Consider the following 72,089-nt stretch of genomic DNA (forward strand, 5'->3'; position numbering starts at 1 on the left):
ATCAACTGAAATTAGGGATTTTGCTATTTCAATTGCATGTGCCTCTGTAGAATCTAAACTATTGATCACTTTCACAATTTGAACATAATATGTCGCACAATAGAAGACAGCGTCCAGCCAACTACCCAATCTTGTTATTATGGGGTTTGGTGCAAGGGGAGCCCCGGGAGCGATTTCCTTGAATTTTTGTATTCGGGAAGGTGTTTTCAGAAAAATTTTCTTAACATTACCTATAAAGCTATCGACGTCACTATAGAAGAATGAATTACTTCCGCCACCCTATGGAGTCCATGTGCTAATCAAGCTAGGTGAACCAACTTAGGTTACATTATTTTTGTGTCCTTGGCCGCCTTTATCATAAGGGCGCAGCATCTGAGCTTAAAGAATTACATTATTATACCTGATACCATTAGGCCACAAAATATCCATGGCATTAGAAAATACAGTTGCCATTGTTGTGTGGTTCACCTTTTCTATCGTCTCACACGTTAGTAAATATTTCTTTCCCGTAGGCCACTACTATGAGTAGTTCATCGGATAGTCGTATTCCCACATAATAACTTCGCATTTGCTTTTACTAGTAGTAGCATACGCCACCCTGTTTGCGAAGCGGAACGTGATGTTCCTACAACATAGCCTACTGTATAATTCTTTATCCACTGTCTGTACCTAGGGAACACGTGCCGAGACATTCTGCCCTCTGCATCAGTAACATGAAGCCACGGAACCTGGTCACTCTGATCCGCCCTCTGGTAATGATATAGTTGGGGATTTAGGTCTTGCCAAGCAACACGCTGAACTATTAGGTTCTAGATTATAAAAATGGGACTTATTAGCAAAAGATATCAAGATGTCCGTGTTCAGAAAACGAAACAATAAATTGACTAGTTATTTTGTAATGGAAAATACTGTTTGTGCCTGCAAAAATGTGAACGGGCTTATGGGTGAATTAGATATTGAATATAATCCAGAAGAATGGAGACTGTTCATCGATTCATCAAAACTAAGCTTAAAAGCAGTGTCATTGCACAATGGCAATACAGAACCTTCCATCAGTGGCTCATTCAGTCACTATGAAAGAAACTTATGAAAACATGCCACTAATATTGAATGCAGTAAATTGTAATGAACATCGCTGGGCAATTTGTGGGGATTTGAAAGTAATAGCTTTTTTGCTTGGATTACAAGGAGGGTTTACTAGGTTATGTTGTTTTTTTATGTTTGTGGGACAGTCGAGCAACAGCACAACATTATGTGGTGAAGAACTGGCCTATCAGACAAGGTTATATTCCTGGTGAGCATAATATTAAATATCCTCCGCTAATGCAACGTGAAAAAGTGCTCCACTGCATATAAAACTAGAGCCAATGAAAAATTTTTTGAAAGCTCTAGATAAGAGTGGAGAAGCCTTTCAGTGCTAAAGACTCTGTTCCCTAAAATCAGTGATGCTAAATTAAAAGAAGGCATATTTGTCGATCCATAAATTAGAAAACTTTTGAAGGACAGCATTTTTGAGAAAAGACTTAAACCCAAGGAATTACCAGCATGGAAATATTTTGCATCAAGGGTTTTTAGAGAATCATAAGGCAGAAAATTATCGCCAATTAATAGAGACGTTTCTAAGAAACTAAAAAAAATGGCCTGCAGTATGTTACTGAAGATCCACTTCTTACATTCACATTTGAACTTCTTTCCTGAAAACTTGGGGGACTGTAAGTGATGAGCACGGAGAGCGATTTCACCAAGACATTGCTACAATGGAGCAACGGTATCAAGAAAGATGGGATCCAGCGATGATGGGCAATTATTGCTAGTTTTTGAAAAGAGAAGATTCCAGTTCTCATAAGAGAAAAAATTAAGGTAGTTTTTTTTATCTTTTTTTTATTTTATTGCATGAAGAGTGGCTTTTATAAGTCGTAATAGCTGTTCCGTTATTACTGTATCAGTTTTATCATATCTAAGCTGCCCTTGGAAATTTTCACACAAGAAATGAGAACAAAATAATTTTTAATAGGTCAAAAATCCTGATTTTTCAGTGTATCAAGTATCTATAACACAAAAACGTGACGTGTTACGAACCTTTCGCTATCATTTTCGTGTTCAGCGCATGCGAATTAGTTAAGATCAGCCTATTTTATCAATGTTATGGAAAAAAAGTTCAAATTTGTTGAGTAGTGTAATTGGTAGATACAATGCGCGTACTGAATACTTACAAAACATAATAAATCAAACTTACATAGTTTAGTTTATTTACTTACACTATTGATCATATACATGCAGTAGAATTTATCAGTACATAAGAGAAGTGCTAGTAATAATCACTAAAATACCAAAAAATAATTAATAGAAACAATACAATGAAACCTGCTAGAGCAGAGGAAAACAACGTACAAGTTTCCCCCTTACTAAAATTTTCTTCTGCAAGTGAGCATGGAACAGGAAACAGTAATTTTACTTGCATTCCAGGGCGAACGTGACAACATTTATTTGTGCAATGTCTGCTAGCATAACTGTGTTGGAAGACAACAAACTAATTCTCTCTTCGTATTGCTTAGATCCATTGTTTTAGGATTTCAGGACAAGAATGCAAAATTAATATATATATATATATATATATATATATATCAAGATTCTAGCCTAGGCTTACAGTATCACTTCGTTTTACCTTCGGTTTTCTCGTAACAAAAGCAGAATAAACTTAGGCCTAACTATGGAAATGGATACCACTTCTCATTCTTTGGTCTTCTGAACAGCCAAATGTCACACAACGTCTCTCAATTTTGTTTGTCTTTATTGCGCTTATAGAACATGAACTTATAATAATTTTATTTATTTTATTTATTTATTTATTTATTTATTGTGCTGTACAACAGCCAGTGGCCAATTACAGTTCAGCACAAATTTAACAAAAAACATAAAACAAAAATAATTATTACACATAAATATAATTACAATTAATTACAATAATGACGATGAATGGATAACTAAGAATACTATGAGACAATGTTAATTGAGTATAATGCCTAAAATAATACATAAATTATAAATCGTTGCCAAGAGCAAACAAAGTCTATACATTGAAGGGATCGAATTCGCAGCCATGCATGTTGGCATTTTTAATGCATCTGGAGACTGGTGAAAGAAATTTCGAATTTCTAATATAGAAAAGTTTGTGGGCTCTCATATCTTTTGTTGGAATACGTAAGGTAATATTGTTTAAGAAAGAGTCACAGGATATATCACCTTTGAGGACTTTACAAAAGAACAGATAATCTAGCTCATGGCGTCTAGCATATAGATTTTGACAATTAAAATATTCACATTTTCTCTCATAACTATACCCGGAATTAATGGGCAGAAATCTGAATGAACATAAGGATATAAATTTTCTTTGTATATTTTCTAATTTAGCCGAGTCCGTAGTTGTAATCGAGTTCCAAACTACAGATGCATATTCGAGTTTCGATCGCACCAATGTATAGTATAGCATTAAAAGAGAATCGGGCGTGGAAAAAGAATAAGTTATTGACCGTATTATTCCTAGCATTCTGATTGCGTGATTGTAAATGTAATCAACGTGACTATGAAAATACAATTTACTGTCAAAGAATATTCCCAAATCTTTTACGCAATCCGTTCTGTTAATTAGTACATTATTTAGATAATAATTAAATTTCAGTGAAGAAGCTTTTCTAGAAAAGGTTATTACATTAGTTTTGGATACGTTAATTGTCATACCATTGTCTTCCAACCATTTAGCGACTGAATTAATGTCACATTGAAGTGATTGACAGTCAGTACTACTTTTGATTGTACGAAAAATTTTAAATCGTCTGCAAATAATAAACAGTCAGAACTTATTCTTTTGCATATATCATCTATGAATATAATAAATAGGAGAGGTCCTAAAGTAGATCCCTGCGGGACTCCGCAATTTATATTATAAGAATAAGAGTGTATATTAAACAGTCTTACACATGAAACTCTATTACTTAAATAATTTTCGAACCACTTTACGTAGCTTACAGAAAGGCCAATATTTCCTAACTTATGAAGAAGGATATAGTGCGGAACTACATCAAAAGCTTTGCTGAAATCAAAATATATTGAATCAGTTTGTCCCTGCGTTTCAATTATTGGTACAATTTGATTTAAATATGTGACCAGGTTAGTGACAGTGGATTTAGTTTTAGTAAATCCATGTTGTGAAGAATTGAGCTTGTTTTTCACATAAAACGATATATGTCTGTGAATAATAGTTTCAAAAATTTTTGAAAAGTTATTTAGGATCGAGATAGGTCTGTAGTTTCTGACATAATTTCTTTTTCCGTTTTTAAATATAGGAATAATTGCAGCTTGTTTCCATAGTGAGGGAAATTCACCATTTTTCAAACTAATATTAAATATGTGGTCTAAAAGAGGAATAAATATATTAGAGCATCCTTTAATTATAAAATTTGGAATACCGTCAGTGCCAGTTGTTTTTGTAGGTTTAAGTTTTTTAATTGCTTTACGAACGTCATCATGTGTTACTTTAGGTATAGGTAATGAGTCTGTTATATTCGTAATAATGTTTTCATATGTATGGCTGTGTTTAGTCTGAACAGATTTGAAGTGATCAGCAAAAGCATTGACAATGTCTAACTGATCTGTGATGTGTTTATCGTTAAGAATTAATTCAGAGGGATAATTATCAGTCTTCTGAAATGATTCAACATATTTCCAAAACTTTTTTCGTTCCGTTTTAAGATTTTCATTAATATTTTGAAGCCATGATAATTTATCCGATTTAATTTTAGATTTCACAAGTTTTCTATAGTAGGAAAATGTTTGATAATAAAATTCAGTTTTGAATTTTTTATATTTTTTATGTGCATGGTCTTTCTTTCTAATAAGTTTACGTAAGGTGTTAGAAAACCATTGTGGATAACTAGACCTTTTGACTCGAGTGACAGGAACTGCCTGGGATATGACACTATTAACTACTGAACTTAGTGAGCTAGCTGCATCGTTAACATCGACAGCTTGGTAAACACAGGACCAATCGTAATTATATAGACTCCAATATAAATTCAAGTAATCACCTTGAGAATAATTTGGGAAAGAATTTTGTTGATTCTGGGGAGAAAAATTTAGTGTGACTTCAAGAGTTATTGTTAAGGGAGGATGATAGTCATCCTGCAAGACTAGCGAGTGAGTGGCCAGATTGACCTCAGTCTCGGTTAAATTTGTAAATATAAGATCAAGTAAGTTTTTGTTATTAACTGTTGAATTTACTTGTTTCAATCCAAGAAAGCAAGAAGATGAAAATAACTGTTGAGCCTCAATTTTGGAGTAGTAATGGATGTTATTAGCACAACAACCAGATAACCAATTCATACCAGGAGTATTAAAATCGCCGAGAAAAACTACTCTATTATTGTGTGTATCGAGATGATTTTCAAGAAAATTTAGATAAGATTTTAGAAACTTTGGATCAGTGTCAGGTGGAAAGTAATGATTACCAATTAACAAATTGAATCCGTCTTCCATAGGAATCTGAACCCATACACACTCGCTAATGAATTCTAAGTCATGTCTCCGGTATACTACAGGTATTTGATTGTTGACAGCTATTAAGCTATAATAATAATAATAATAATAATAATAATAATAATAATAATAATAATAATAATAATAATAATAATAAAAATAATAATAATAATAATGATAATAATAATGATGATGATGATGGTTTATTTTAACTGGCAGAGTTAATAGATGACTATTGATCAGATTTTTTTTGTATTCGACAGGTATTGGAGAAAAAATGGGAGTACAAGGATACAGTACATCAGTTATTCATAGATTTCAAAAAGGCATATGACTCGGTTAAGAGAGAAGTTCTATATAATATTCTTACTGAATTTGGTATTGCCAAGGATATAGTTCGATTAAATAACGCAATTTAACGTTAACACAACCTGTAGGTCTAGGCTATCTTTGACTTCCTTAGGTAGGGATCTTGGTCAGGTGGTTACACTCTTATTGTAGAACTGCATCGTTGTGATCTGCAGGAGTATTACATCCATCTTAGAGACTACTATAACACTGCTGCAAGCACACGTTCCCTTCCCTACTGATGTGGAGCTGCGCTTGAGCGTGGTTTCGATCCCCGCTTCGGCTGATCAACTGGCTTTGTTTTCTCAAGTTTTCCCAAACTGTAAGCAGAATGTCAGATAATCACATGGCGAATCTTCGACCTCATACTCTTCAAAAAACATCTCATTATGACTAATCCCATCGACGTTAAATAAGCTTGTAGCTAATACAACGTCGTTAAATAACCGGCTGCAAACGTCTTATATCAGCCAGGGAATATAATAAGTTACGTTACAAATACATTTCCTTAGACACGAATCCTCTTGCTCCAAGCCAAATATGATGTAATTTTCTCATTCTTTCAGGAGCGAGAATTTAAAGTTTTAACGACTGTATAAAATCATAGTATCGTGTTTCACACCAATTGGTTAGAGAGAAAATCATAGAAATAAAATATGCAAGTCATATTTTGCCACAATAAAGATAACATTAGGATGCAAAACATACAGCAAAATCTTTTTCATTTTTTTTTGCCCAAAATTGATCCATCATATTTGCTTGGAATCACAAAATTTCTGTACGGCCTATATGTAGAGGCATTTCGTCTTCATTTGTCAAGGAATTTTCTATAGCATTCGACACTAAAGATTTTATTGATGCAAAATTGTGAAACAAAATAGTCTAATTTTTAGTAGGAAGACAGTTCGGAATGTGAAGAATTCGTATAGGACGTCAGTTGACTTGAAAACACTAGAAAGTAGGTAAAATGTAGAAATAATTGATCGGTACATATAACCTAAAACTGATTATTTAATACGTGCAATGAAGAGGAAGAACATTTAAAAATAAACGTGAAACGCACATTATATTTCACTTAGTATAAGCAAGGCATACAGAAGGTATAAACTAACCCAACCTAACCTACACAACGCATACGAAAAGCCTAAAGTAAGCTAATGTAAGCTAACCTGTCACAGATTCCTGCACCGGAGAACCTAGAAATATTCAAGATGGAAGTTTCAGTGTTGCATGCAATAGAAAAGCCTTTTTCGTGGTCACAGTGACATGTTTGCTAGCTTTGTCTAAATTGTGGCCATGAATTATTACGCAAAACGCACTAGCTGTAGTCCCGCGCCGTGGCGTCCCGCCTAGGACCCGCGTTACGGAATGCGCGCTGGTTCGAGTCCTCATGGGGGAAGAAATTTTCTCATGAAATTTCGGCCAGTGTATGGGACCGGTGCCCACCCAGCATCGTGATGCACTTGGGGAGCTACGATAGGTAGCGAAATCCGGTTGCGAATACCTGCTATAACGGCTGGGGGGATCATCGTGCTAACCACACGATACCTCCATTCTGTTTGGATGATCGTCCACCTCTGCTTCGACATGTGGGCGTGAGGCCAGCAGCCGGCTGGTCGGTCTAGGCCCTTCACGGGCTGTAGCGCCACGGATTATTTTAACGCACTAGCTGTGGAAAGACAGCCCAGAATGAGAGAATATTTTTATTACCGCGTAACAATCTCCCTGCTGGTCTGTTCTTCATTTAATTATAAGGAAGGACATAATTTGGTCGGAAAGGTGGACACACGTCCCACAGTGCCTTTCACAGTTTGTTGGAATGATCACGTGACATTTTCCGTGTGCCGCGTTGGTGATTACACGTAGGCCTACGTATTGAACTTCCATGTTATTATTATTGGATGAATTATCTTTTGTGATAATTAAATTACCGAGTCTTTCCATGTGTTTGCATTATTTCATTTTTATGTTTTCAGTAATAATATAATAAATAATATAAAAATAAAAATTAACAAGAATAAATGATAATTTTAAAGATATGATTGAAACACCTTGCATATACGAATCTGTAAGAGCTTAGGTTTGGTTAGTTTAGGTTAATGTTATGCCGTGCACATATGATCAATTGCAACTCAAAAAAAAAAAAAAAAACACACAAATTCACAATAATTTTCACTTCCTAAATCACCGGAAGTACTTCAACCCTAGTTTCACCAATCATAACTTTCCATTATATCTTTAAAATTACCGATTAAAATTTTAACCAACTTAAATCGGTAGTTATTACAAAATGAACACACAAAAATAAATAATATAGAAAGAGTCAACATTGATAATGAAGGATTTGCGAGTGCCATTTAATATTCAAATTTATTTTAAATTTTTAAAATTATGTTTTGTAGGTCATGTGCAGTGTTCGACACACACACACACACACACACAAAAAAAAACGATCTCGTATAGCGTGAATTTGTCCAAGTCCACTTTGGGCAGCGCCAAGTCCACACGACTACGGAAAGAAGTTATTTTGCACCTAAATTATCCTAAGTATATATAATAATAATAATAATAATAATAATAATAATAATAATAATAATAATAATAATAAATTATTTATAACACTTGAGTAAGCTGCCGCTTGCATGATAAAATTATCATCTTCTCAAATAGTAAGCCTAGGACCTGTTAGAATCGAATATCTTTCGTGAGGTCTTCCAATAAGTCTTTTCCCTCATGATGTGTAGAGAAGCATCTGTCCAGGTAGTCTGGGCGCTCCATTTTTTGTACATGTTGAAGCCAATTGTGTCCGCATTCTTATATATATATATTGTACAGTTGGTGTTATTTCTAATTCTCTGCAGTGTCAGTGTTCTTCTGTAATCTAGAAGACTATAGCCAGCAGTTCTTCGTAGAAATCTTATTTCTGCAATCGTTGGTCACCTTGGAGTCGAATAGCTGAGAACTGATTATGCCAAAATTTTATATGATTTAAGTCTTCTTTGTCTTTGTACTTTTGTGACTGAAAAGACTTGGTTAATGATTCTCAAAGATTTGTTATAAGTTTGGATTTTATTAGACATATCACATTCTTCAAGGAATCTTAGGGTGTAACCTAAATATCTGAAGTAGTTGGTTGACCTGCTCCAGTATGAAATTACCGATGTACACCTTACATCTCACGGGTGTTTACTCTTAAAAGACTTTTTTTCTTGTTGAAATTTCTAAATTTTAAGTTTTTGTCATAAGATTTAGGTGGTGAATAGAGTATTTAATTCATCTTGGTTATTGTCAAAAAGGATTTGTTGGTTAGCATATAACAGAGCATCTAGAGCAGGCCTGGACACTAGTAACTCATTTGACACGCTGCAGATTTCCCCTTAAGTCTCCACTCCATCTTCCCCGGCTGAGAGAGTACACAGGAAAGTAAGCATTGTTCAATGACGGATTGTACAGGGACATCATTTTATTTTTACTTCAATTTTTATTGTACCTGAGTTTTTGAATGTACTTCACTCCCACCCCTTCAACCGTTTTCCACACAGATCCAAGACCGCATATACAGTCATAGTAGCCACAGTACGTTCCAAAAATATGTTCGCATTTTCCAGTGACGAAAGAGCTTTCAATATTGAATCATTTTCGCATAGGTACTGTCGTCCATTTACCTACGTCGTATCCCGGTTTCCCCCACCAGCTTTTATTCGCCAGCTAGTGGCTGGGCTGTCTTAGCTCTTTTCTGAGAACATTAATTTCTGTTAGGAATTGGACGTCTACGTAATATTATACAACTGTTTAAAATAACTTAAATAAAAGGACCTCGTTAAGTAATTAACTGTCACGTGATTTCCCTCCTTTCTACGACCCTACGACATAACCACTTGGACGGACAGTAGGTAGTATGTCTGAGTAATTTTATCTTTTCGGATCGGTTAGAAGTGAAGATTGAATTTACAGTACGCAAGGTACTCTTTTATAGAGTAGGTACAGAATTATTTCAACATGAGTTACTAGTACGAAGAACTGGTAATTGGAAATAAGTACAATATGCTATAGTGCGATAATATGCACATTAGAACTGAAGCCTGTATCGAAATGTGTTTAATATCCATATTATGATTATTTTTCAATTTAACTTCATTCTATACATTGTACGCTGATGTGCTGTAGACAGTATAATGTACACTGCATAATGAATACGTCCACATGGACAGCTCAGTTCGTGAGTAAAAACACTCATTGTTAATAGTGTACTGTATTTTGATTAAACAAAAACCTAATGAAAATGATTAAACTCAAAAGCGCAATATTTCCTAGTTTACGTAAATGGATGAACTACTTTTCTTCCCTCCTATACCTAGTAAAGTGATTTGTTTGTATATTACTTCAGTATCATCGAACTCCAGTCGTGGAAGGGGATAGCAAACAGCGTTGATCCAGAGGTATAGTCAAGTTAGTATTAAAAATGTTAGTAAAAATAAAATGATGACCCTGTATAAGGCTTTTACGAAATTTCGGCTTTCGCTGGTCGCCTGAAATCTATCACCGGTGCACAGTGCCTAATGTCCGTTTGTTTGTAAGGCAGTGTAATCGAAAAGCACTTCTGAGTTACTTTTCACTTCTCCGTTGTGTGCAGGGCTGATACAGAGCGTTATTTCCTTCGAGTGTGATGGATCCATGTACTGTCAAACGCCAGCGTCGAATGATTCAACAGATGTATAATAGGGCTGACAGAGAGCAACTTTGTCTGCTATCACAATAATTATAACATTTTTGTTACTTAAATATGTACGTAAGCTACTATATATGTAAAGAACGCGGATTAATGACCATTTCATATTATAATCGGAGTCATGTTCACTCTGCCCGTGTTAGGCTTATGAGTGCACAGGACAGAGGAAACAAACCGTCTGTAGCTGCATAACAATCTAGAGACATTAAACGAACCTTAATACGTATGAATTTATTTAAATTAATACATGAATATAACATATTCATAACGTAAATAGAATAGCAAGATTATGTACTTCATTTCAGAATGACTGAATGAATATGAATTTTTGTATGACGTAACTATGATTGTTGACCTCTCGCACCTTCCACTTACCTCGCCAGCTGCTGGGGGCGCTCGAGTTGTCTAGAGACTCTGCGGACAGCAGTGTAGTTAGTTGTTGTGTACCGGTGCAGAAGTGCGTTGCGTGTTGACTGTCGTTTACCGATAGATGCTTTCAGTGATGCATAATATTTTCTGAAACTCCAAAAACGTGTTGCAGCCATGAAGCTCTGCTGGGAATTCAGCAGGTGTGTCCAGTGCTTTATGTAGTCTACTGTGTAACTCACCTTCTCCACTCTGCGCCGTCATAGAACTTTATTCTTTGAGTATACTCCGTTCCATAATGTCTGACACTAGATGTGAAAGTTACCGGCAGAGGTGGAGAGAAGTATAACTGCTATTCAACCAATGGCATAGATCTCATTCCATTGGTTGTGTAACAATATACGTCCCTCCTGCTCTGTTGGCAATGTTTACTGCTCCTCTCAGACATTATGGAACGAAGTATAGACGCAATGCATCATTCTGTCGTGTGATACAAAAGGCATAGACTCGATTTCCAACTTTAATTCGTTAGCAGCATCGCAAAATGAATGGTTGTGGTGCATGTGTGTGTTTATATGTCAATTTATAGCTTTAGAATGGAACGCCTTTATTACATCCTAGTGAACACTCTTATTTAAGTATGTCCATATGCTTTCAGTATGTTTTGTCACTATGCTAAGTTTTACTTATTGTTAGATTAACATAGTACAAAAAATCAAAGCAACTTTTTCGGTCTGAGAATATTGCAACAAATTATTATTAATGATACATTCAATGTGATGTTAAGGCACGTAGGTTCCATAGCTTAGGCTAATTTTGATTAATATTCGCAGCGTCTGTCGACAGAAAACTTGCTGTAATTTATCGAAGGGTATAAACACACCATAAGCTTGGGTTTCCATTATCAGCTTAGTAGTTGTAGTTGTAGTTACTTGGGCAACTCTCCGAAGACAGGTCTGAACCTCATGAGTGACACCAATCAGGAATCACTCAAGAGGAAACTAAGCCACGAGATAATGGGGTATGTATATAAACTATAGGAGGGTCAATAATGTAATTTTTTACATTTTCCTTTTAATACCAGCAATACTAATTTTGCCTCTGATTGAGGTTCTGGCTGATAGGCTATGTACATCTATTAACAGGCAGTACATCTCACTTGACGATTTCTGTCAGAGAAATAAAAATTGTTTGTATGCATCTGAAGTCTGATTAGTGTACTTGTAGCTAATCGGTGATGTATGTAATGGAGAGGGAAGGGAACTGACCATCCTACCTCATTATCTCCTGGCCTAGTTGTCTCATAAGTGGTGTCTTGCTGGTATCACTTGAGGTTCAGACCTGTCTTCGGACAATTGACTAAACAATAACAATAATAATTTGAGGGCGAGTAGGTTTCCAGGTCAATTAATTTTGGCTAAACTAGCGCAGAGATAGTTCCAATCGTACTCCGTCAATAAACCTCTATTGTTGTACAGCTGCTTCTTCAGCCTTACCAACATAACTAAGCGTGACATTAGGAAAGTTTCACGCCAGTGTACACTGGATTTTTTAAAGTTATGTTTTGTTAGGTTACAGCTTAGATTAGGTTAGATTAGATTAGATTAAGTTTGGTTAGTTTAGGGTTTTCTGAATTATTGCGTATCACGTTAAGGTGCAATTGTATATTCATTCTTGGCTTCTAGTCGAGTCATAGCTATTATAAAAAAAATCCGATGCCAATTTCACACTGAAAATGAGGGTCGGAAATTGCTGTGAAAGTGGTGGCTGGCGGAGAAGTGCAGGAAGTTGAAACAGGTTAAGTTAGGTTAGCTTAAGCTTTTCGCATGCTTTGAATTTACGAATCTGCGACAGGCCGTTTAGTTTAGACTGAATGTCTTGCATGTCGCATGATGATCAGAACTTCATAACTCCTAGAAACAAAATTTTACAAGGAAGCAAGAAAGTATCTAGATAACGAGGCTGTTACGCATTCTTAACGAAACACTGCGATGTTGCAATAAAATCAGTCTTCTTGATGATGACGTATCTGATTTTCTATTGCTGTTTCATTTTGAGCCATAAATGGAATTAGGCTGCATGATTTTGTTTCTTAACTTCCCAACCAAAAATGGACTTACTAGGTTTTGAAAGGAAATTGGTGGGAGCATTATTATAGTGCTAATAATTCTAAACACAATTCTCTTGTTTATTAACATTATATTTATTGAAAATCATATAATAATGTAGGCCTAATAAGTAAAAACAAATTATAACATCTGTATAGACAAAAAAATACATGAAATATGAAACAAAAATAAAACTGGAGTTTAAAGTGGTAATAATTAATAATATGCCTAGTTATGAGAACCAGATAGTGGACTTAACCCGTATCCAATTTTCACCCAACTCCTCACACGCCATTCTCCAATTCAGAGTGTGTTAAGAAATATGGTCTTACGAACATGAATCATTTTATCATTAATTAAAAAATGATAATGCAACGTGTATGATCTATGGCGTATTTCTGTTGTAGTATCTCTGGACATCCTCTGATTTTATTCGTCGTAGAGTGGAAATATTTAAAATGTTGGCTTCACTTGTCGTTTTCCACTGTCTTTGTTGCATTTCCACTTACCAGGTTCATTTTTACTGTACCCCTACTCGCTCCTTGCTAATGCTCCTCTTCCACGTTGCTTTATCTATTTTCCACCAGCCACTGGGATGTCACCACTTCATATTTTTGCGTCTTACGGTGTTTGAAACTACGGTATAAGAGTATAACCAATTGGAGGTATAAAACAGTAATAACTACTTGACCTACCCATTTTTAATACATAATATGTATAATTTTGAAATACAAACCTCATCAGAATCATTTTCTGAGGAAATGCCATTGTCGTTTTCACCAGGTACGTATGCTTTATCTTTCACGCTATCGTCACTGTCAAACTCATGATTTCCAAGTCATGTTCAGTCAATTCTGCAATTCAATACAATTAAATATTAAAATATATACAATGAGTGATTCGTGATGTTGAGCACGCTGTCTACGTGTGTGCATGTTGGTGCAATTTCGGCGACATGGGGTAGCTGATAATAATAATTGCGTCATTACTCCAAAAGCGTTATAGCTCGAATAACAAAGCATTAGAAACATAATAATAATAATAATAATAATAATAATAATGATAATAATAATAATGATAATAATATTAATAATGATGATAATAATAATAATAATAATAATAATAATAATAATAATAATGGTGGTGGCAGTGGTAGTATATTGTCGTATAAGACTAATGTGAGATGTTTTGTTTTGTTTTTTGCAGGTAAGCGTCCCCATCATGAGCCAGCTCTGTCGACGTCGACTGCAAGGTAAGTTTTTTTTAAGTATTGACTGGTTACGTTCCTGTGGGAAATCTGTTTAGAGATGAATGCCTTTCAACGATACAATAAACACAGTAATTAAAAAAAGTATTTCGAGATACTCTATTACCACGGGATGTATAATTTTTCCTTTTCGATGGAAGAAAGTACGGACCGTATGAGAAAAGTGTTGACGTATCACTTGATTACCGTAACACGTGACATTCAGAAAAACAGCGTCTTAGAACTTACCATAGGCCTACTATTATTATGTAGAACGACGTAGCTCGTAAATCGAGCCGCAATCTGTCTGTTGCAGTAGCCTACTTCAAAAAAATCCTTTTCTGCATTTTTGTAGTCAACAGTGTTTATATTCTGGTATTGAAATTCGTATGAAATTTCCGCATTCAGTTGTGACTGAAACTTCCATCTGAGAGATATTAAAATACCGCCGTAAAATCGTCTGGATAGCCTTTTTATCTGGTTAGTTGGTCTGTAATCATTAAAGTGATTGCAATGATCACAATATATAGGGATAGTGAAATTTTTTGATCAGTGAAAAGTTTATAGTGTCAGTGAAATGTGTTCTACTCGTATAGCGTCAGTGAAGTGTGCCATAGTGCCAGTGCAGTGAGTGAGATGGGAGTGAAGTGAAAGAGTATCAGTGCCAAAGAGAAGAATGGAGTGTGCGAAATGGACAGACAGAAGAAGAAGTGAGGCTATGTTGGAAAGAGTAAGTGAAGAGAGAATAATGCTGAAACTTGTCAGGAAGAGAAATGAAAGGAATTGGTTGGGTCACTGGCTGAGAAGAAACTGCCTTGTGAAGGATACACTGGAAGGAATTGTGAACGGGAGAAGAGTTCGGAGAAGAAGAAACTATCAGGTGATAGACGACATCAAGATAATATGCATCATGTGCGGGGACTCAGAGGAAGGCAGGGTGTAGGAAAGATTAGAGACAGTTGGGTTTGCAGAAAATTATGAATTAATAAATATTTGACTGAATGTAAATTATAATATGTATGTATGTATGTAATGCATGTAATGTAGGCTGTGTATGTAATGTATGTATATGGAAGTTGTAAAGGCAAATTACTTTTACTTTAAGTAATTAGTTACTTTAAAATATTATTATTATTATTATTATTATTATTATTATTATTATTATTATTATTAAATGCAATTATTCTGTGTAATTATGTCTTCAGTGCCATCGCGTGTTTGCCCATTTCCAGTTCTAATAAACACATACAAATAAACAGTGCACTGACTACGAAGATACAGCCGCTCAGCCATCATTCTAAGTGACGCCTACATTTAATATTAAATGACAGTGACTTGACCACACCATCACTTTGTGATGATGATGATGATGATGATGATGATGATGATGATGATATGGGAACACATACAGACTATACAGATGTGTAGGAATGCTAATATTACATCTATTTTGTGATTAATCTACTCAACTGGCCCATTTGTTTTGCGAATAAGCTTTTTATATTAGAGACGGCCTTTCGTTGTCTGCAGAAATTTTCCATATAGGGTAAATATAATAATTTCTTTGGATAGAAATGACTTTCAGTATCTTTGTAAAAAAGGAGAGAAATATTTCAAGTTGACAGTAAAGATTGAATTGATATTTGCAGATTAGCACGTTTTGCAGTATAATAATTAATTCTGCTTCTAGTACATTAACTAGCCTACCGAATTTATTGAAGTTTACCCATTAATATATACATGTATAGCTCAAAAGATGAATAATTTTTGAGGTTTGTATGCTATGTATTTATTTATTTTATTGGGTTATTTTACGACGCTGTAACAACATCTAGGTTATTTAGCGTCTGAATGATATGAAGGTGATAATGCCGGTGAAATGAGTCCGGGGTCCAGCACCGAAAGTTACCCAGCATTTGCTCGTATTGGGTTGAGGGAAAACCCCGGAAAAAACCTCAACCAGGTAACTTGCCCCGACCGGGATTCGAACCCGGGCCACCTGGTTTCGCAGCCAGACGCGCTGACCGTTACTCCACAGGTGTGGACGTATGCTATGTAGGTCTACTGTATATTTTTTGTAGAGCCACCAACGTAGCTCAGTCGGCAGACTCGGTAGCCTGGTGATCTGGAGCTGCGCTAGGGCTTGAATTAGATTCCAGTTTGGGCTGATTACCTGATTGGGATTTTTCCGAGGTATTGCCCAATCATAATGCAAATACCAGGTAATCTACGGCGAATCCTCGGCTCACTTCATCTTGCAAAAAAAAAAAAAAAATCTTGTGAAATCTTGACTTGTTTCACATCTTAAAGCTCAAATGCTAAAATAAGTTATATGGAATACATTAAGTGAAAAGAAATGAAATGAAAAATATGCAGATCCGACCGATGCTTGAAGCCTGCAGCATGGTTTCCTCTGAGAGGGAAGTAAGGCTGGGACGTCCGTGCAGAAGATTTCCGACATGTAAAAGAAATCTGTACCTGTCAGAGTACTTTGGGCATATACATTGAAATTGGACACTGAATAGCCTCTGCAATAGAGAAGGTCGCTGTAATGCAGTCATTACCAACTGGTCGAGTTGTGACGTCGGAGTACGCTTTTCCTCTCTGAGAAGGGGCCCGGAGGAATAGTCAGAGTCGATCTCGGAGCTGTGGCAGATCGTGGATTGTCAGAGCTACTAGCTCTGGTTGTATGTATAGGTCTAATAGTGTAATGAAGAGAATGAGTAATATAGGCTACTGAAAGAAAAGTAGATATCGGTTCCTTCGATTATTATGAAGCCGTGCTGGCAGCAGTATTGAAATCAGATCTGGGTATACATACCAGTAATACAAAGAAATGCAAATATGAAAAAGTATTAGGTACAAAATTAAAGTTATTATACATAATAGAAAAATACAGTAGTAGTGGTGGTAGTAGTAGTAATAATAATAGCGTAACAATGATACTAATTATATGTACATATTTTCATATTATACACGGTATGCAAGGAATACCATACTTAAACGGGCAGTGTCTTTTGTCTCTCTTTTTTTTTTTTTTTTTTAAATTCCCATTAATTTATGAAGAAACTACAAATATGTAGAATCTACGTTGTGGACCTACCAGTTCATGCCAAACATAGATTGGTCTACACATTTCATTGTACAGTACCTGTATTACTTAACCCTACTATTCCATCCGATACTTACTTATTTACAAATGGCTTTAAAGAACCCAAAGGTTCATTACCGCCCTCACATAAGCCCGCCATCGGTCCCTATCCTGTGCAAGATTAATGCAGTCTCTATCATATCCCACCTCTCTCAAATCCATTTTAATATTATCCTCCCATCTACGTCATGAAGTAAAAAATGACATTTCATCTGAAATTAAAGCAATATTTCTCTATCTCACTTAAATTACTCACTTTCAACTTTACACCAGAAAATATAAATTCATTTGGGGCAGAAGAGCACTGCCATTTTTCTGTCATTTGTCTTAAGCACGTTGTAGACAACTGTAGTACTCCATACATTTATAAACATTAGGACTTAAAAACTTCCTTAGGGCCACAGTTTTCAGTTCCTTTGGGTATCACATTCCTTTCTTGCTACGATCCCGTAAATCCACTTGAATTTTCACAATCTTTACGGTAGATAAAAACATATCACATAAATTTTTAATTTGCCGCTATTTCCACCCGCAAGCTGAGAATCACGACTGTTTTCTCCTACAGATGACAATGAGGATACTTCACTTTGTACACGCCGTTTTTAAGTCATTACAATTTCCTCCATCTTTCTTTCCTAGGATTGTGAGCTGATAAATCAACTTCACTTTGAACGGAAATAGTTATTTTGGGAGACACTGCAGAAATTTCAGGGTTGGTGCAATTACTTGCACTTTCATTTATATCTTCAACCTAGAAAATATGATATAAAATTATTTAAAGACATGTAGGTAGTTCTGTTATCTAGGTTATATCAGGTGACTTTCTACATCAGTAAAATATGCCTATCTACTAAATAACTCCATTTAGCTAGGGTTTACTCAAAGGGTTTTAATCAAATGCCAAGCCGCCCAGGACTATAGTTCAGTCTAAAAATAAGTCTACATGAATTTAGGTACATTAAATATATCAGAAAGATACCAAAATTATTTAAGTATAGTAGCGTGTACCTGTCTCGTTCCTATTATTACTTATTAGGTACTGTAAACGCTAAGTTAAACTGGTTTGCCACACTCCACAGCTTCGATCAGGTCAGGACTTGAGAGTCTATCTGGATTGCTACGGAGAACGCGAGAAGCTCGCTGTGACGTCACAGAACATTGAGTTGGAAGTGAGTGCTGTAATAACTGAAGTACTGATATTGCTACTACTGTCTCTACCGATATTAAATTTGAACAGTATTCTATCAGGGAGTAGATTATTTGTAAAAGACTGGTGATCTTATAGAAACGCTGAGGTTTTATATTTGGTTGAAGATCTTATACCGATACTTTTACTTTGAAACAAAATATTATGCAATATTTACGTTGAGTGTTACAAATTAATGGAATCATATCAATGCATTACTTCATATTTTTCAGATTTATGCAGAGCGTCTCGAGATAGTTTCTTAATTTTTGTTTCGGGCTTTAGTTGTCTTTTATAGATGTACTTGTCTTTGTGTCTGAAGTGCAGATAGAACTCATACATCTCTGGTTTACTTTTTTTAGGCCTGTATGAATATTGATTCTATTGCAAGTGACAAATTTATCTGAGTTCTGTAACTTAAAACCAATATTAACATTTTCGCCGGAATTTGTCGGAATTCTCTTGTGGTTTCACTTTCCTTCACACCACTTACGATAGTGCCCCGAGAAGAGGGCCTTAATGGTAACATCACAATCTAAATATAATGTATGTGAAATCTGTTGCCTACTTTAGTGGCTTTGATATTTATGATAGTTGATCTATCAAAGTTTCTACAGATTCTGTTCAATATTTGTTGTGTCTCTCGTTGCGTTGGTCACTACGCGACGCTGTGCTGACATCTTTAATCTGCTTCTGGATAGTCTATATTCCACTACAGCTAATATGTAGTCTTTGAAGAAGCGAACATACGTTTTCATACATTTGTTTGAACTCCTTTCACCGTATGCATAAAGAACACAATTCGTCGCGATTTCCTTTTCTTCACGTACCTGTATTGGAAGATACAAAAATAATAGAATAGTCATAGAAATTTCTAAGACCACAGTATTAGAAATAACCCTACATGTAAGTCTGAACAATGTTTACTTACGATTTCTTTATTGCTTACATTTTTATTGCCTGAAACAAGTGCGTGTTGTGGACAAGATGGCTTCCCATATCCCAAAAAGAATTCAGCCTCTGATTTAACGTATTCCAGTACTGGTTTGGCACTCACCTGGTGGCCAAAGTTGTATTCTTGGAATCGCATTTTCTCTATGAGCTCTCTTATGTTCAAGGCCTAAATTCACTTTTCATTTTCTTTTATTTCTATTATTTTCATTTCTCTCTTTCTCTCACACTCCCCCCTCTCTCTCTCCCTCTCCCTCTCTCTTTCGAATCCTGTCTCGTTTTTCAGGCGAGAGTTCATCTCCCCGTGAAAGACTTAATCCTGAAAACTGAAAGAGAGGAGGCTTATGTGTTTCTACTTTATGCACACACATTCCATGATGCACAACACACGATGTTTCCTAATCACATACTAATTAAAACATACCTGTCGATCGCTGTTCGTAACATCGACACCTGTGGAGTAATTGTTAGCGCGTCTGGCCGCGAAACCAGGTGGCCCGGGTTCGATTTCCGGTCGGGGTAAGTTACCTGGTTGAGGTTTTTCTGGCGTTTTCCCTCAACCCAATATGAGCAAATGCTGAGTAACTATCGGTGCTGGACCCCGAATCATTTCACCGGCATTATCATCGTCATCTGATTCAGACGCTAAATAACCTAAGATGTTGTTAAAGCAAAAAAAAAAAAAAAAAAAACATAGCCTGTATCTGGGTTATGATCAGGATCATCTATAGAGCCGTTCGGGTACATATAAATAAAATTTACAAATCACACCACGAGAATTTTCTACTTAAGCAGAAGAACGTCAGTCCTCGGTACATCCATTACGCTGAATTCCGAAGTTGTGTTACGCAATATAAATGAGTGAGTTAGAACTTCTGTGCCACAAAGCAGCGGCAAGAAAACCATCTTTTTAATGTGTTATTATTCTCAGTACAGATGCAGTGAGATACTGGAGGGCGGTTGGAGAAGCTCCACATGAGGTCGAAGACATTCAAATTAGAGTCGTGCACAACCAGTTACGAAACGTAGGAATGATATATTGCTACTGAACGCCTGACGCTATAGACAGTACGCGAAGCTCTTCCGTCTCGCAGAGTAGTCCAATGTTCGGAGTAATAATGTCCGATTCTTTCTCGGATGGACGATTCTGGATCATGAAAGACAGATAATATTGAGTTCCAAGAATTGTTGGAAGGACGCGATTATCATCGTGTACGTTTCAGTTGATATTTCCGAATCTCTCCGCATTGGTTGGTTGATTGATTGCATTAATTTATTAATTAATCCATCCATCCAAAATATTATGTTTTATTTAACCACGCTCGCAAAAGCCGAGGTTATATCAGCGTCGCTGGTGCGCCGGAACTTTGTCCCGCAGGAGATCTTTTACAAGCCACCTGGCCCGCGATCGAACCCAAAACCTCGGGCATAGAATGGCAGCGCTATAGCAGCTGAGCCAACCAGGCCGACTTCATTAATTAATTGATTAATTAATTCATTCATTCATTCAGCAATCCAGGAATTGAACAGCACTTATCATGAAGCTGCACTCATTAGAGCTCGAGGGTGCTTTTATTTTTATTAACAACTTTATCTCCTTAAAAATAATTTATTAGTAAAATAATAATACTCCACTTAAAAATCTAATTAAAAGACTATATATTGGCTATATTAACACCTACTCTTCCAGAGGTAACCAATGCGTTTTGAGTTTAAAGTATGAACGTTAAAATAGTGAGTACTTATTTGCTCCTCTATTTTGTAAGTGACTGCAATTTATTTTATTCTTGTATTTGTTTACATGTGAGATTTTATCTAAGCTTTATGCTTATTTCCTTTGTTACCATGTCCATTAGTTGATTTATATATTAGTTATGAAAATAAATGTGCCAAACTGTCCAATCAATGATGATCTTATTCCAATCTAACACTTTTTTAATTAGGAAAAGTATATTTCCTTCAATTTTTACTCCATTAGTGTAGTTTGAAAATGTCATCAGTGTTCCTGTAAGATGAAGTGCACTTGGTGTTCTGTCCTATATATCTGTGGTTCTGTCTAGCCAGCAAGACATCAGGCGCAACCTCTTGAAAGGCGGATATTCGGTTCGATGCTCAACCTCGCCGGTTGTTGTGTGACCGGTCAAATATAAACCGGTTTTAAGCGCTGTTCTGAAGCTCTCTAATTCAAATACAGCAGTGATGTTAACGTTCCTGCCACTTTCAGTTTCTTGATTCATTTCGATTTTACTATGCCCTTGAAGTCGGGATGAATACATTATTAGCAACAGATATACGCAAAATGTTTCTCAGATTGTCACTCATCCTCAATCTTGTTGATTTTTTAGAAGTTTCGTAACAGAAAATGTCTGTTCACAGCATACAGTATGTACAGTTACCCTTAAAAAGAATGAGACGATTCTTGGTCGTCGGAAGTTAAAGTTCTACAGCGCGGTTCACTCGATATCGACGTAACGATACATAACATGAGAAATAGTACAAGAATTGTTATAAGGACCACAACAAGGACAAGGACCAGAATAAGGATCACGAAGAAGACTGCCATTTAAGGCCAGGATTTCACAACATAGCTCGAGTCACAAAATATCATTGCTTCACTGTACCGAATGGCAAATGCCTGCTAAGGGATCTACATTCTGGACTGCTGCTATCACTGTCTTGTCTCGGTAGCTCATATAGTAGCGTGTTGGTTCCGCTGTATAACCGAAACGTCTCGTGTTCGATCCCGGGTAAAACTTTTTTTTTGAGGTGTAATTAATTTGTTCAGAGTTCCTCGACTGTCTAATTTGTCGAAAAATATGGAATAATTTATGCCCAATTTCTGGGTTTTACAAGTTGGCTGAACCTCGTCAAAAAATAAAATAAAACTTACTTGGAAGTTAAAAGTATTCTTCCTCAAACAAAAATCATAAGAAACAAAAATAGACCTGTTAACTTAAAATCTTGTCCACATGCCATCAGCTTCTATTACAGATCTAAGTCGATCCGGCATGGATGTCACGAGATTGTGAAATAAGTTCTGATCCCCGGCGAGATCTTCCCACGTGTCAACAACTTGATCCCACAATTCGTCTCGATTTCGAGGGCGTCGGTGGGCATAGGGACTATCCTTCTCTTTTTCAATTCCACCCATAAATTTTCGATGACATTCAAATCAAGTGACTTCGGAGGCCAATTAATGATTTCGATCTCGAGTCTCCTTTGAAACCACCTTTGAATGCTTGCAGCATAGTGCACGGGATGGCTATCCTGCTGGAAGAGCAATGTTCCTTCGGGAAAATGTTCTCGGGCGGAGGGAAGGAATATATTTTCCAGAATGTGCTCGTAAGTTCCCGCATTAAACCGGCCATAGATGCTTCTATAACGCCAGGCCCATCGTAAGACATCCACCCCCAACACGATATGCTAAAGCGCCCCGATCTTTCACGTCGGTGCACATAGCGCTGGTCATGTCGGAGACCATCCTCACGATAGACACGGACAGGACCTTCGTAATCACTCGAGATGGTTGTTTCGTCGGAGAAAATTACATTTCTCCAATCGAAATCCACTCGATTGGTAGCGAAGGCAAGACGGTCGACAGCTTGTGCTTCCCCCAATATTTCCATTTGCGCAGCCCTCCGGCTCCTAATACCGCGGTTCCTCAACCTGCTGATCACAGTCTGTGAAGAGCCGGGAAAGTTAGATACTGCTCTTATTTCGTTAGCAGTCAGAAAGGGGTCCTGTCGAACTGTCTCGAATAAGAGAGCATCCTCTTCCAATGAAGAAATCCGCGGACACCCAGGAATAGGGCGATTTTCGACCTCCCCTAAATTTTGGTAACGATAAGCCACCTCGCGGCTGTACTTCCAGGAACACCGACCAAACGGCCAGCAGATCTAGCCCCATATCCAGTCTCAACTAGAGCTATAACTCGCTGTCTCATGTCACGTCGGTTCGCCATTACGATGAGAAATGAGGGATGACGATAATACTTTAGTGTAGACAATGACTATTTAACGTGATGTAGAATTATTGAAATAAGAGGCATCTTGCATAGTAAGAGTTAATAAATCAACCCTAAATTAAATATCTAAATAACAGGATATAACAGGAAGTCCAACTGTTGCGAAACTAATCAAATTAAATCTAAGCTGAAGTAGCACAGCCATTGATAAATGTTTTGTACACAGAATTAGACTGAATTAGTATTCGACAGAACCTATAATCAATGGCTTGTCTGAACATGATAAACAAATCCTAAGTGTTTCCAATGTCACTGAACAATTTCAAAATATTAATTTAAAAACTAAGAAAGGATCGTAAATGTTGTATCTAATGATTATTTACATTTATGTCTACAAAATGAATCTTGGAAAAACGTATATGATACTGGTACTACTGATATTAAGAGTTAATGTATTGCATTTTTCACTTAATTTCATAATTACTTCAGTGGATTTTCTCCACTCAATGTTGTGAAAAAATTCAAAAGTAAAAACATGTAGATAACGCAGGGACTTCAAAATCTCATGTATTAAAAAGAAGAATCTATATGTAATGAGTTGCAATGTAATGATCCTCATGTTCTTAAATACTGCAAGGAGTACAGTGTAATTTATCAAAAATTATGAAAGAGGGAAATAGAATATATTTGAATAGAAAAGTACAAAATTCAGATAATGCAATTAAATCTATTCGGAATATTATTAAATTTAAACTTGTAGATATCCTAAGAAAGAAAATATTTTTTCACTAAAAACCAATGATTATAAAGTAGAGGATCCCAAATCTATTGCAAATTCTTTTAACGTATTATAGTATATAGTACAGAAATATTATTGACAACTTAAACATTCAAGATTTTGCAAAAGATACTGCAATTGGTTACTTAACAGATGCATTTAATAATTAGTATTAATATATGTAATTAGTCAATAACTGCAACAGTGCTTTTCCATTCAATCATAACATGAATAAAATTTGAATGCATACTAAATTAAACACTATTGCAAACACGTAGATAAAGTAGTTAAAATTAACTGAAGATGTGAGAATGAAATAATCTAAAGCCATACTTTTAACAAAAATTGTTTTGTGCGAGTGCATTTCTTACACATATGGGAAAGCTATTAATAAAATATTGTAATAATTACTCAACAAATTACATAGCCTAAGGACTCTAAACCTTTGTAAAAGTTTGTCTATTATTATATATATTTTTATTATTTCATTTTAATTGTTAGTTTTTAATATATATGCATTTACATTGTATATGTGTGTGTATAAATGCATTCATTAGATTAACGTTTATAATAATATAACTTGTAATTTTGTATTGTTTGCGATCATTAACACTTAATCTCAGGACTTTGTAAAACTCTATTTCAACGTTACTTAGCTATTTCAACGTTATTTACACAAAAAAAAATCGTTGTATAGACTAAGAATCGAACTCGCACTCTTCTACATAACACGCAGAGGTCTTACCGTCTGAGCTATTGAAACGACATGAAAGCTTTCCTTTCTGTGCGGAGTGTCGATCTAGTCATGAAGGTCCATTGTCGATTTAACTACACGATTTATGTATATATTTATCTTTCATTTACGTAATATTATCATATTTTTTGCATTTTTCGAAGCGAATTTCGGAACGATGCTAGTAACAAACCAAATAGTCTGAATTTAAGTAACTCAATATTCGTTATCTTGTGTATCGGTGCTCTGGTCTCCGATCATGCGCAGTGTCTCACATCTGAGACTTAGGAATATTCAATCGTCTCATCCTTTTTCAGGGAAACTGTACATGATCGTATGAGGTTCGACCGAACTCCACGCAATTTTATACAACTATTTACTGAAAGAAATCCATTTATAATTAAATACAGAAAAAGTAATTAAAATTATAAAAAAACGCAATAAACTCGCCACATAAAGTATAATAAAATAAACGAAATGAATAACAAATAGTTAAACCAGTAGAAAAAAATATAACAAGAGTTCTTCAATAATAATTGAATGCAATCACATTCAATTATTATTGACATGCCACGCAATAGATTGCCTAGATTACTTAAACACTACACCCCATCAGGCACAAAGATACCAAGGAAGACCATTGAAGACACTCCTCGACATCTGATTTGAGATCGGATCAGATCAACAGTGGTCCGAAGGGGCCCGAAGGCTTACACTGTAGCCTGAGGCTTATTGTGTTTACCACTCCTATTCTGTGAATTATTGGGTAGCCGAACGGACGCGCCACAAAAAAAATGTCCTTATATATTTTACAGAAAATAACATCGTATGATTTTTCATGTAATATCCATGGAAATTGCTTAACCCAAGATAACTATTTTGACTATAATTATATGTGTATTTACCGCCTTTGCTTATCATACAAAATGAATGAGTTAATTAGTCATATTTTCCTCATTAACGTTTTCGGTACGTAACTTGTACCATCTTCAGATGTTTGTATATTATTTTAATTGTAAACCAAGCCTGTGGGTGCATGTATTTGGCTTGGTTTACAATTAAAATAATATACAAACATCTGAAGATGGTACAAGTTACGTACCGAAAACGTTAATGAGGAAAATATGACTAATTAACTCATTCATTTTGTATGATAAGCAAAGGCGGTAAATACACATATAATTATAGTCAAATTGTGACAGCTTATCGGTATATCTTCAACATGAAATCCAAGATAACTAGTTGAAAACTACGACACTTTTTCCCTTTCACTTTTATCCTTCGTTGATCCTTGCAGCGATGATGAACATGAGCTGCCTGATCATTAGGGCTATGAAAAGGTTAAAGTTAAAGCTAATGATGATACCGAGTATAGCTGCGGCGGGTGACCCCATTCCACCAGCCGCAACTAGTCTATACTCGGTACCATCACTAGCTTTAACTGCTCCCTTTTCATAGCCCTACTGATCATACTGTGTGTGCGTGCGTGCGTGCGTGTGTGTGTGTGTGTGTGTGTGTGTGTGTGTGTGTGTGTGCAGACCTTTTGGTGTCACTTATGAGGTTCAAACCTGTCTTCAGACAGTTGACTAAACAACAATAATAATTTGTTATTACAGTCAAATAATTTGTTAATATTATTGAACTATAGTTGTTTAGTGAACTGTCCGAAGACAGGTCTGAATCTCACAAGTGATACCAAGAAGACACCACTTATGAGGCAACTAGGCCAGGAGATAATGGGGTAGGGTGGTCAGTTTCGTTCCCCTTCATTGCATACATCGTCGACTAGCTACATATTACACTAATCAGGCTTCAGATGTATACAAACAACTATTGTTCTTCCTCTGACACATATCGTCAAGTGATAACTAAGGTTCGTTTCGCCATACGAAACAACAGACGTAACTGGGAGATTCGTAGGTCATGTTACCGCGGAACATTGCCATATAATATTATAAGGATGTAGACATACCTGATATTTCACATTTTCAGTTTGTACTAGCTAATTTTTGAGGTTGATAGGAGTTTTTCTATATACAAGCATTTTCTAATGAAGGGGAGAAATGTTTAATTGGAAACACTACAACATGATCATCAAATGTATATTACATAAAAACCAAAATATAAAGGTCCACTGTAATTCCATAGAATTTTGTGTTTGTTTTAAATTCTGTTTTTAAGTTTTTGTTGTCATATAATTTTTGGAGCTCTTTTGTTACAATAATACTCTGTTGCATAGGCCTAGACTATATTATGTAGAATTATTTCGTATGTCAAACATTTACTGAAAGAATTGTTTGCAGTTGTACACAATTTTATTTATTGTACCTCCATATAAGATACACCAGAGAAACGGAAGTACCTAGCACTTCTTTCCGTAGTCTTGAGCGTAGGTATAGTCACTGCATACCTAAGTTTTGTTTAATGTGACCAAATATTGGGCTTTACTAATGAGGCAACTAAACCAGGAGATAATGAAGTATGGTGGCCAGTTCCTTTCCTTTCCATTGCATACATCGCTGACTAGTAATATTATTCCAGTAATCAGACTTCAGATGTGTACAAACAATTATTGTTCTTCATCTAACACATAGCCTATCGTCAAGTGAGATGTATTGCCTGATAGTAGGTAGGCCTACATATCAGCCAGAACCTCAATCAGAGGTACGCAATAGTTGATAAACTTTAATTGAACTGAAAAAATTATAATCATAGAAAAAGAAATGAGGGCACCATTGCATCGTGTGGGGATTCGCTTATCCAAATGCAATCGACCTGGTTGGCGAGTTGGTATAGCGCTGGCCTTCTATGCCCAAGGTTGCGGGTTCGATCCCGGGCTAGGTCGACGGTATTTAAATGTGCTTAAATGCGACAGGCTCATGTCAGTAGATTTACTGGCATGTAAAATAACTCCTGAGGGACAAAATTCCGATACATCCTGCGACGCTGATATAACCTCTGCAGTTGCGAGCGTCGTTAAATAAAACATAGCATTTAGCTTATCCAAATGCAAGAAGAAAGAAAGGAAGGAGCAATGTGAGTTTCGTCACTAACATGTTCACAGCGATGGCTGGCCCTCTCTATGGATTTTAAATAACCATTTTTGGCTTATGTATTAGTTTATCTTTCAAACAAGTTAATTATTTTTTAAATGAAGAATCTCTCTCTTCCAATTATTATTTTGAGGGGCGAGACCCCACTATTAATGTCAATGGGGGCAACGCCCCTGGTTTTATGAAAGTTGAGGGGACAGAAAGTGCCTTGTCCTCTCAAATCAGCGCCTATGGAAGATATTATTTTGGAACTTATAATGTTGGTCACCGAGCGGGCTAGCGGTGTGGTAGAGGGCTGGCCTTGCATTCGGGAGGTCCGGAGTTCGATCCCAGTGGCCGATAATCCTGAGGTTTTTCATGGTTTCCTCAGTTATTTCCAGACAAATGCCGGGATTGTACCTCTTGAAAGTCCGGCCATGGACGCCAATCCTTCCCTTAATCCTTTCATATGTATGAGTGAATGATGTGTTATGTCTTAAATGTTTGTGTTGTATCGGAGGTGGCCCTGGCATTGAACTGATCCCTCATCCAGGGAGGCCCTCCATGTCCTTGTGTGGTCAAAAAAGTATGTATGTGATCCAATAGAGTAATTCCTCTCCCGGTAGGTCGCGGCCCTGTAAGGCCCGTGTGGCGTGGGTCGTGTAAATGAACCTATAGTCCCGTCGCTCTAATTTCCGGCAGCCAATCGCGTTGCAGGTCGGCTACATTTAAACGTGTGCGTCTTGTGATTCGCTTATGAAGACGTTATTCATTTCTTAACCCCTTTACTCCCACTGTTCCCAAATGGGAACATGCATTATTTACGGCGTAAATGATTTGAGAGGACCAATAATCATCTTATTTTGTTTCTTATGTGTCAATAAGTAGGAATATATAAGAAACACCAACATTTTTAATAAAAAATAATTTGGGATAAATAATTTGGGCAATTCTGAAATATTTATATTCCAATCATTGAAAGTGTCTTGGGATCAAATGGGTTAAGGCTCGATAAATACTTAATATAATCGCCCGACATTTTGGCTCTTTCGTTGGCGTTCGCAGAAAGCACACGAAGACGTTATTTGCCACTCAATTATTTGCTGAATTACAGTGCATTTGATTTATTATCATAGGAGCTACGACATGATAATGTTTAACGGTGTGGCAAATAGATTCGTCGTATGGTAGCTCAGCAACGAAAGAACAAAAATGGCGAACGATACTACCTACCTAGACTTTATAGAGCCTTCACTTCCTAAGACGTAAGCAAAGAGGAGGAGTCACGCCGGGAATAACAGCGTCGCGACTATAAAAGGGAGAGGTTAAACTAAGGGAAAGAAAGAAAGAATAATGTTGGTCTACAATTAAAATAAAATTAACGATTAATTCGTTCCATTTAGGCTAGGTTTATTTTTCGTTCAGCATGTCGTTGGCTTACAATATGAAAGAAACATATTTTTAAAGGGGAAAAAGATGCTTTGAAAATCTATATCGTGAGTACTCTTACCATGTAAGTCATAAGTTATCATCTTGAGCTATAGGTTTTATGTACACCGCGGTTACATCAAAGTATGTTCAACAATGGAAGTCTTTTACAACGCGCCGACATTATAGCGGTGTCGAGTTTGAGTCGACTGCATGAGGATTAATTTGATATAATTATCGTCTGTTGCATTTATTGATATGAAATATCTGCTGTCGCGCCGGTCAAGAACAAAATTTATACTGACTTTAATATTTAGAACCTGATATAGATATTATGTTTACAAAAAGAAAGAATAGTTTATATTTTTTTCGCTATACAAAGAGGAGAATGGCTACTCGTATCAATGAATTTCATAAAGAATATCATTTTTATACAGCGTGTTCATTAAGTATGGAATATCACTCATAACTTCTTAAATTTTATTTGTGTTATACAAAAGCTGTTGAAGATAAACCATACAATATGATACTAGTGTTCGAGAAAAGTTATTCAGGCATATAGAATGTGACAGTAAACTTTATTTTTTTAAATGGTATTCTATTTTAAGATTTACATATTACGAATCTCCATTAAATTTTGTGTAAGAATATGTATAAATTTTACACATTTACTTGTTTCATAGTCATCAAACTTGAGACAAATTTAAGTATGCAAAATCATGTTGAGTAGACCATAAAAACAAAACACTATCATTAACCAAACTTTGCAACAGATACTGAAAATGAGAATCATTCACAGCCAAACAATGTCTATCACGAAAACAGTCCATTGTCTTCCTCACAGTTACATGACTGACCTGTTCCATCTCATATTATAATTATTCCTTTAGGTCTTCAGTATTTTTCGGTTTATCCCATAGGCCAGTGGTCGTCAGCACTCGCTGGAATGTGCAATGGGTACGCGGTGCCGTCCTGTGTGCAACGGGAGAGATAGAGAGCATACCCGCTAGCAGCTACGAGAGCACTATAGTGCACTGCGTTTTCCGCGGGTAAGAGAGGCTAGCCCCAGCGTGCTCTGTGCTGACGACCCCTGCCATAGGCGAAGAGAGAATAGTTTCCTTGGGGGGAGGGGAGAACCAAAACCATAGAATCCCGATATAACAAGGTTATGGGGGACATTATTTACCTTCTCCCCCCGTTATAGCTTGGCCGTGGTAGAATATATCGGAATATAATCATTTAATAAAGGTATTTATGCTCGATCATGCCGAAATGTAGTAATTATACACCTGGAAGTAGCCCTTTAATGCACCTTATTAAAGTACTTATTCATTATAGTTCAGTTGTTCAGCCAATGAGAAATCATCATTGTAGCATTATAAAACCGCAAGTATCGATTATTCTCGGATATGCAATCGAAAGACAACTAGCGAAACGTCACGGAGGCTGGAAATCCAATACTGTAGCAGAAGGTTATGTTCTGTTACTATAATAATTAGCGTTAATTGTAAATAATATTCAAATAAATTTAATTTGTCATCTCGTTTTTCAATTCTAAATCAATTTCCAGGTTATATCAAGATTAATGTTCATGTTATTCTCTAGTTTATATCAAGGTCAATGACATTCGTTCCTCGGAAAAAATCAATACTTTCGCGTCTGCGAACATCTCACAATTTAGAAGGTCAGTTACGCTCCTCACTTCGATAACCATAACATGAATACTTATGAATAATTTCAAGTTAGAAATATGGTCGAGCATAAAATGTCGTATGAAACTTGCCTATAATGATAATTAAGACGCTCGTATAAAAATTATGAAACTCGCTTGCGCTCGTTTCATAAACAAACATACTCGCGTCTTAATTACTACCATTATAGCCTCGTTGCATAATGTACTATTTCGAGGGGCATATCTCTTACAGTGTTACATCCATATCCGCGATGTTTTGGACCGAGTTGTATAGGGCTTGAACTGTAGATCTACTACAAATTTTAATAGAGTATCATTTAAAACAATCTCCCTATTTTTCTCTCTCATACACAAACACATATATAGCTACATCATTAACACTACGTAACGGTGCTAACAGAAACTTTTTATCTGAAGCTTATTGTAATCTCTAATTATTTTACTTAATCTCTCGTTTTTAAGTTTACACATTATACCAGGATTACTTTTCTTTTTTCTGCATTGTTCTGCAGTATGTCATTCATATTTCTCCAAGTGGCGGCCTGAACATCTGCAGACTTCTAACATTTGATTATAGGCTGTTACAAAAAAAATTGCAATGCTTCCATTTCTCAAATGAGTATAGAAATTCTTACACATTCAGAAATTTAAACTAAATACAGTAGGCCTATTACAGTCCAGACACATGATCTGAAAACAACAGAAACATAATTATAAAGAAAAGCAAGAAAAATCTTTTGCATTCAATATTTTATAGAAAACAAAAGAGTTCAGACAAGTTTTGGGCGGCAGTGCCCCCCTATGCCCCCCATAACTCCGCCTATGGTTTATCCTGATACACTCTGGACTTTAAATAACTTCAAAGAAAGAAATTATACTGTGGTGTGACCAGATTTCTCGAATGTCAAGTACATAAAACGTTTCACGTTAAAAGATGACAAAAAAGACTTTAGTGTTGTTGAACTGAAATATAAATAAAAAAAATGAGGTGCACTTATAACCAAGAGGTTTTAAAAATGGGGGGGGGGGGGAAACATCCAATAAGTCTGGGAGTGACTCGGCTATTGTGTACGCTCCCAGCATATAGTGGTTTGCACCGAGGGACTCGTTTTATGGGGAAAAAAAGTATAATCGCCGGTTAATAGTCGGGACAATACAGCAATACGACGACGTACAGTGTATTTAGATAGTCTAGCTGGCCAAAAGTCATTTCTCGAAAACTAATTGCTCAATTTTCATAAAATTTGGTATGCAGCTTCAATTAATGACAGTGAGTAAAGTTTTTAAACAAAATAACAATTAATTCTATAAAAAATAGCAATTATTGTAAAAGAATTTTTTTTTTCGATTTTAATGAAAAAGTAAATTAATATTCATAATGTGATATGCACCTAAAATTGAAAGAGTAAGAGGAAGGAATCTTCCTATGTAGGCTACCATACTCGTTCAGAAGTAACATGCGTCGCCATCACAATCTGAATCCTCGCTGTCAGTTTCTCGTTCGACAACACCGGGTAATGTAGGCTCGGAGAGTGTTGCTCCTCTTGAAATCGACCGCGATTTTCTCCCCTTAATTTCCATAAGTGTGATATAAGGGTCCGAAGAAATAAGTAGCCTATGGAAAATATCGGTATTTGTGTCTTTCTTGATGTTTTCTCGTGAAGACTTCTCTGAAACGTGTATTATTATTCTTTCTCGTCTTCTGGGCTTCCTCAGATAATATGTAGTTGACCAATAGGTATAATAGTGTGTCCTATGATCTTCTCTCCATAAGGCAAGAGTTTGTGAAGGGTTGCATGAATATGATAGCATTTGTACAGGGACATCATTTTATTTTTACTTCAATTTTTATTGTACTTGAGTTTTTTAATGTACAGGGACATCACTTTATGTTTACCAACATTTTTAACATTAACCTGGCTATACTCGGAAACACTGTTACCCCCTTCCATTACAGGAGTTTGATGTTACTAGTGCAATATGTAAACAAATCATTTTACTAGGTATAGGAGGAGAGAAAAGTAGTGTATCCATTTATATTGTAGGGAAATACGATATTACGATTTTCAGTTTGATCATCACTTTTACGGAATTTATCAAAATACAGTAGAGTAGTAACATTTTTTTTCAAAAACTCAACTTTTCAGGCGGCTATGTTCGTTATGTAATGTCTACTTTATTTAGAATATTAATTATTGATGTTATCATACAACATAGAGAGTGCATTTAAATTGAGGGGGTCATAAGTAAAGGGCTGTAAGTGCACTTAAGTTACTTTTGAGAAAATGGGGTTTAAATATTTAAGCTTTCGTATAATCGGTGAAATTTTTTATTTAAATTTTAATGTGTGATGCGATTAAAATATCCCTTTGCCAATAAAATTTTAGATACTTTTGCTTACACTGGATGCACTTAACTCATGTTATTACAAATGTCACTAGCATTCCTTTGCTTCTAGCCACCTCAATTCAAAAAAGGCTAATCTGAATTTTTAAACAAGTTGCTGAAAATGGTTGCCGTTCATTACAATGCAGGCTTCAATTCAGTACGCATATTATTAAAAACATTTTGTAGCATATTCTCTGAAATTGAATTTATCGTTTCTTGAATATAATTTTTTAGTACGATATTATTAATATAGGTTCTTTCTTCTATAGAAAACGCAACCATATTTATGAAACACACTATACACTGCAGTGTTTACTCCACTGCTTGAAGACTTCGACTGCAACAGCGGCCGTAAGTTTGTGTGTCTGACGGGAGCAAGGACATTAGTGAAGGGGTGAGAGTGAAGTACATTCAGAAATGCAGGTACAATAAAAATGCAAGTAAAAATAAAATGATGTCCCTGTACTTCACTCCCACCCCTTCTACTAAAGAAGTTTAACCGTCCTCCACACAGATCCAAGACCGCATAAACAGTCATAGTAGCCTTACGGTCATAGTAAACAGTACGTTCCAAAAATATATTCGCGTTTTCCTGTGACGAAAGAGCTTTCAATATTGCATCACTCTCCATTTGCCTACGTCGCATCCCGGTTTCCCCCACCTGCTTCTATTCGCCTCTCTGTAAATGCTAGTGGCTGGGCTGTCTTAGCTCTTTACTGAGAACATTAATTTCTGTTAGGAATTGGACGTCTACGTAATATTATATCCATACAATTGTTTAAAATAACTTACATAAAAGGGCCTCGTTAAGTAATTAACTGTCACGTGATTTCCTCCCTTTCTACGATGCTGCGATGTAACCACTTGGACGGACAGTAGATAGCATGTCTGAGTAATTTTATCTTTTCGGATCGAGCAGAAGTGAAGATTGAATTTACAGTACGTAAGGTACTCTTTTATAGAGTAGGTACAGAATTATTTCAACATGAGTTACTGATACGAAGTAGGAACCTGGTAATTGGAATTACGTACAATAGTCTATAGCGCGATAATATGCACATTAGAACTAAAGTCTGTATCGAAATGAAGGGCCACCATTTTCAAAATTGTGTTTAAATATCCATATTATGATTATTTTTCAATTTAACTTCATTCTCTATAGTGTACGCTAATGTGCTGTAGACAGTATAATATACACTGCATAATGAATACGTCCACATGAAAAGCTCAGTTCGCGAGTAAAAACTCATTGTTAATACTGCACTGTATTTTGATTAAACAAAACCTAATAAAAATTATCAAACTCAAAATCGCGATATTTCCTAGTTTACGTAAATGGATGAACTACTTTGTTTGTATATTACGCCAGTATCATCGAACTCCAGTCGTGGAAGGGGGTAGCAAACGGTGTTTCAGGTTCTTAATCGTTGATCCAAAGGTATAGCCAGGTTAATATTAGAAATGTTAGTAAAAATAAAATGATGTCCCTGTACAAGTGTAGACATATGTTTACATTTGATATAGGACCCTCACAAGAGAACGAAGGTTGCATTTCTCCGAAAAAGTAATTTACCACTTCGATATTATATTTTGTAGAGTGTTATAAACACGCCTATCCAAGAACTGAGCATTAAAGACAGGATTGTGAAATATGATTTTGGCCGGCTAGCTGCTTGGACTGTTCGACAGCGTGCAACGTTCATTGTTAATCTCCCTCCCAAACCACTAACAAAAGTGGTAGAGTAGAGTTGTCTGGAGAAAAAGTAGGCTAGTGTAATCTACCACTTACTATCATAATGTAAACCGGCCTAGGCTGCGTACCAGCTTCGCAATGACGTAGCGAGGCTTATGATATGGAATGAAATTTTCGAGAGGGGGGCACTATGATCCAGCACTGCTACCTTTCACGATCTATTGTGCTAACCCTCACGCTTTGGTGCACTCTCAAACCCACACCGGCTGACTACACTAAGGTTCGCTGCGTATCCAGGTTTCGAGCAGGTCATTCCAGATCTGACGGGGACTCGAACCCGGACCGCCTGCGTAACAGGCTGAAGATCTGACTACTCATCCACCGCAGTGGGAGAAGAGGCTTATGGGTTCTCACGCTGCGAATTCGTGTGCATCAGTAGCTGAACGCATGTTGTGACCAATGGATCTCGCCGTCTGTTTGCTACTTTTGGAAGAGGAAGCTAATGATGAAGAAGAAATTAGACAAAATTGGAGAATGCTATGTTTGCAGTGAAAGGCCTGCTCTTGGACAGAAAATAATGAATGTATGGTTACTGTTTTACTGCTAGATGCAAGGTTATTTACGACCAGTAGACCGTCTTTGCTACTCCACGTATTTAAATTCTGTTTTTTTTTTATTATCCTGAATACTTTATTATTTTCTTCATAATCTGTTCTTGTGAACCCTTATATTGACCTCCAATACTTTGCGTATATTATATTCCGTTCTCCGCAATCTATCGTTGAACAGTCAAGTAGAATAGCTGTTTGTAACGACCTCAACGAGTAGGCTGTACTTGTCACCCCGTCTTTTTCTCACCTGAAGACGGAGATAGAACCAAATCTTCGAAACGTTGTGAATTCATTTAAAATGGAACAATGGAAAAAAAGTCTAATCTACACCTCTTCTTTACAATGCATCATTGTTTCTTTATCTTTGAGATAAAAAACTATTTAAAGAAGCCTCGCACAAATCTGTCAGGACGAATCGGTCCGAGGCGACGCTGCAAGGTCTCTGGTAGGTTACACAGAGAGTGTACGTCGCAGCTGTAGAAATCACTCGCTGTAGGCTAGCGGTGACCAAAGCGGGTGTACTTTAGATCTTTTCCCTAGAAGGATAAAATTATTAAGTTTTATATCAATTTTAATCTTCTTAATCTTTAGATGAGGGTAACTATTTATTAGTTGTTCATTTAATAATAATATTGTAGAAAAACTGATTCAATATTATGTGCAAACGAACTGTTAAACGCCAGGAATTGACATGTCTTAAATCATAGCCAGGAAGAGAAAGATGATATAAATAAATGTGAGGAAATCAGCTACCTAACGGGGTTTGAAATATCCCGTGCACTAAAGGCTTTTAATAGAACAGAATTTCTCAAAAGAGTAATGATTACAATAGCTTAAATGACCTGACCATAGGAAGCTTCTAATTTTGAAAAACTACGAATTTCTCGACCAAGTATCGAGAGAAGAATTTAGAAAATTCCTGATTATATTCAAGAGGAAGATTAAAAAAAGGAGCAAGAAAAATCGTATATTATTCACTGGCTCTTGATGCAGCAGTGACATTACTGATACAGCAAAGCTTGACATTTTTATCCGCGGGATTGATCAAGATGTTAGTAAAGGAACCACCACTGATTGTAGTTTTCATGCCAAGTACCTTAGCTTCGTCTCCTTACTTAATAGGTTGTCTGTCGCATGTAATCACTGCAGCTCGAGTTTTGGTCACCGCTGCCATAGGCGGAGATGGAACGATTTCCTTGGAGGGGGCACAATAGGACGATAAAATAAGCTAATTCATAGTTATTACTAGGGACTGTACTTTTTTCCACAGAGCTACAAGATTAAGTATTACTGAAGTACACCCACAAAACGCAAAAAATGGTGAAAAATTAGAATTTTCAAAATATAACTATTTTGATAGAGAATTTTCTCCTCTTTAATTTGATATAAGAATTTTCGATTTATGCCTTATGGTTTTTCATATAAGTCCCATTTTCAAAAATTCTGCGTCATCAGCCACGGTCACTTACACGAAGATCACTCCAAAAGTAATGTACAACATTTTTTTTAAATTTATTTTTTATTCTAAACCTTTGCAATTTATGGAGGTCATAGATACATCCTTCCCCCTTGTATTCAAATTTAAGTCGTTCCCTCGTGCACGCTACTAAAGAGTGGCTCAGATGTGTTGGTCCAGACTTTTATCGTGCAGGTATACAGGACCTCATTCCAAGGTGGCGTAAGGCAGATGAGTGGTGCCGGGATTATGTGGAAAAGTGACGTATTCTTCCTGAAGGATGTATCTACATTCTATGAAAATAGCAAATCTATAGAATAAAAAATGTAATTTTTAAATAAATATTGTGGATTACTTTTGGAGTGATCCTCGTAGCTGTCAATCCCCTCGTCCAGCATTGCTTGTAAAATAAACATCTTTCTAGTCCCAAAATAGATGCATAGATATCAGGGCATGATCATTAGATTGAAAACACGTTTTTACATAATGAAGTAATTTATAATCTTTCACTGTTAGTCACAAAACTGTAAATGTGTGTGTCAGTGATGTTGTACGTCATTTTAATAAGAGTCCAAAAGTAGAAATTAAAATTCTGAGGAGGATGGACATAAACCCTGGGACAAGCACCATCGCAGGATTTGTTGTGTCAATGAAAAATAAGGACAAAAATGCCAAAAAAAAACATTTATCACCTGAAGGTAAAACAAGGAAGAAGTATTTGAGAGGCAGAAAGAAGCTGAAACTGGACCGACATGAAGCTGCTTAAGGAGTGACATATGATAATGGAGTCTTCTAGGCTCTGAAAGTTTGTGGCTCATTTCCTGTAAATAGTAATTTTAGAATATTTAATTCTTTTAAACATGATATCTCAGCCAAATATGGTGATACCAAGAAGATATTGGTGTCATTTTGAAGCTTGAACTGTCTCCTAGTGCCTGGCAATGAGTAAAATAACGTTAATATTAGTTAATAATTATCTATGAATTTTTTACATGATTTATGCAACATAAAATAATATATTAGTATAAGTTACATATATGGTAATATTTAATTAATGTAAATGAAAATAAAAAATAGCTCTATGTCAGGCACTAAAGAATAGTTTTAGCTATAAAACAGTGAAAAAATGTCTCTATCTTAAAAACTGCATGAGCTATCATGTTTCAAGTTGCATGTAAAAATTATTAATAAAATAATTTTATAAACAATTTAGATACAATTTCAAGGGATCTGTTCACTTCATTCTCTTTCTGGTACCATTCTCAATTGCATAACAATTTTACAGAGCAAAATTATGCGAAACAAAATTTTTTGTATGTAAAGGTGTACATATACCTTAAGTCGACGACGAGAGTGAATCTCGCAAGCGAAGTGTTTGACTGATTGCTTATCGCATTTCTGTTTGGTGAAGTTGGGCAGAACAAAACGTGGACCATTTTAATAGTTACACTAATATTTACACTATGTACACTAAAATACGCTATTTTTACTATTTATACTGTAATGAAGATTGTAGATCGACATTGATCAACATGATTTACAGTATTAAGCTCATGTGCAGTGTTGCGTATTTTAATGCGAGGTATTTTATTTCATAATACTATAGCCTACTTATTTTGTAAATAGTATATAATAATGTAAATATATTCAATTGATGTAAGCCTACATTCTTTATGATAATGTAAATATAAAAGTAGCTTATTCTAGTTTACAAAGTGTAAAGAAGCCGTCAGACATGACTACATTAAAAGCTGATTGTCAAAAAGAGTGCTTTCGTTTCTAGAATATGATCTGTCTTCAAATATTACTTTTACAGGATATGATTTTTATTTTTAATATAGCCTAACAATTTTTCTTCATTATGTTAATCATTCCTTTGGTCCAAATTGTCTTATTTAACTCTAAATTGTAACTGTTTAACTCTTAGAATTACTTGTAACAAAACACATCTACATTTTGTTCTTATTGTCATCATTATTATTATTATTATTATTATTATTATTATTACTTACTTACTTACTTACAAATGGCTTTTAAGGAACCCGAAGGTTCATTGCCGCCCTCACATAAGCCCGCCAGCGGTCCCTATCCTGTGCAAGATTAATCCAGTCTCTATCATCATACCCCACCTCCCTCAAATCCATTTTAATATTATCCTCCCATCTACGTCTCGGCCTCCCTAAAGGTCTTTTTCCATCCGGTCTCCCAACTAACACTCTATATGCATTTCTGGATTCGCCCATACGTGCTACATGCCCTGCCCATCTCAAACGTCTGGATTTAATGTTCCCAATTATGTCAGGTGAAGAACACAATGCGTGCAGTTCTGCGTTGTGTAACTTTCTCCATTCTCCTGTAACTTCATCCCGCTTAGCCCCAAATATTTTCCTTAGCACCTTATTCTCAAACACCCTGAACCTATGTTCCTCTCTCAGAGTGAGAGTCCAAGTTTCACAACCATACAGAACAACCGGTAATATAACTGTTTTATAAATTCTAACTTTCAGATTTTTGGACAGCAGACTGGATGATAAGAGCTTCTCAAACGAATAATAACACGCATTTCCCATATTTATTCTGCGTTTAATTTCCTCCCGAGTGTCATTTATATTTGTTACTGTTGCTCCAAGATATTTGAATTTTTCCACCTCTTCGAAGGATAAATCTCCAATTTTTATATTTCCATTTCGTACAATATTCTGGTCACGAGACATAATCATATACTTTGTCTTTTCGGGATTTACTTCCAAACCGATCTCTCTACTTGCTTCAAGTAAAATTTCCGTGTTTTCCCTAATCGTTTGTGTATTTTCTCCTAACATATTCACGTCATCCGCATAGACAAGAAGCTGATGTAACCCGTTCAATTCCAAACCCTGCCTGTTATCCTGAACTTTCCTAATGGCATATTCTAGAGCGAAGTTAAAAAGTAAAGGTGATAGTGCATCTCCCTGCTTTAGCCCGCAGTGAATTGGAAAAGCATCAGATAGAAACTGACCTATACGGACTCTGCTGTATGTTTCACTGAGAGGAGACGGCCTCCAGATATGGAGGGTAGCTGCGAATATATTGAATAAGCAGTCGTGGACAGCCGATAAGGGGTGGTCCTCCAGCTTGGGGGTTGGGCGAAGGGCTAACAACCCATCACCGTAAAAAACAGCTTGTTACGTATCCCTATAATAAGCCTCGAATTATTATTATTATTATTATTATTATTATTATTATTATTTCATTGTTTTCCATATTGTTGTTATTCATATTTGCTATGTATTTTTATATTAAATCCAGACTTTGAGATGGGCAGGGCATGTAGCACGTATGGGCGAATCGAGAAATGGATATAGAGTGTTAGTTGGGAGGCAGGAGGGAAAAAGACCTTTGGGGAGACCGAGACGTAGATGGGATGATAATATTAAAATGGATTTGAGGGAGATCGGATATGATGATAGAGACTGGATTAATCTTGCACAGGATAGGGGCTGATAGCGGGCTTATGTGAGGGCGGCAATAAACCTGCGGGTTCCTTAAAAGCCATTTGTAAATAAGTAAGTAAACCCAACCATGGAGTGGGCCATTTTAGTCCCACTCTATGCCGGTCCCAAGGCAGAAAATGGGGAGGGTGAATGGCTGGTCATTGAGTCTCGATGGAGGTCCCTATGCCGAGCAAGGGCCTCTACTAAATATCGAGAAATGTTCAAGTTGGCAGGTTTCACCTGCCTACACGACTAGCAAATCCTAGCCCCGTAAGGGGAGGGGTGAGAGCGAGTATCTGGCGCTTTAAAAAGAGACTTACTCGGCTAAGGAAAGGTAACCCTAACAGAAGGTTCCCTGGCCCTCCAGGATGGGGGTGACCGAGGGGCTAGCGACCCCTCGTCGTAAAAAGAACCATGCTACGAAACCTCAAGATTCTTGAGGAGGCCGGGTCTCAGCCATGAGATGTAACGCCATGGAAGAAGAAGAAGAAGAAGAAGAAGAAGAAGAAGAAGAAGGAGAAGGAGAAGAAAGTATATATTTTTATATTGGTTGATTGGAAGAAAAGATCTTATGGCCTTAACTCTACCAGTAAAAATAAATCAATTGAATAGATTAATAAATAATTTAAATTGTAGGAAAAGTCATGTAGTATCAGTCTTTATCAACAGTAAAAACCACCGGCGTGGCTCAGTCGGTTAAGGCGTTTGCCTGCCGGTCTGAAGTTGCGCTCGGGCGCGGGTTCGATCCCCGCTTTGGCTGATTACCTGGTTGGGTTTTTTCCGAGGTTTTCCCCAACCGTAAGGTGAATGCCAGGTAACTATGGCGAATCCTCGGCCTCATCTCGCTATCACCAATCTTATCGACGCTAAATAACCTCGTAGTTGATACAGCGTCGTTAAATAATCAACTAAAATAAAATCAACAATTATCTGACTAGAGAAAAATCAAAACTCGAGTGGGATTTAATTGACTATTACACGATTAGAAGAAATAAACTACTCTACTTACTTACTTACTGGCTTTTAAAGAACCCGCAGGTTCATTGCCGCCCTCACATAAGCCCGCCATTGGTCCCTATCCTAAGCAAGATTAATTCATTCTCTATCATCATATCCCACCTCCCTCAAATCCATTTTAATATTATCATCCCACCTACGTCTCGGCCTCCCTAAAGGTCTTTTTCCCTCCGGTCTCTAATACAATACAAAATATTGACTTACTAAAATTCTATTTCACCAATGTTAGCTTCAAAACGTTTGAGCGAAACCGCCATTTTCAGTTCACTATCTATGCGGTAAACAAATGACGAAAGCAAAGCATGTTTTATAATACCGTAAAGAATTTGTAGTTTGAAATGTTGGCAAACAAAGAAACATATGGTAGGAAGGTGATAAAACAGAAGAAAGTATATGAAGATTAGAAGAAATAAAGAACTCTAATAGGAATAGCACCAGGAATCAAATTATTTGTCTCGTAGGAGTTTTCGTAACGATGGTACGTTTATCTGATCAGAGGAGTCAATATTTGCCAATCCAAGTTTATCCAGACTTGCTTGTATTTCATTGGTCAAATCACGTGTATTTGAAACATATATGTTGTTTGTTTTTGGAGGCAATTTGAAACCGTTGATAAACTCTAGAAAAGCTTCCCAGCTTGCTTTATAAAGACGAAGTCCTTTGTATTTCTTAGGCGAGTAAAGCATATTGTCTGGCGTGTCGGATGGAAGATTTAAAATTTCTTTTACTGTAGTTCTGATCGGAATCCAGTCATGCGGACAGAGGCAATACGGTCAAGTGAGCGATGCTCCATTTAAAATAATGAAAAGAATAAAAATCCGAAAGCGGCGTACGGATCAATTCCGGTAAGTTGGTGCATACCTTTAAAAATACGTTTTAAATATAAAAACGACAATATTTAAATCCCCTTGCTACCGGTTGACTACATATAACATCGAAAGTTCTCAACCAGAGCCTCTCAACCCAAGTACTACAATTTTTTTCTTACCTACATCAGCGAATATACTCTATGCTGCCTACATCTTCTACTCACTGATGCTAGTTCCATTTTTTCAATCTCTATGGAATTGCGTTCATCGCTCTACATAGCAACCGATAACAACGCCGTCTTCAACAATGAAAATTACGTATTGGATCGCCATTATGATATATGATTTCGTTTAAATCAAGCAAAGATAGCGGTTTATGGAGAATATGTGTGTTCAGGAGCTCGGTTCGATTCCCATGGGACAACCAGGATGGACCTCTTCCCACTGAGGTAAGTTTTCTAAGTTAAATTAAGATTCCTGATTGAAAACTGCAACAGTAAGTAGGGAATGAAAACATTTACGTTTTGTAGTGTCAATCGCGATTCTAGGAATAAATGTGTATATTAAGGGCTGATAAGTAAGCCTCGACTGGACAGGTATATTTAAAAACACTACCGAACACGCGCGATGCAATTTAAAAATTACTGATGACAATGAGGTTTTTGGTTTTAATACATTAGTACATTGTTTTATGACTATCTTATCAATAAATGCAAACCAAATAAATCGTATAATGCAGCGTTTCTGAAAGTTTGGAATTCTGTGAATCGTAAATTGTATTTAAATAGTATTTTAAATTTGGAGAATAGTGGAAAATGTATGCAAAGCCACAAAAATACGAATCAATAAAGACATTAAACATCACCAATAATCCAAAAATATTTATATTCAATCTTATAACTTATTTTAATGTAAATAAAATAGGCCTAATTATAATTTAAAAGGTAATACAAGTGACATACGCATTTGATTAACAATGTTCATATATATATTTATTTTAACGTAATATGATATCGTTACTTAACTTAATTTCGATTAAATATGCATTTTTGAAATTTTGATTTTAATTGGTACACTTAAGTGTTTTTAAATGTATTTTTTTTATTGACATCAACAATCTATACTTCAATATTATGTAAAAATCTTCACTACAATTTTAATGCAATGTATTTTTCAAAAGAAATATCAGTGTCTGAAGATGCCATACTGAATGGCGAAAACGTTAACAATTTTAAAATATAATGTAAATTTATAATTGAAGAGTCCACTGCAAGAATGATGGATGTCATTTGGAGTACATTTTTCAGGAGAAGCAATTGAAAGTTTGAAATGCTTAGCGCTCAAAGCTTAACTGTGATTTTCCGATCATTACTGGACAACGACTATCAGTGTTAATGCCATATAACTCTCTATGTACATTCTATATGTCTTAAGCTATGCAATGACAGTCTTGGTTCATTTCCGACAAGAAAGTGACATCCATCATTCTTACAGTGAACTCTTCAATTGTATAATTTACATTAAAATAAGTCATATGATTGAATACCATTCGTTTTGAATTCATACTGCACTTATTGGAATTTTAAAAAATGAACTCAAAATCACCAATAATAATTATTATTATTACATAATAGTAATTATTATAAAATAGGCCTAAGATATTAACTATTACTATATTTATTTATTATTAATATCATTAATATTATTAAAGATTTAAAAATGAATATAATATTTATCAGTTTCATATCTGGATTCTATACGTATTTATTCTGAAAACAAATTACCGAAATAGGCTAAATGCATACGCAGAAATGACGCTACAGGTTTCCGCCCTAAAACCAAATGATTATACAACATTTTGTAGCCATGTATAAATGGAACATATTCATCACACCGAACAGAACAATTAAGTACTAGATTGTATATCATTATGCGTGCTAACTATTAGATACTATTAAAATATATTAACATTTGCATCGTAAGGATTATTTTGTTTTCTTTATTATTTTAAAGATTTTATAAAAGTTCATAGTAGGCTTACTGAGGCGTGTCTCAAAGCTCAAGTCTATACTACATGTTAGTGACTAGCAACTAGCTGACTTGTAAACTATACACAGGGTTTCCAGATTTTAAATCTACCAAGGAGGGACACCTTTTTCATCATATAGGCCAGTGGTGGGCAAAATGAACGCAACCCACAAGACAGGATTTAAATGGCAACTACATACTTTGGGAGGGGTTGCACTCTACAGTGCTGTGACGGATTTACAGACAGTTGCGCCTCTATCTACCATATGTAATTAGAAGAGTTCATTCACGTGATATTTAGTCATTTTTCAAAGCAATTTCCTCGAAATTGGGATTTATATCTGTGTATGCTATTTTCAGTTGCGCAAGGAGATGAGCATCGCTTAAGCGGGATCTGTGGCTGGACTTCATAAACTTCATTTTAGAAAACAGCTGTTCGCACTGGTAAGTTGATGAATACATACCGGCATTTTCCATAACTATGGTCCTGGAACACAACTATGGTTCACGATACAACCATTCAAAGATCATTGTAGAAGTAACATACAGTATATAGTTCATAGATAGTTGCAGTGACTTGAATTCAAACTACAGTGCAGCAAAAATATAGATAAACGAGGTACTACGCTATGGAGTACAAAATTTGAATAGTTGCATCGTGGACAATAGTTATGTTCCAGGACCATAGTTATTGGAAATGACGGTACTCATTATTTTTGAAGCAAACTGTCTAACTAGTAGATATGTAGTACTGGACATCTTTTAAAAAATTTTAACCCCCAGCAGACCTTCATATTCTGCTTTCAAGAGGCTATCATTCTGCAAAATCAGTACCTCTAACTGCAATTCTGGGATAAGATTTTCAATTTAAACATGAAAAGGAGTGGCAAAAATATTGAAATCTTTCCCCATCCCATGAAAATCACTGAATCTGTGTTCATTGAACTCGCATAACAGGTGATCTATTTTAAGAATTACATATTTAAGTTCGCGTCCTGAATATTTGTAACTGATCCTAAACATGAGAAATGAAAGAACCGCCTTTCTTGTAAATGTGATATCCTCTCGATTCATATGATTCTGCGAAAGACATTGTATCACTAATGAAGCTCCGAGTTCATATTCATATTCTTTATTTGCCTGTAAGTACAAGAATACAAGAGGCCTCGTCAATTTAATAATATGAAAAACAATATGTCAATATTTAAAATATTAAAAGAGTAAAAATAATAAAATTTATAACTAAAATACATCGTTTTCCAAAAATTCATTCATACTATAAAAGGGATTATTTTGTAGCCATCTCTTAAGCTGAAGTTTAAATTGTGTTTCATTAAGTGCCTTTATATTTGTTGGTATCTTACTATATACTTTTATTGCAGTAATTATATAGCTTGATTGTGTTTTTTGCAACCTGACATGTGGTACGTTTAATTGATTATTATTTCTGGTTTCATAGCGATGCAGATAAGCTATACTTGTATAATTAGTAATATTCTTGTTTACATACATTAAAAGTTCAAAAATATATAGATTGTAGATTGTCATAATCTTTTCATTTTTGAAAAGAGATCTACATGGTAGTCTGGGTGGTGACATTTTTAAAATACGAACTGCCTTTTTCTGCAGTAACAAAATGCAGCAATCCAGTATAATCCGCCACGTACACGCGCATATTTTCATGGGGTGGGAGAAGGGGAAGGTAGGGGGTAAGTTTGATGCTTCGCTGAGGTCTGACATCACTGCGGCAATGCCCGCCATTGATATAGGCTTATGTTTTGTCTTAAAGAAAGAGTGATATGAATAGGGTAAACTAGGGTCTGTTGGACAGTCGGGCATGTTGGACACTCTGTACTTTAACGTGTTACCTCGTCACTTGTGGGCACCACATTCTGCTAACAGTCAATGACGGAAGTAGCCACGAGTGGGCTGTTAAAGTACAGAGTGTCCAACAGACTCTAGTTTACCCTATGGGCAGAATAGACATTTTCATGTTTGTATATAAGTAAAACAAAATAAAATAAAAAATTATCCCGCCGCTGAAGAAAGTAATATGAATCTCAAAAATGCAATTGAAATAAAATACTTATTGTGGATAAATTACAGTTTTCCAAGTACAAAACATCTGGCCGTAAGTTACATCATGTTTGTCTGGCGTCTTTCTGAAGGGCTTGTGGCAATAATGTTATGCCAAATTAACTTAAGGACTGTCATCACATGTGACAAAATATTCCAATTTTAATGTTTATTAATTGATAACATTGACATAAAATTTATTGATACCTAAATTCATATTTAGTTTGTGTCTTAGCATATTGCTGTCCCGCACCGTGGCGTCGCGATCTAAGGCATCCCGCCTAGGACTCGCGTTACGGAATGCGCGCTGGTTCGAGTCCTCATGGGGGAAGAAATTTTCTCATGAAATTTCGGTCTGTGTATGGGACCAGTGTCCACCCAGCATCGTGATGCACTTGGGGAGCTACGATAGGTAGCGAAAATCCGGTTTAACAAACCAGCTATAACGGCTGGGAGGATCATCGTGCTAACCACACGATACCTCCATTCTGGTTAGATGATAGTCCACCTCTGCTCCGGTATGTGGGCCTGAGGCCAGCAGCCGGCTGGTCGGACCGGGCTCTTCAGGGCTGTAGCGCCATGGATTTAGCATATTGCTGCTCCAAACCCATCATTTAACATAAAGTATACATTTTTAGAGCTTCTCATATATTTGTCACTGGACTTCAGTATTTTCAAGAAGCTTTTTCAATTCTCTGTGCCATGCATTTCTGATGAATGTCTCTTTTTAAACGTTTAAAAATATCATATTTACCACTGAATTCGTTGTTACAAACCTTACACTTGCCAAAATATTCATTTTTTCAATGTGCGAACCTACATTATTAAGAAACTTAATTTAAATTTAATGTAATTATTTGGGCCTAGAAGAAAACGTCGAATCGAAGCGGGACTCGGGACTTTTACATTAAAAATCGGGACATGTCCCGCCAAATCGGGACATCTGGCAACCCTGAGTCTATACACTAGAGAGATTTGAATATATATGCTGGAATCATGGCTTTCTTCATAGACTATTCACAGTACAGTGAAACCTCTCCTTACGGACACCCCCAAGATACGGACACTCCTCATATACGGACAGATTTTTATGTCCCAACTAAAATAATATAGAAATAATGATAAATTTAACTCTCGTTTACGCACACTCTCAGACACGGACACGGACAGCTGTTTCACAGTCCTAAAGCTTGTTTTACCTCCTGACTGCGGACAGAACTTGGATTTCAAGATCTAATGTGTTACAAAAATGGAAAATTAGTACAGAAATTCCTTAACATGAAAGAAGACAATAAGGGTCTCGTAGGCTACCACTAGCCCAGCCGGCTACCAGGGGCGAAGCTGAAGGGGAATCTGTGAGCCTTAGAATACCCATTGGATTTTCAAGAAATAAGCGCATTTACATTTTCCTGTTTTCATTGGTATAGGTAAATGAAATCTCTCTAGTATTACGCTCTCTAGTTACGGAAGGATTGACGCCAGCTCCTCGGCGCGGAACAGGCGCATAACGACATTGTGGCTACTCACTGTGAGTGAATGAAACTGTTTCAAATCAGGCTCTCTGCAGCAGATAGAGAAAGCATATGCGCATGCGCCAACCAGAGTGTTGCATACGTCACTAATGCTAGACAGCTCTGTGAAGAGCCTAGACTCTGAACATTTTGCCGACCTGGAAGGCTCAAGCGGGAGAGGCACTGCATGTCTCTATCGCTTGGTCCGAAAGGTTGTGGATTCGAGTCCCGCCTTGGGCATGGGTGTTGAGTACGTACTAGTTTAAGAAAGCTGAAAAACATAAAAAGGTAATAGAAAGGGTCACGAAAAAAAAAAAAAGTGTCATTCAGCGTTACCAACCTCAATACTAGCGAGTCTGCTACAAACGTCCCGAAATTTAACTACAAATACCAAAATGAAGCCACACACATTCAGAAACAGAATCCATGACCTATGCTATAGTTACATTGTTGGAAAGCGGATGTGTTGGATATGTCATTCATTAATTTAGGGCCAATTCATTTTTGTTGCATAGTCGACTCCCAATAAAGACACTGTCAGGTGTCGGCGAATTCACGAATCCAGGAATTGACCGTTAAACAATGGGCACTATTCACATAATAGGAAAAGAAAACTGAAAATACCAAAGCTTTCCTTGCCATAAATAATGGTCGCAGTGTCCGGAATTCAGTTCTACCTTAAATTTTCTATTATGTTTTCGTAATTTTTTTGAGGAAGCGAGAAACTTCTTATGGGTATTAGAGTGTGAGAAAATAACATTTGATAGAAGAACGTGTTTGCACATAAAATTGAGTATTCACAAGTGGTCATTAGATCGAATCTCATTCTGCTACACTTTGCCATTCGACTACGATCATTCTGCTAAAAGCTACGTATAGCCCAATTTGGCCACGGTTGGCAATGCTGCAATCTGTCAGTGTGTGAGAAATTATGGTATTAAAAAAAAGTATCGCAGATCTTTTTGGCCCCTGAAATGTTAAATGTTAAGCAAAGAAGCGAGTCACTATCCAACTTGTACATCTCCCAACCAGCTGCAGCCCCCTACAGATATCATGCTGCTAAACGCCATGACAGTAGAAGTACACTCAGAACTCGTGTAAATAGACCTATAATGCCGATAAGTTAAGAAAACCAAATCTAATAAAACGTTACAGACTGTGCGTTTATTGTTATTGTTAGAAAATTTTGCCACTACACCATCACTACTGCTTTCATTGTAATTTGTTATTGCTATGATCTCCACCCTATCTATCCTCTTATCATTGTGACTTCTATGTATATAGTTATCTTCCCCGTAGAAAATTAAATTATGGTTTATTTAACGACGCTCGCAACTGCGGAAAATATTGTTTACATTCACCACTTATACATAATGTTGCAAATAAAGTGTACATCAAATATCAGCATTGCAATCATGAAGTAAAACTTGCTGTATGTAACAAATGTAAAATCTCTTAGAAATCAGGAAACTGTTGAGGAGTGCATCAAAGATGCCAAGGCACTCAGGCAGGATCAGGATAATTTATGACACTACAAGTCCTAGCTTTTGAAATAATTGATACCATAGTGATACGAATGGAATCGAGATTTGAAGATCTTAAAAACTTTAATTTTGTTGAATTACTCAATGAAAAACAGTTCCCTGCTTATAGATCAGTGTTTCCGTCACTTAAGTTGAGTGCATTGGTAAAAAGTATCCATACTTTGACAGTGAACAGCTTGGAAATGAACTAACGAACGTTTATTCTGACCAAACAAAGCATTTGCCTGCAGGTTTCTTTCTGAAATATTTTTTTAACAATGGCCTAGAACAAATCTATCAAGAAACAGTGCGGCTCATAAGACTGATTCTCACCTTTCCTGTATCTGCTGCGTCGAGTGAACGAAGTACGAGTGCACTGAAGAGAGTTAAGACATTTTTAAGGAACTCCATGTCAGATTCTAGACTGAGCAATTTGAGTATTCTGGCTATTGAGAAGGGTTTGTTGAACAGTCTTTCCAGGGACGACATTTTCAAAGAACGCATCATTGACATCTTTGCAGAGCGAAAAACACGCCGACTGGAATTTATCTACAAAAAATATAAGGTATGAACTTTAGAATACCCAGTTACATGAATGTAGCTTCGCCACTGCCGGCTACCCCTTGTTAGCTGGAAGCAGGTGGATAAACAACCTGTCTGATGAGTCCAAGGTTTCCGTGATCGTGAAATTGTATTCAACACATGAGAGGGTTAGTAGGATTATTCTCTTCACTTCAATCAGTTGTTCTGTTTCTAGAGATATGGCACCTTAACGTACAGGTTGAGTTGAAAACTGTAAATTACATACTGCATAACTGTAGACGTAGAATAAATTGCATGGCACAGTACTGTATTTTCCTCTTTCGGTATTATCTACTGTAGTTCAAAGTCCCAAAGAATTTACTATAGTACTGTATGCTCTTTCTATCTGATGCTTTTCCAATTCACTGCGGGCTAAAGCAGGGAGATGCACTATCACCTTTACTTTTTAACTTCGCTCTAGAATATGCCATTAGGAAAGTTCAGGATAACAGGCAGGGTTTGGAATTGAACGGGTTACATCAGCTTCTTGTCTATGCAGATGACGTGAATATGTTAGGAGAAAATACACAAACGATTAGGGAAAACACGGAAATTTTACTTGAAGCAAGTAAAGCGATCGGTTTGGAAGTAAATCTCGAAAAGACAAAGTAAGATGATTATGTCTCGTGACCAGAATATTGTACGAAATGGAAATATAAAAATTGGAGATTTATCCTCCGAAGAGGCGGAAAAATTCAAATATCTTGGAGCAACAGTAACATATATAAATGACACTCGGGAGCAAATTAAACGCAGAATAAATATGGGAAATGCGTGTTATTATTCGGTTGAGAAGCTTTTATCATGTAGTCTGCTGTCCAAAATTCTTAAAGTTAGAATTTATAAAACAGTTATATTACCGGTTGTTCTGTATGGTTGTGAAACTTGGACTCTCACTCTGAGAGAGGAACATAGGTTCAGGGTGTTTGAGAATAAGGTGCTTAGGAAAATATTTGGGGCTAAGCGGGATGAAGTTACAGGAGAATGGAGAAAGTTACATAACACAGAACTGCACGCATTGTATTCTTCACCTAACATAATTAGGAACTTAAAATCCAGACGTTTGAGATGGGCAGGGCATGTACCACGTATGGGCGAATCCAGAAATGCATATAGAATGTTAGTTGGGAGACCGGAGGGAAAAAGACCTTTAGGGAGGCCGAGACGTAGATGGGAGGATAATATTAAAATGGATTTGAGGGAGGTGGGGTATGATGATAGAGACTGGATTAATCTTGCACAGGATAGGCACCGATGGCAGGCTTATGTGAGGGCGGCAATGAACCTTTGGGTTCCTTAAAAGCCATTTGTAAGTAAGTAAGTACTGTATACTGTATTTAAAATTAAACTACAGTAATACATTTCATTTAAAGCGTGAAAGGATACATAATGCATAGGCCTATTATAAATTTACTGTTAGATTGATGAGCCTCCCTCCATAATAAAGGGCACCTCTCACATGCGGACAGATTGTTACGTCCCTTCGATATCCGTAAATGAGAGGTTTCACTGTATCATCACAGTCTAGTATATACAGTCACGAAGCTCAATAGGCCTACGTAGTAATTATACATCCATAGATAGTTGCTAACCACTAGGATCGCTAATATCGCCTCATTACAGACAATGCGAAATAGTATCGGCACAGTCTATTCTTCCTAGTACCCTCACAACACAAGCTTCGTGACTGTATATACTAGATTGTGGTATCGAGAAGGACCCAACAACTTAGAAATCTGGAGCATCGAATACTGGAAGTGGTGCAAGATATTCCTAAAACTGGTTAAATCATTCATTTCTATGATCGACTGACACATTGTCAAGCAGCTGAGGGATACCAATTTGAACACATAATTTAGAAGGTGAGCTAGATTTGTTTTGTTTTTGTTAAGGAAGGAGTATTTTATTATTTTAATATTCGAGACACTTTTCTGTTTTCCTTGACTTAGAAACACTGAATTTGTACAGAAGTATCAAGTGTGGGTACTTTTTGAAAAGCTCTTAATGAGCACTATTCAAAAATTACAAAATACACTCAGGGACAAAAAAAACCGGACACTTCTATATTTGCTTGTATTTTGTTGCCAATTATTTCAAAATGAAACAAAACCCATTTAAACAAAATAATGTTCCATTTAGCACCTTATACGACAACCTTTGAAAAAAAATAAAAATCTCTGATGAGAAAATTTACAAAAAATTACAAAGGGCGTATAACTATGGCATCGTTTGGTTTAACTGTTTTTTCACTTTATGGTGCCTTAAACATTAAACACTCTTTTTAGTAACGGGTATTACCCCCTCTGGCTTGAATAACTGCATCCATACGTCTTGGCATGCTCTCAATTTGGTTAGCAATGTCTTCTTGAGGAATAAGTTCCCATTCTTCGCCAAGTGCTCGCCTCAACTCTTGTAACGATTCTGGTCTCGGTGTCTATTCTTAACACGCCGTCCCATCATGTCCCACACGTGTTCAATTCGGTTCATGTCTGGACTCCTTGCTGGCCATGGAAGAACATGGATTTCCACTTCTTGGAGATAATCTCCGACCGCATGGACAATATGCGGCCGTGCATTATCATGCATTAAAACAAAATTATCGCCTACAAATTGGCCAAATGGCACAACATGATCAGCCAAACATTCATTTATATACCTATCAGCTGTTAGTCTTCCATTTTCAACAAAAACCAACTCTGTACGAGCATCCGTACACACTCCTGCCCAAACCATCACTCCACCACCTCCATACGGCACATTTTCGGAAATGCAACACTGTGAAAATTGTATATTGGGTGTTCCATTTAAAATAATAGTTGGAGTTACTTCCGGTTAAACCGGAAGTAGAAAAAACTCAGTAATATCATTATTGAGATCTTAGTATATGGTTATCCTCACATACAAAGTTTCATATCACTGAACCGTATGCTTCAAAAGTTATTTAGATGGTACGGGACTTTTAACTAACCCAGTATAATAGTTTTGTAGTATTTTGCCTGCCTTAACAATGTATGGAGCAACACATTTTCATACCGAACAGCACTAGGCCATAAAAGAGACATAGATTTGTGAAAGAGAGTTTCAATTGAAGAGTGCTCTACTTTTTGGAGAAGCTATGTAGTTAATAAAAATGCCTCCCATGCTTTGTTACAGTGGTCATCAACTCGATGCCCTGTGACGTCATCTCAGCCAGCTCTGAAGCCCGCTGCCGCGGGCACAGCGGAGGCTTGTGATGGTGGCTGCTTTTTCGTGATAATAAATGTTTCTCATACTGATAAAATTAAACTTAAAGTAATGTGAATGCCTAATACTAGTATTTACATTTATGAAAGCAATTGTTTGATAAGTTATGGATGAAATGAAAGCTGAATAAAACTAAATACTGTACTGCATTTTAGATTTCGAATTTTTCTTTTCATTTTCTTAATGTATGACCATTAGTAAGAATATTTCCTGATCTTCTGTAATGCTAATTTTACGACATATTTAGCCTCTTTATTACGTACTGATTGCTCAATATTATACACTATGATCTGGCCAGTGCATGAACTGAGAAAATTTTGTAGATTGTGCTCAAATGAATTAGCTAGTTCTGTGATGGGATTTACTTATTTTCATTAAAGAAAACTATGCTCGTATATGAATGTGGATCCGAACATGCACAGTCTGTCGAAAGATGCTGATGAAGCCTGAGAAATCTGACTAATGGAAAATGTGAATAAAAATCACACAGACTTTTCCCTGCTTTTATACAGTACGTATATCACCACATTATCAGTCTGTCCTTTCTAGCTGAAGCTAAGCAGGAGCACAATCTACATCCACAGTAGATCGGTGTATGATAGAGAGGGAAAAATAATATAACAGTACTTTCGGAAGAGTTCCGAGAAAATAACCGTTCCAAAGAAAGAACTATAGGTCGGAACACTCTGTTCCAAAATAACAGTAGGAGTTTATGATAGACTCTTACTCATAGGAACTGGAGTACTGTGTAACGTACCGTCCAACTATCTTGTCTGGAACACTCCAGGTACTCTCTGAGACCATAACAGTTCCAGCCTAAATGTTCTCCTTGGATGTACAGTAGTTCCTTCAGAATTGAATATGTTGGAAGGAGAGCGAAATTTTTTACTAAAATGAATTTGCGGGGCGCGTTTCAATATTAAATGATCACTCTGATTCGCCAATCGGCTTCAGTTACATTGTTTGCTACTAATATAGCAATAAGAATAAAAAAAATCAAATTGTGATATTGTGCCTATTATTATTATTATTATTATTATTATTATTATTATTATTATTATTATTATTATTATTATTATTATTTCAAAGTCACTCTTTTACTATATCAAATGAAGAAAACAATTATACAAATTTATATACCGCACGGTATTGTGTTATAAAATTTGTATATTGTAACATATCTGCCTTCTGAAGGAAGGGATGATGAACGGGAGAATATTTTGGGACAGAAGAAGATGATAGACGACATTAAGATATTATATAGATTATATGCGGAGAAAAAGAGGAAGGCAGAAAATAGAAAGACTGGATAATGCTGGATTTGGAGTGAAATACTTTCCCTTGGACAGAACACTATGAATGAATGACAGTGCAAATGTAGCCCAGCTAATCTCAATGTTTATTACCAGGGAAAGGGATTTGGAGTATTATAACGAATGGTGAAACGTAATATAGATATTCGTAGCTCAGTGACTGTCAAGCGAGCTGCATGGACGAGTACAGTCCACTTGATACAAACTTACACGTAACGTGCTGTAAACGTATTTCAGAATAAACAATTGTAATAATTTAATGACGTATAGTGGCCTACATACATAATCTGCATTTCATTTTGAACTACATGTGTTTTTCTTGGCAACCACAAGACACCAATAAACATTACAAATATACATAATTAAATATCAATCTCTGCGTCCTAGCGTATCAGTGGAAACTTGATGGCTGACAGACAGTTGTCTTCTGCATGGAACTCGCCTCTGAATATGTATGTTTTTCTGTCAGGAGTGTGTTAAATTAAAACATTTATTTACAATATCATGAAATATGATAATATGTATATAACGTATATTACAGTATTTACAATATATGCAATATACTACAATGTTTACAACATACCCTAATATAGTATCATTAAATGTTGAACAAAATGTAGAAGCAAACGAAATGACATTTTCAATTAATGCTATGTTTTGTTGATGAAACAATTATTCCTGCTGTGCCTTGTTATAATAAATTGTAAATATCATTTTCAAATTTTCAAAATACAACTTTGCTCTGTTCCAAGGAGGGACATTTTTTAACATCTGCAGAGACAATTGGAGAGTACTTGAAACAAGATACGTCAATTAAATTCACATGTTGAATGATGTCATTGGGACACGTCTTTGTTAGTGCATCTGAAATTCGACTAAGAATATTGTACCCATCACTTTTAATCAAAACTCTGTTCATTTTTTTCACCAACACGTTTTCCTACTTCACCTTCTACTACACTCAGTTTATTTGCAATAGTCCTCATAATATTTATTTGCTTAACTAGTTCTACTCCTGACTATTCTAATCGAATAATGGCATCCGGTAAATATAAAAAATTGACTTAATATCCGTGACTTCTTTTTCGATTGTTCTATAATTTAGCAGTTTCTGGCGTATTTGAATCGCAGCCGCGTCATCGGGATCGAAAGACTGGACCACTTTCTTCACAGATTTGAGGTGATATGCATAATAATTGCAAGCTTCTAACTATGATCCCCATCTCTTAAGAACTGAACATAGGGGAAGCGACAATTTAGGGAACTGTTTCCTGAATTTTGATACTCAATCTGGAGCTTTTACAAATATAGGCTAGTCTTTCAATTTTGTGTTGTTAGTTGGTTTCACTTTCGGCATTGTACCTGCACTTCACTACTCTGAACTGCAAACCTGCATGTTGACGTTCTTATGCGACAACTTTCCCGTTCACCTGTTGTTGACGTGCAGAGATCTGCGAGTATGTCATGGAGGGGAGGACTTGGTATAAAGGGTTGTAAACAAATGGCTGTGTAGATGCCAATACTAGCTTTTACTGCTACAAATTCCGTTCCCTAATTATTACAAATAAATTATGAAGCTTTAATAGAGACTAATATCACGTAGTAGTAGTATCCCTTATTTAACAGGAGGAATGATCAAACCATTGCGATGTTTTATAGTTCGTATAAATTACTGTTACATCTGACTGTAACAGCTGTCGTGGTTCGAATTGCATTATGGTATAAGATTTTTTAAAACGGAACTAGTTCCGAAACAATATAAAATGTTGGTGATTATTACGTTATGTCAGGCGCTTGCTGTTATTTCGGAACTGATCTTTGGAACTAGTACTTTCTTGGAAAAGTTCCAGAAAAAGAACGATTTTTCCCAATGCTAGGCTATGAAAATCTTAAAATCTGACATCATACGTTCAAGTCTTGAAACTGTGAATGAAATTCCTGACGACTATTGAGACATACTACTTCTATTCAACATTGCAGCTAGCTCTGCCAAGAGCCGCACTGAACGGGAGACAGGGTTGTATAATGCCGAGCACGAGGTAATGCACGCTTGCCCCGCACGGAAGCAGTGATGAGCGCCCTTGCCCATTTTCGGTCGAGTTGACACATAGAGCTGAAAACTCGGGTTCAAATCCCGATGCCAGAGAGAATTTTTTTCTCCGTTCCATTATTCTTTCATCGTACAGTTTTTATGGAGTTCAGATTAATTTGAGAAGCTACTGTCTTAAAGAAGGGCACATTTATCGCATTTTATTATTTTTACTTTATAACTACCGAAACTTTTTTTATTTTTATGTTCAGCGTTATGTTTTTAAATGCAACATAAATTTATGTTAATAAGGAGTATTTTGTTTCTCATCTCGCAACCCTCCCTCAGCTCTTTACACGACCCGCCAGGAAGTCGCGACCCCCACTTTGGTAACCACTGCTCTAGGTTATCCTAATGGTTAAGAAAACAAAGTGCTACGAAATGGCTTTTCTGTGCTCTTCAATTACCCACATTTTTCTTGTTTTCCTTAAAATAATATTTATGTTCCACGTTAATTTTTATTTGTGTTTGCCTACAACGTAAACAATTATGCACAATAGAACCAACACAAAAAATTACATTCATAGGTTACACAATCCACGCTATTGAAATTAGTTTGAAGTGATTTATTAAGGACAATATCCAAGACTGATTTAGAAACATGTTAAAGGAATTATTCTTGCTCCAGATGTATGCTCCCTGGACTAAAATTATGGTACTTTATTGTTAAGATACTAATTCAATTCAGAAACATGGTGAAGGATTTATCCTTGTGCAAAATCGGATGCTGCCTGGACCAAACGATCATATTTGTATTATGTAATTACTTTATAAATAAGATTTGTTCCAGCACAGTTCAGAATTGATTCTGAACTAACTGGTCATGTGCAGTATCTCTTGCGTTCCAACAAGACTTGAACTGATTCTGAACTGTTCCTGAAGTCGCACTTTGAAATTGGTTCTCGATTAAGAGCAGGAACTGGGAATTCTGAACTGCTGACGCATGCTCAGATGACTTAATCTGAGGTTGAGGTTAAAATTCTTCGAGACTGGGCAGGTTAAAATAGAAAAATAGTCGATCTGAGTGATTTGAAATGAAATGTGATATATTTTATGACGAATTAATTTCGAAAGATGAATATAATTTTAATATGAGAAGAAACTCCGAAGGCCGTGAAAGAACAATTTTATTCAAGAAACGTTCCAACAACGTAAAATCCCGAAGTAGTTCTGAGAACGTACTCAACTAGCGCCTGCGTCCAAAGAAGTTCGGTATTGGTTCATAACTCGTTCTGAATTACTGAATTACTTGCTGGAACAAGACTATTGTTCCATCTGTTAATGCATTAAGTCAGCGGTCGTCAGCGGAGTGCACGCTCGTGCTAGCGTCTCTTACCCTCTAGCCCTCTAGTGCATTTATGGGAACGAACGGGTAAGTAATATTTCAGTGGCGGCTTTTTGTTAGTACCATAAATTACGTAGGCCTAACCCAGTGGAATTCAATAGTACTAATAGTGTAATGAAGCACCCAATGTTCACATGCGTATTTAAGTAAGCATATTTTACATAGTTAATAAATACTCAGGATTTCCGTTTTTAATGTCAAATAACTTAAAAAAAAAATCACCTCTGAAATTCTAAAGTCGAATCAAAGGAGGAGACAAGCCACAAATCCTGATATTTCACTGGAATGTGAGGAAATAATTTCTCCGGACTAAATTCTATGACAATGTATTATTCTAATGGTAGGTAGCTGTTCAAGACAGAGTTCTTCGGTAGTGTTTATTATACATTCTTTCAATAAATCACCATCCGTGAATGGTCGGAATTTTCTTCCAAGACGCAGAGCAATTTTGTAACTAACTCGAACACTGACATCATCTTCATGAATGTCTTCCTGTGAATAACACAAAGTACTAAAAATCCTCAAGAACGCTAATGTGAGCAAGGCCGGCAGCATACTGCATGGAAATTCCTCGGTCAACCACGGACCGTCTCGGACGGTATCGACCTGTGATGTCACCTGAAGTTTCGTCCACTAGCGGACAAGATCGCACATTTCATTCTTCGCATGCGTGAACTCTGCTGTACACTCACTCATTCACGTGATTTGCTGTATGTCTTACGAGCATTTTCCAATTGGATTAAAAATGGATACAGACGCAGATAGACTTGTTATGTGCATGCAAAGACCCCCACTTTTTATTATACGTTGAAAAAAAATATCACTAGGATAAATGTAATATATAAAGTACGGAAAGAAGTTTTGAAAGAAATTTATGTACTTATGAAACCAAGTATATAAATTTTTGGGTTTTGAAGATGAATCGAACAAACTTCTATTTACGTGATTTTCTTCTTTTAAACTCATAAAATAATCGATCGTTGCTACGATTTTGTCGTCGGTTGCTATCAAGTCGCAATTGAGAATAGCAATGTATGAAAAGAAACTACTTACGTCGTGGCGAAACTCTGTTCGAAACTGTCGACAGTTCTAGAAAGTCCGAAACAGTCTTGTCCAGTATCAGATGGTCCGAGACGAAACTGTCTCGTCCAAGACACTATGTCCGATGCAGTATTCTGCGGGCCTAGGGAAACCTTGTCTGACTAACTGCACATCAGTATCGGAATAATAATAATAATAATAATAATAATAATAATAATAATAATAATAATAATAATGCTTGTCATATATTGGTATTTTTAACTGCTCCACCATTTCGATTCTTTCGTCTTCTATAATTTGTCGTATTCATTAGCATGACAGTTGTCATAGTGACGCTGCAGGTTGTATTTTCTTATCTATCATATGGTGTATCTTACTGCAAATTAAACATATTGTTACATTTTCAAACTCTGTAAAAAAATGCCTCCTCCCATGAAGGATTAAACAACATAGGGGTGGAAGATCTACTTGAATCACTATATGAACTTTCTGCCATCGTGTACGTACACAAACCACCCACAAGTGTATAGTACTTACTACTCTAGTCTCCACTGATCGTCCGCATCAACTAAGGCCAGATTCCTTCCTTTCCATTCAGCGTTGCCAACCTGAACACGAGCGAGTCGGCTACAAACGTCCCGAAATTCAGCTACAAAGACTAAAATTAAGCTACGATCAAAACTTGAAGAATTTGCGTAGGTATATGTTGTTCAATGCGTTGTGTTTAACGATAATTTCATTGCCCGTTATATTAATTTAATAAAAACAATTCGAAAGAAAAAATAATATAATTAAATATTATTATTGTTATTGTTATTATTATTATTGTTATTATTATTATTATTATTATTATTATTATTATTATTATTATTATTAATGGGGTTATGAAAGTTAATATTTATAATAATCATTATTTCTTACAAACAGAAAAATCAATACGTAGACCTAAGCATCAACACACTTCTGTAAGTTTGGTAAAGCTTTGCTCAACTCAGTCTACAAAGTATGCAGCAATATAAAAAAGGGAAAGTATTTATTAACTCACCTAATGAAATCTAGTTGATCCTTCTGATAACACTTGCTAACACAAACAAAAAATGTCACAGTGTCCACGTATTTATACATGTCTACGTATTTATACATATTTACAGTCAAAATTTTGTAAACACTAACACACATTGAAGAAGCCACCAACCTCTTCTTCTTCCTGTTGTTCGTCACTTGGTCCTGCCTTAGGATATAACTCTGACTTGTCATTGATCTTAGCATGCGATGATAACAGGAGACCATTCAGTGTGTTTGTAGCAAGCTTATTACGTGGATTAATTTCTATGCGGTAGGATTTTCTTCCTCGTGGATGATTGGCACTCACTGTCAGAACTCATGATGAAATCACAACACATTACACTAAACTGCACACAAAAGTTACATTTACTAAGTAGGTCCTATCTTAGTGGAACTCGACTGACTGGAAATCAGACACATGTAAGACTGTTGTCCTTATTTCCAGTATACCGACGGGGGAAGACGCCATGAAAGGAAATAAATAGGATAATAACGAAACATAAGACTCACATTTTAAAAACTGGCCTTCCCACTCATATCTATCTCCTTGCCTATTTGTTGCGACATTTTGTGTAAAACATTGTAGGCCTAAACACTGTGTCATCAGAAGGCCATTCGTAAATAGCGGTAGCCTATGTCTGGAGATATTTTAGAACTTTAGAGATAGCCCTTATTCTTGAGTAATAAATAGAACCGAGGATCAATGTTATGATGTTTACAATGTTTTGAACCAAGTGTCGCAACAAGTGGACAGTGGGATAGATATGCGTGGGAAGAGCCAGTTTTTAAAATCTAAGAGGCTTAAGTTTCATTGTTATTTGAAGTCGGAGTACAGTTACTTTTGCGGAGTAGGCGACCCCTAATATACTTCGCACGAAAACATGACGACCTTCCCTCATCCCCTTCACCAGTTAACTGCAGGCACGCGCAAGGGATAAACCCTTAGCCGAGTTGCCAATTCTTGAAGTCATTGTGATTTGCGAACGTTTTTCAAACTGTGTTCCGTGAAACCGCGATTTTCAGAAAGACTATATTATCTTTGTAAATATACCTTAATTTATAATTACTAAAACAAAATTGGTATAAAAATGAACAAACTTATTTTAAAAACACTTTATATTTATATTTTCACTAACATGTTTTGCCTAAATAAACAAAAAAATGCAGACTTCTTTAATAAGTGTTCAATTCTCATGTTATTGAAGTTCCAGAATTTTATACTTAATTAAGAATGTTGCGCTGGTAAAATTTTCTGAAATTGTGATCATTGAATAGTTATAGAATTTATAGTACAAAAGAGTAAAGTTAGATTTTATCAGCTTCGCCTTGGGTGATAATTTCCACGAACGCATAAAATATGTTTACTCTAGTATGCTATACAATATTTTATTCATTACTGGCATGTAAATTTAATTTTAAATTGTAGGGCTTTTCTTTGTAATGTGTTGTTGGCGAAGAAGTTCATTTACATTCATTTTAATTAATGCTAATATGTTGGTTGTCATGTAGAGAGTGATTTAAAAACATTTAATTCACTGCTGTAAGTTAGAAAACTTTTAAGCACTGTTGTGAATAATGTCATATTTAGGTTGCTAAGGACGGTGTTGCTGTTGGCCATATCTCTTTCGCGTACTGTTCACATATTGTTCGGCGAAGTAAATCACGTATAAAATCGTCTATCTTACCGAATTCTGTTTTAATTTGTTTATTTTCTCTTTAGTTGGCGAACCGTAATTCTTAATTTCTATGCCCATATATCCAACTCCGCCGGTTGCGTCCGATGTTAAGTGATTAAGATGTATACTTATTAAACTGCCTGAACTTTCGATTACTTTATGGATAGAATTTCTAACGTTAGACACAATTTTAACACTTTGTTTTCTTAGCTACGCTCCTCTGCAAATAAGATATTCTGTTTTCTTCGACGGTGTTATTTGTTGTTCTTGTCGTGATCTTCAGGTGTATCAGGAGGCCTGGCTGCGGATCATCTGCTCCAACACTCATTAATCATGGCCGGAATAAATTAGACATATTGAGGCGCACAACGGTATAAAACAACACGTCGACAAAGACACTGAGAACGGGTGAAAGCCATCAGGTAGAGGCAATGACTGTTAGATTTGGCAATGCTGGGATCTGCCACGCGGCTAGGGGTTGAGTAGAGGATGGGGGTTTATGAGGGATTACCAATTCCAAGAAGAGAGGCCGTCATGTTTCCGAGCCAAGTATACTTGTTTTACTTTTGGTGGGTAGGCGACCCCTAATAAACCGCCTGACGGGTGTCTGCAAATTCACGAGTACAGAAATTGTCAGTTAGGTAATAGGCGCTATTCACATAACAGGAAAATAAAACTGAAAATAGGAATGCTACCCTTGCCATAAATGTGGGTCACATTGTTCAGAATTCAGTCCGTGACACAAAGTTTCAACCGGTATGCTTTCGTATTTTAATGAGGAAGTGAGGAAATTCTGCTGGGTATTAGTATGAGAAAATAAATTTGTTAAAAGAAAGTGTTTACGCATGGTCGCTCGATCGAATCTCAATTCGGCTACATTTTGACATTCGGCTACGACCATTCTGCTACAAGCTACATGACTAAAAATTAAGCTACGTTTACCCGAATTCGGCCACGGTTGGCAACGCTGTTTCCATTCCTCGAAGCATGCACGGAGGTGCAGGCTTCCTTGCTCTCTTTACCCAATACCCGAGGGATTTCGAACAGCTCTCTCGAGCAGTGAACTGAAGAGCCTTCACTCCTCCCTTACCGTGCAACGGTTCAACACAGGTAGCAGGCAGACCGGGAGAATGATCGTAAACAAAAGCGAAACTACTAAAGCGGCGGCTGGTACTTAGATAATTTTTATACATCTTACTAATTTTTAGGAGCTCATTTTAGATTTTCGCTTGAAAACTTTGATGAACGAAGAATGTAGGTCTACATGAGGCTGGATGGATGCATGAATGGATGGATGGATGATAATAATAATAATAATAATAATAATAATAATAATAATAATGTTTTATCTACTGGATCATTCATGAATGTTGTTCGTTAGTGGCAGAAATAAATCATCATAATAATGTTGCTAATTCATGTTTAAAATATAGACTTTATGTGTATGTTGTAGCAGTGCAAGTTCAAAAACGTAAACTGTTTTGATGTACAAAATTAATTAATCTTATTATGATTTGAAATTTGTTCATAGTTTTTGTTACAGATTCAAAAATATCTTCTCCTCGAGTTCGATCCTTTAGTAAAATGACATCTATAAGATCTTAATGAAGATTGAAATCTGAATCGACATCCCTTATGCATATAGCTAGCTGCGCCGTATCTTTGCGGTCGGTACTTTCATCAAGAGCTAGTGCATAACAAGTAAAAGTTTTCATTCTTGCTATCAGTTATCCATCTAAGTTATCTCCCATTTCTGTCATGCGCTCAGCAACAATATTACGGGACAAACTTAGAGATTTAAAAACATTCTAGACATATCTCTTTTGCCTTTTCACGAGCGGAACCGAATAATTTTTCTGCTCCATAAGCTTCAGCATGCATTGAATTAAAATGCATTTTAATATTATTATGGCTTATGTATCAAAGTTTCTTCCTACATATTAAGCAACGCTCCTTTCCGCCCTTTAAGATAAAGAAATGTTTATCTATCCATTCACTATTGAAACATCGTTCCATATCCATGCCAGCCGCCAGAGTTGCGTACAGAACACTGCTGCAGTAAGGGTAGACTGGCCTCACCGCTCCAGCTCAGGTAGTAAACAGTACCTAATCGTTTCACAGCTTGAGACCGCTGTTCGACATCCCTGCAATACCCATTTCAGCGAGTGCTGACGACCACTGCATTAAGTCATTTTGACAAAGATACCTATTGTTATTACTCGACCAAGGCCAGTGGAGTCCTGCAGTCCGGAGCCGTGGCGCTGCTGCTCCTGCGTTCGTAATACCGCATCGCGATAGTTCACATTACGCTCGCGGCTTCGTCTTCTCGATCTAGTTATAATTGTTTTATTTGCCATAAATGACCGAGTGTATAAGGACTCGCATTGAGAGGGGTGGAGGTAGGGCCGGGTGAGTTTGGGATGGCCCACAAGGCACACGTTGCGACGCTACGCGTCGTGCTAAAGATGTTGCTTTGCTAATTGTCCTATATGGAGGGTTGTGCTTTATGGATCTTTTTCCTAGGTACTAATATAACTTTGTTGGTGAAGACATAGGGTCGATTTCTAAAACACGGACGAAATCATGGTTCCGAACCGCGATCGAGGTCTGAATCCTTATGCGATTTCTAAAACAAAGTCAAGATGCGGCTTGAGAAGGAACCGAGATTCGTGGATTTTATATATGGCAACGGAGCTTAGAATCGATTTTTATTCTTGTAAACTGTCGATATTAGAAATAAATGAACATCGGGATTAATATTTTTATTGAATTGCAGTAATGCCCTGCTAAGGGTAAGTGCCGTATCTACAAAAGCAAAGTATCGAGAAAAATGAGTTTAAAGTTTTCTGTACAGCCCCTTTCGATTTTTAAGTATGATTATATAATTTATGTGGTTTCCAGCTATATACGACATTACAAAATTACTGAAAGAAACAAAAAATTATATTAATTCAGGCATTTAATAGAAACTGCAGATACCGCTCTTTAACACAGCATGACTTAATATTGTGACAGCGACGTGAGATTCGAACTCACGACCAGCGTCCAGCAAGAGAGAAGATCGCGCGGAGCACTTTGGGATGGCGCGCGGCGAAGAGGGGAAAGGGGCCAACGCGGCGAGAGAGTGGAGCGAGAGTGCGCGCGCATCTGGTGCTGGTAGAGAGGAGAGGGCTCGGGATTTTTCTGGAGTGCCATCTCTAGAGACCTGTGGAACCTTCGAGGCTACGTCGCTGTGGTTATAAATTACGGACGCGAAGGAACGACAGCAGTTTGCAGTTTTTCAGTTTTCAGTTGATTAGTCAGCCAGTCAGTGAGAAAGCCAGAGCAAGCAAGCCAGTCTTGTGTACCGAAGTTCGACTCGAGTGTGCGTCCGCATCTGCGTCAGCATCCGAAGGCCTGAGTTCGAGTGCAGTGGACCGCAGTTGGAGGGACCTGAGTTCGAGTACAGTGAACTGTCTCTGGAGGTCTGTGGTTCGAGATACTGTGAACTCGAGTGACTGAGCTAGAACTGTGAACTGAGAACTGATAGTTCTGATTTGTAAATAGTGCTTTGTAAATATTAGTTAAGATTAACAGTTCATTGTTGTTCGTACTAGTCCAAGCAAATTGTCATTGTCGTCGGTGGAGTGCTATAACGAATACTGTGTTAAGTGAAAATCCAATTGTTGACGAGAGCGTTTAAGGCGAATTGTAGAAAGGAATTATTGTTGTGGCGAATAAATTACATTGTTGTTACTAATAAAATTCACATTGGTGTCAGAACCGGGACATTATCGACAATGGAGAACCTACAGCTGATCCTGCAAGCCATCGCGGAACTGAAAAACGACTTAAGTGCAGTAAAAGCAGAAATGAAGAACGATATCAGTGAAGTAAAAGATAACATGAACGACATGAACAGGCACATCAGTGAGGTTAAGAACGACATAAGTGATGTGAAAACGGAGATGAAAAGTGACATAAGTGAAGTGAAAACAGAGATGAAATGTGACATAAGCGGAGTGAAAGATGACGTCACTACGCAAATTGAAAGCGTTTCGGCCCACGTAGATGGAATTGTCGCCATCGTAAAAGACGAACTTAAGGCCGATTTGGATAAACTAAACCAGAATTTTACAACTATAAACGAGACAGTAGCCGAATTGAGACAGGATGTAGACCATTTCGACGGCAAAATCCGCGATCTCGAGCGTCGTCAAGAGCAGACGAGTGAGGTGATGGACAAACACGCCGAGGAAAACAAGCACATACTCACGTTGATGGACCGACATGCTGAAGAAAACAAGCACATCCTCGCGTTGGTGGATCGCCAGGCTAGAGAACATAAACAGATAGTTGCCGAGGAGGTTCGACGTGCCATGCAAGAAGCGGCCACAGAGTTGAGGACTCCATATAGTGGCCCTGCGGAACAATCGCCTTCAGCCAGACATTACAACGTCAAGACGCCGAAGTTCGACGGTACGACGTCTTGGGCGATATTCCGTCGCCAGTTCGAGGCCATCGCAGAGCACAATGGGTGGACGCCAGCAGAGAAAACCACTCAGCTGCTGGCCGCGCTTCAGGGACAGGCGTCGGAGATTCTTCACAGCGTTCCAGAAGATGGGACAGCCGCTGAGATAATGGCGGCCTTGGAGGGACGTTATGGTGACCATCATTCAGGACCCAACTGAAAGCGAGGGTCCAACAGTCAGGCGAGTCCCTGCAAGAATTCGCGATGGCGGTGGAACACTTGCCCATAAGGCCCTCAGGGGCCTACCTAATGACTTCATCGCTGGAGAGGCGGCCTACACCTTCGGCAGCGGAGTTCGAGACCCCGAAATCAGACAACAGCTACTCCTGGCAGAGCATCGTACCATCAACGCAGCTCTGGCGGCGGCCCTCAGGATGGAGGCGGCCAAGTCGGCGGCGGGAATCTCAACACCGCACTGGATCAGGAGCGTCACGGCGACGGATGCTGGGGGGCGCCAACCGAAGCCACCCGAGCGGCAGTCAACGGAGCGGCGGAGACGACGGGCGCCCACCTTCTGGTCCTGTGGCAAACCGGGACACTTGAGAAGGGACTGTGACCAATCCGGCCACAGGCAGGAGAGAGAGGTGGCCGACGTCGAGGAGCGCCAGCAGTCAACGGAGCGGCGGAGACGACGGGCGCCCACCTGCTGGTCCTGCGGCAGACCGGGACACCTGAGAAGGGACTGTGACCGATCCGGTCACAGGCAGGAGAGAGAGGTGGCCGACGTCGAGGAGCGCCAACAGTCAACGGAGCGGCGGAGACGACGGACGCCCAACTGCTGGTCCTGCGGGAGACCGGGACACCTAAGGAGGGACCGCGACCGCTCCGGCCACCGGCAGGAGAGAGAGGTGGCTGACACCGAGAGAAACCAACAGTCGCCTGAGCAACGGAGACGACGGGTGCCCACCTGCTGGTCCTGCGGTGAACCTGGACACCTGCGGAGGAGTTGCGACCGACCTGGCAACAGTCAGGAGAGAGAGGGGGCCGATGCTAGGAGGAGCACGTCGGCGCCATCATCACCGTCCCCTCGGCTCGTCCTGAAACCGGTCGACAGAAGGTGCGACGATGGGCTGATTGCTGAAGGACGGATAAAAGGCCGTCCATGCAGAGTACTGGTGGACACCGGGGCGATGCTCACTATCGCCAGACCAGACGTCGTGCGTGGCCTACCTGGGAGGACGCCGCTGCGCCAATACGAGCTACGGACTGCTTCAGGCGAGAGCTTGCCCATCCAGAGAGAGGTCTTCCTGGACCTGACCTTGGGGAAGAGGAAACTGGAGATATGGGTGTTCGTCGCCAACATCACCGAGGACGTCGTCCTGGGACTCGACGCCATGCGGTTACTCGATGCGACGGTGGACGTCCGGCGCCGTATACTCCGTCTTGGTCGGGATGAAGTGTTCCTGATGGACGCCGAAGACCAACCCGTGGCCGGCGAGCTCTCCTTGGAGGGCCAAGTGGAAAAGCAAGACGGCGCCCACGCAGTACGAGTATCGCTGCCCAGCCAAGCCAAGGATGGGGTGGCGCCACCATAAGGAGGGAGCAGCCGGAGGACCCCAAACGTTGGACCGACTAGCAGCCTACCAAGGGACTGCCCGAGACGAGCAGTCCTAAGGAGGGAGCAATGTGACAGCGACGTGAGATTCGAACTCACGACCAGCGTCCAGCAAGAGAGAAGATCGCGCGGAGCACTTTGGGATGGCGCGCGGCGAAGAGGGGAAAGGGGCCAACTCGGCGAGAGAGTGGAGCGAGAGTGCGCGCGCATCTGGTGCTGGTAGAGAGGAGAGGGCGCGGGATTTTTCTGGAGTGCCATCTCTAGAGACCTGTGGAACCTTCGAGGCTACGTCGCTGTGGTTATAAATTACGGACGCGAAGGAACGACAGCAGTTTGCAGTTTTTCAGTTTTCAGTTGATTAGTCAGCCAGTCAGTGAGAAAGCCAGAGCAAGCAAGCCAGTCTTGTGTACCGGAGTTCGACTCGAGTGTGCGTCCGCATCTGCGTCAGCATCCGAAGGCCTGAGTTCGAGTGCAGTGGACCGCAGTTGGAGGGACCTGAGTTCGAGTGCAGTGGACCGCAGTTGGAGGGACCTGAGTTCGAGTACAGTGAACTGTCTCTGGAGGTCTGTGGTTCGAGATACTGTGAACTCGAGTGACTGAGCTAGAACTGTGAACTGAGAACTGATAGTTCTGATTTGTAAATAGTGCTTTGTAAATATTAGTTAAGATTAACAGTTCATTGTTGTTCGTACTAGTCCAAGCAAATTGTCATTGTCGTCGGTGGAGTGCTATAACGAATACTGTGTTAAGTGAAAATCCAATTGTTGACGAGAGCGTTTAAGGCGAATTGTAGAAAGGAATTATTGTTGTGGCGAATAAATTACATTGTTGTTACTAATAAAATTCACAATATATAAATATCTGCCTTAACTACAAAATGCCGTATGTTGCCGCCCTGCTATGGAAAAGTGCGGTATCTGCATAAAATTAAGAAATGAAGGAATAGGCATCCAGAACCATAAGGGCCCAAAGTACGGAATCGAAGTTCTGAGAAAAATTCACATTAATTTATGATATTCAAATTATTATTCAGATTTCTAATATGTTAGGTTTTGATTTGTTCATGGTACAATCTTATACGTCCCACGACATCTATTAAAATATATAAGAACATGCATATATGCTAAAATATACAAATTCACCATAGTGTGCTTCAGGCCCTTATGATTCTAGGCGTCTCTTATGTTGAAGTTCTGAAGTTGACGATTCTCTATTTTAATTAATAATGCTACATGAATAATATGCAATAGCAAATGCAGAAACCCATTAGTAACAAAAATTGAATACATGTGATAAATCCTTTCTAATTATTTCACAACATGACATTATGAGTTGCAAAACATCACAATTTATGTAATTCATGAACAAAATTATAGTATTAACAATGTAATATTATTAATAATAATCAATCTTTAAACATAAGTATGCACAAAATATTTACTGTATTAGTAAATCTCGTCAGAATTTAAGTCTGTTTTCTGGAATGCCTTCTTTCAAGGTGTTCTCAATTCTATTTCTTCTCAAGATCAAATCCACAGGGCTTATTCAGATGTTCCGGGAATTGCATGCCATGTTTTTTCTGTGTTTTGTAACTTTCAGTTTCATTATACAGTATGTTGTTTTGTACTCCAATACATAGTTACCTCTCACTTATTTCACTTGAACGATATCCTTGAGGTAAGGTAGTTTGCAGTTTTTTTTTTTTTCTGATGGGCAGTGGAATTTTTCCTTTGTGGAAGTTTGTGTGATCTATCTTTATTAGTTCCATTTTTCCATCATTTTTATCTTGACAAGCATCATGGAATTCACCATGAAGACCAAGAAAGAATACAGACACCAATTCTTGTTCTGGCTTGAATAATTATCTATCCAAATTACCATATTTTGACATTTCTGTGTCTTTCAGGAACATGTAAAACGTACCTATAATACTTTCCTTATTTCTTCCTGTAATATAACTTCATTCCATACAAATGGAAAAAGGTTTCAATTTAGATTTCTTTCCCACTGAAGCGAATGTTTCATGATAAGCTAGAATTCATAAGTTAACTTGCAACACTTGAATTAACATTTTAATTTTCTATCATGTTGGATAAAGAACATTTTTCCAAAGCTAATTTCACTAATTGTTTAGATCTAGAAGAAGTAGACATAATATTATAATTGTTTTTAACACAGATTGTTGTTTAATATAACACTGACAGGTGCAAAGCAGAAAGCGGCATGTGGATAAAAAGAGTGTGACAATACTAAGAAAGACCGCGGTATATGCTTGGTACTAAGCAACAATGCAGTATCTGCAACTCACATACCGCACTTTTGCGTAGCATGAGACACATACTGCAGTCTTGCATAGTTTACTAGCGATTTTGTGCAGATACGGCAAAATGAAAAGCTTATATTTCATTTGTCATTAGAGATACCGCATTTTTACTTAGTCCAATGAATTTCTGACAGCACAAAACCCTATAAAGTGCGAAAACCCCATTTTTCAATTTTCCTGCAGATACGGCACTTTTGCTTAGCAGGACAGAGTAAGTTGCAATACATTCTTTTGTTCTCAGCTAAGGTATTGTTATATTTTTACTAACTTACAGAATATAGCCTATGTGAGTTTAAAATACTAGGTTTATTTAGTATTTAATAGGGAACGGATTTTTAGGTACCAGAATGATATTGTCCAAATAATTAGAACAAATCGAGTTGTAGTTTATCATTTGTTCATAACTACTACCAACATTAACTACCTGAAAACGCGGTTCTAAGGAATTAATAACCTAATATTAATTGGATTAAAATTTCAATTGAAACTAATATGTAGTATGGTTCTATTTTCGCATATACTAGACTAGTACTGCGTGGAAAGCCCCAGTAGCATAAAACGTAAAATAAGAAGACAAAATAACGTTTATTTCGTATTCTTATAGGCCCACATCAATTTCGACTATTAAATAAAATATCCACAACCACTGTAAAGACTAAGAATTAAGTTATATCGTCTTATAGGCATAAAGGTATACTTGAGGGGTTTCCCGGAAAAAGGGCGTATACGTCAATATGGCGAATTGAGATACATGCAATCTAAGATTTTAAAACGCACCTGAATAAAATGTTATACACGCATGCAGCCCTGTCCTGTAGGTATGTACAGTACCATCAAAACAAAATTTCGCTACTATAATATAATTCACTACATTTTAAACCGTTTTCCCGAAGAAGGGCGTATAGGTCTATCTGCCTTTCTTCCGGCAAAGCCCTCAATTAGTATAAAATATATCTTACTTCCTTGAAATCAAAGGTGTAAAAAAAATTATCAACCCTCCGCCTCTTGCATTTCGTTGCAGATTATTATTTAGTATTCTTGCTAAAGTTTGCGTTGATTCCTTCGCAAATCGAAATATTCGCCTGAAATTATCGTCGTTATAAAGTTACAAAGGATTATTCCAGTCTCTCATCACTCTAATTCGGGAAACTAATACCGTAGATACAAATTTTCCTTTGATAATTATCCAGCTGATCTACTATCTCAATCTTGTATAGCCTACATGAAGCCGTAGTTTTAAACCTACCCCAGCCATGGTCTCTGCTTCAGACCATGGTTTCGAGCTATGGCTCAGATAAATGAAAAAGTCCTCGTTTCAAAAATCTAAACGGGGTTTAAAGCCATGGCCGTGGTCTAGACTTCGTTTTAGAAATCTACCCATAGTGTCTCTAGAAAGGTATGTTACAATTTTCAAATTATTTTCAATGATTTAAGTACGTTTTTCCTCCAGAGTGTGGTGAACAAGTTTCATGAAGTAATAATAATAATAATAATAATAATAATAATAATAATAATAA

General features: G+C 37.2%; 1 long non-coding RNA gene across 1 annotated transcript; it reads left to right on the forward strand.

Moving 5' to 3' along the window:
- Window positions 1-11,053: 11,053 nt before the first annotated feature.
- Window positions 11,054-53,621, forward strand: LOC138710017 (uncharacterized). The gene is made up of 3 exons (XR_011335019.1): window positions 11,054-11,178; window positions 45,081-45,164; window positions 53,566-53,621. It is a non-coding gene; the product is annotated as an uncharacterized lncRNA (long non-coding RNA).
- Window positions 53,622-72,089: the final 18,468 nt, after the last annotated feature.

The sequence above is a fragment of the Periplaneta americana genome, chromosome 12 (assembly GCF_040183065.1).
Source record: "Periplaneta americana isolate PAMFEO1 chromosome 12, P.americana_PAMFEO1_priV1, whole genome shotgun sequence".
Classification (NCBI taxonomy): domain Eukaryota; kingdom Metazoa; phylum Arthropoda; class Insecta; order Blattodea; family Blattidae; genus Periplaneta; species Periplaneta americana.